Source organism: Paramisgurnus dabryanus, chromosome 4 (genome assembly GCF_030506205.2).
Source record: "Paramisgurnus dabryanus chromosome 4, PD_genome_1.1, whole genome shotgun sequence".
In the NCBI taxonomy this organism is placed as follows: Eukaryota; Metazoa; Chordata; class Actinopteri; order Cypriniformes; family Cobitidae; genus Paramisgurnus; species Paramisgurnus dabryanus.
In genome coordinates, this window is record NC_133340.1 from 2956940 (window position 1) to 3029028 (window position 72089).

Sequence of the window (72089 nt, forward strand, 5' to 3'; positions counted from 1 at the left end):
TGTCTTTCTTTGGAAAACATGCATTCCAAAGCATATCATTATATTTTACTCTGCTACGTTTCATACAAATAAAGTTTTTGTTTTACATTTAATATTTAAGTACATTAAAAATCTGGTACTTTCCTATTAAAATAAAAGTGTAAAGCACAATTTTATATGATTAGGTATTCAATTAATTTACAAGAAATACACAGTATGCTTTTGAATGTAGTGAAGTAAAAATAATTCCCAAGCCAAACACTTTGATAAAGTACAGATGCTTGGAAAATGTAACTAAAATACTTAAGGTGTGTCCACCTCTGTGTATTTAAAAAATATTTAACCTTTTTACCTTGCAGTGCTACTCTGTGTTCGTTTTCGATGCTTTTCATTTTGTATTTTTAAATGAAACAAATAAGCAGCCATGTCTGTTTCTAATACTGGTAGTGTATGTGTCAAGCTGTTATGGTTTCGGTTGAAACATCGGTCTGTGAGACCAAGTTGTGAAACTACTGCATGTTTAGATGCTAGCTATCGGTGGTTTCTCCCTAGTGATCCTGTGATATTGGTCGCATCCGGTCATGCGTATCGGCATTTCTTTCAAATGCTAAATCATACTCACTAAACCACAGGCGCGCACTGAGAGTCACAACATGTTGTCAAATACAGGCTAAAAGATCAGAAACTGATAAAGCTGGGTTGTTCAAGTCTTATAATCATTATTTTGTAAAACACTTTAGGATGGTTTATTTTAAGCAGCTTTCTTCTGGGCGGACTGATTTACTTCACGTCATGGTTAATTATTTTGGTCTGGTTTTGTTTTCGTAGTAAACAGACGTGATATTTACGTTTTTTTACTACCTAAAATACTAATTAGGTGCTTTTACAACGTGTTAAAAACGTCCTTTTTTTGTTACATTGTTTTTTAAAATTTATATTGTGTGTCGTTTTTAAAACGTTGTGCTGCAAACCTAATTACAACCAAAATACAACGTTGTAAAAACGTTTTGTGTTTGCTGGTATAGACAAACACGTGAAAATGTACTGTAGTACACTAAGTTGTTATACAGTTATAACTATTAATGTAGGCTGCTTTGTTAATACAGTGATTCTCAAACTTTTTCATCGTGCGGCCCCCTTGGGGACTGTGCATTCCTTCACGCCCACCCCAAAGAAAATGTATGAAAAATTTGTTCTAAAACATAACATTTTAATTAAATAAAACATATTAAATTATACAAAGTAGTGCTGAATTAAAGTTATAGTGGATGATTTTCCTGAATTTTTTAAAAGAAACAATCCACTTTTTATAAAAAAATGCACATGCGCAACCTGCTCCAGAGAGGGGACGCTTATTAAATGCGTGCACAAAACGAGAGAGAGCATGCACGGGCCTAGTTCTTCTCTTTGCTCTGTTTACAAGTTGCTGTCGGCATGTTTACCGTGTCTGCGCGGTTCGTGACTTGTGCCAGGGCTAGCATCGCTAATCATAGCTTACATAAACTTTTACTAGCAGTGATTTTAAATGGATTTCTCCAAATAATATGCCAAACTTTACCTGTCGAGTAGAAACTGGGAAGCTCAACCTGTGCTTTTAGCGCATGCCAGCGTGTGAAATAGGGAGTACGTTTACATGCACAGAATAAGCGGATAACTATCAAAAATCTGCTTATTATAGAAAACTGTTTTCATGCGTTTACATGCAAATCAATAAACTGGCTATGCAGACAACTGCATTTACATGGGACTTGGAGAATTATCAGTTTTCTCGCAGGCAGTGATGTCACCGCCTATAGACACAATAGTCGATCAAAAAGTCAACGACATATCTGTCTTAAGCTGTACAGTTGTATCTCTTCTTGTGTGTGCAGAACCTGTAAATGTAACATGAGCTTTTATTGTCAGTTTCTCTGCCAACTGCTTTAGTCCAGCGGAGACTTTTATGCGTTACTTTGCGCTTACTTCCGCGTGTGACGTTTATCTTTCATACGCGGAGACATGCGTACATGGATAAAACCGTGAGAAAGCCGGTTAAGGTGTTTACATGCCATGCGAAATCGGCGTAATGAGCAAAAAACTACCTGTGCCGATCGGTTTTTGCTTACGCTGTTTATGGGTTTTCCCCGATTAAAGAAAACCGCTTTATGCGTTTACATAACCCCACGTGTTATCAGTTTATTAAGCATAATCGGCGTAAGACTGTGCATGTAAACGCACTCAGTCTCCCAAAAACACTCTGGTCTTGTTTCTTTCTTCAGAGGCCTTTCTCTTCTTGTCATACAATTAGTAAAACATGTTTTCTCTTGCGACCCTCAGACATTTTGAAAAAACATGATGAGAACGTCAGCTTCAATGAATGGCTGAAACCGTAGACCACCACACATATAAACCTGAAAGTGCGCATATGCAGAAAGTGAACCTAGGGACGAGCACGTACAACAACCTTAGGTCAACAAATTACCAGAATGATTGACAACTGGGATGACAAATAGTCTTGATGATCCACCTGGAAAAAGAAAATCTTCGGCTATACCTTTAATGTATTTTATAACATGTCATAAAACTGGGGCCCCCAGTTTGAGAACCACTGTGTTAATAGACGGTTTCATCAGATGCATTCGTGTTTTGCGGTTATGTCTGAACCGAAGTGAACTTCTGGTCGATATTTATTTATCAGTCTGGCTACTGGCTAAACTGTCTCTGAAATCTTGTCGAAAATAAAGTGGTTTGGTTTGCTAAAAATGAGGGGAGACAACGAGCATGGATCACAACAGCTATATGCAAGAATTCACTGTAGTTAACATTGTATACATTAATTTTACACTGTAAGTTAGCTTGGTATAATAGTTGATATGCGTTTGATATGATATTTTACTTGCCATTTATTTCCCTTTTTATCAAAAATAAAGTTCTGTAAAATGACTCTTAATTATGTGGAAGTCAACAGGAAGTTGCATTTAGTCCACGAAAGCTGTTTGTTTATGTTGTTGCTGCTGAAACCGTCTTCTGTCTATATGTTAAATTACTGTGACTTCATAAACTGCAGTGTAGTAAGTTAATATTGGCACAGTTTAAAAAACATTACATTTGCATTAAATTACGTATTCTACAAATATTAAAGGGATAGTTCACCCAAAAATTAAAATTCTGTCATTCACTCTCATGTTGTTACAAACCATTTCTTTGTTCTGATAATCACAAATGAAGATATTTGGAGATGTTTGTAACCAAACCAATCATGAGCCCCATTCACTGCCATAGTATTGAAAAATCATGCTATGTGAAAGAAGCTTATGAACAGTTTGGTACCAAACATTCCTCAAAGTATCTTCCTTCGTGTTAATCAGAACAAAGACATTTAAGATTTTTTTGGGTGATATTCCTTTAAAGCTGCAGTATTTGTGTGGTTATTTAGATTTCACTACAAATACCACAGTTAAACTATATACTGTAGTTAAACCATGACGGTTAATTTTCTTAAGATTTCCCTGCCCCCAATCAACGGTTTTCATGACCCCCTCCAGCGCGAGGCAGGATATCTATCAGGTGACATTTGCATATGTAAGCAAGCGCTGGTCTATTCCTTCATTTTTGACTCATGGGGGAAGTCACTAAAACGGTCTGTGCCATCAAATCTCGCTCAGTCGTGAAAACACAGAGATATGATCCTATCGGTGTGAATGTGCGCAGGATTGCAAACCTGACAATGAACAGGTGAGGAAGCCACAGAGCAGTGGATCTATTTCGATCAGTTCATCCGATCCAGCACATTGGAACAGTCGCGTGTGTGTTCGCGGCGCTCAAAATGGGACGCTGCCCTTTAACGCACCAAACCGATGCCTTGAAAATACTTTACGAGCTGCGGGCTCACAAGATAAACAGGAGCTGTGATGGAGACGGTGAAGGTCAGTGTGGATTAACAACAACACCTGTCCGCGGCGGGTATGATGAGTCCACGAAGCAGTCGCGCAGGTTGAAGACGATCGCGGAGAGAGCTCGAGAAAGCTGCTTCACGCGACTCATCGATATATTGACGCAGCTCATATCTATAGAGGAAGACTTTATGAAAAGCATTACAAGACACGAAACGAGTTTGCTCAGGTGCAAGGTAAAAATATTTTATTGGTTGTTTTGTGTTGCACATTTTGTGATTTAACAAAGAATATGGAGGCTATGCTTTAGTGTTTACAACAGCAGACAAATTCCTACAGTGTTTGGGAACATTACCATAGTGAATATTAAAACATATTACAGTATTTGCTACAGTTTATTAATTCACTACAGTACAGAAGTAGTATACACCAGTGACGGCGTTCACGAAAACCTAGGGTAGCATATGGCAAAATTTCAATGTACAAGGCCATCTCAAATAACCAATCAATGAAACCACATATGTGTGTACATACTCCACCAACCTGTACAAAATCATACTAAGATTGCACGGATGTACACTTACAGGCAATACTGAAAAACAGTAGAAACTGAAAATCATGGTTGTTTAATAATGCTTTTCAAATGTTGTAATTTCTAACTAAGTGCAATTCCAGCAATAGATAAACTAAAACAAGTTAATATCAAAACAAAACATACTCTGACCTCCCTTCACAAATCTTGTCATGACAACAGCCAATAAACACTTAATAAAGACTTTTAAATTGATGTAATAGAGCACACAAGTTAACCAACTAAGAATAAAACACTAAATAAAACTCTTAGTAAAACAGGGCTAAATGAAAAAAACAACTCTTAGCTGTTGTATCAACCTTGTTTCAACGTTGAAACAAGAACTGACATTATTTCAACCATATTTCAACGTTGATTTTTAAGCATTTTATTAACCTTTTTAGCATTAACTGTTGATCAACACTGTTTCAACGTTGAAACAAGAACTAACATTATTTCAACCATATCTCAACGTTGATTTTTTTAGCATTTTATTAACCTTTTTAGCATTAACTGTTGTATCAACGTTGTTTTTACATTAAAACAAGAACTGACATTATTTCAACCATATTTCAACGTTGATTTTTTAGCATTTTATTAACCTTTTTAGCATTAACTGTTGTATCAACGTTGTTTTTACATTAAAACAAGAACTGACATTATTTTAACCATATTTCAACATTGATTTTTAAGCATTTTATCAACCTTTTTAGCATTAACTGTTATATCAACGTTGTTTTAACGTTAAAACAAGAACAACGTTGAAGGTCGGTCATATGCTTGCTGGATTAGTATAATGAATGTGAATATTGTGTGACACATGTTAACTCCAAAATGCAAATGTAAATGCTTTTACTTAGGTTTGTATCGTTGCATTTAATCTTTATGTTTTCATCTTAAAGGACAGTGTTGACCTAAAGAACATCTGCTTGAGGATGGCTCTTGGTGAAGGTGCTTCCCGCTCAGATAGAGACTTGAGGGAACTTCGGGACTGTCTTCGGCTCATAGTCAGTAATCTGCTTGACTATGTGCGAGATGAGAACAGTCTGAACTCCACCGTGACAAGACACAAGCTGAGGGAACTATACAAGTCCTTCCCTGATATCTGAAGATCTCTAGATGTGGGATTTTGTTGCATGAATTCTAAGGAACAACCTCTGATGGGTTTTGCGAAATCTTAATCAGCGTTTTTCAATCAGGTTGCTTCCATGCGGGCATCAAGATGACTCAAAGTATTTAAAATATTACAAACAAGCATTATCATATACATGAATATACACTGAGAGAGACTGAAGCTTTCTCAGGTCATGTGTCAAAAGGTCCATGTGTCAAAAGACAGGTTTTTTTATAGTATTGTTTTTTTTTGTTTTAAGTTGATATCTTCATCAAGTGTTTTTCCTATTTATCATGAGTCAGAAATCAGGCCAAAGAATGAAATTCTCTTGAATCATACCAGACTGGCTCTCAGCATGACAGTCAGTACAAGTAAAACAAGTCTGGTTGGTTTGTTGGTGATTGTGCTGAATCCAGTCAGCTCGACAGGTGGGATGCCTGAGCAAAGTCACACCTCGGGGATGTGTTTGTTATTTGAAAGGCTTTGTTACCTGATGGTAAACAGAGGAACAGCTGGACATTAATTCAAAGGAATTGGGTGGAGGATGGGTGTGTTTGAATTTGTGAATTCCAGTGTTTTGTTCAAGTATAATTGCATCACGTTCCAATAATGTACTAAATAAAGTCATTTTTATTGTCACATTAGAGTTGGCTATGAGTTCCAAGGTCGTTTATTTGTTTGTTTATTAATCCAATCCATATACCACTTTTCTAGTGTAGGGATTTTGCCAACTGAACCTCATTCACACAGACCTCTGGTCCCAGAAAATACCCGTAAAATTGCCAGACAAGCGTCTGTGTGAACAAAAACTCGTTCCGTTAATCTTCTGGGATTGTTGCCGGAAAGAGGACCTAGTAAGATACGCGGGTAACCCTCTGTGTGAACAAGAATGCCATAAAGGGCGTGTCGAAGTGAGAACGCGCGCGTCATCATCACAACACAAGTTATGGTTCAGCTCCTTACAACGAGAGATAACATGTATATAAACATTCACCACGAGAAATGTTGCAAACTAACATGTATATAAACATTTACCACGAGAAATGTTGCAAACTAACATGTATATAAACATTCACCACGAGAAATGTTGCAAACTAGATTGAAGCAGTTATCAGGAAATGATATATGAGACGAATAAACAATGACGCACGCCGTAGTGAGGACGCGCGTGTCATGGCAACATGAAGTTGGTTCAACTCTTTAAAATCAGGGATTTACAACATTCACTACGAGAAATGTCAGCATACTAGACTGAAGCGGATATCAGGTAAGTTAGCTCGTTACTTACTGCGTTGAAACGGAGATCATTCAGCAGCATAAAAGAATATCGCGTCACGTGCTCATTTGAGCTATAATAAACGAAAATACCCGCATGTCATCCCAACGAGATATATTGTTCAGCTCCTCAAAATGCGGGTTTTAAATGCATATAAACAATCACGATGAGAAATGTCTGAAAACTGTATCAAAGCAGAGATCAGGGAGCTTGTCAAATATACACTCTGAAGCTGAGATCATTCACCAGAATAGAACTGTGCATTCACGCGCTCCTTTGTAGTCTTATCATAAACAAAAATGCACGCGAGTTGTTTCTGGAGAGAGAAATAATAAATAATATGCAAACTTCAGACGCTGCGTAGAAGAGAGGGCGGGACTTTCAACATGTCACGTGTCTTTCCGGGACCATCAGATGCCGTGTAAACTTGGCGCACGTCCTGATTTTGCCAAGTGGCTGATGTCCTCAGACCAACTTTTTTAATGTTGTTCCTGGAACAACAACTGCCGCTACCAATCAACGCTTGAGGTGTCATCAAATTGAGCCGCGCTCAAAAACTGGGGAGGTGCTTAACGCGAAATTGTTCAACCGCTCCAGGAGTGAAGGATATCAGGCAGGTTGCAGATTTATAAGTTGCATCGGTAAGCAAATTTTTATAAAATTATGCATTGAAAATGTGTTTCTACTGAGCACGATGTATTGCTTGTAGTTTCGCGAAGAAATAAAATTTGCGCAAAACCAAAGCTGTTAGCTCGCTCATGTAACGTAAGTTAACGAACCGAATCCATTTGCACGCTCGCGGCAGGATGGCGCGCTTGACTGTTTCTCTGTCTGCCCCCCGGGAGATCGTAAAGCCGGATCTGTTCACCCGTTTCGCCCCAATATATCGCACAATACTATATCATATTTATAATATTATTTATCCTGCAACGCGACGACGCCTTCAGACCATCATTTAAGTGTTGATCTCAGTCATCTTATCATATATATTTATTCTGTAACGCGACGATGCCTTCAGACCATCATTTAAGTGTTGATCTCAGTCATCTTATCATATATATTTATTCTGTAACGCGACGATGCCTTCAGACCATCATTTAAGTGTTGATATCAGTCATCTTATCATATATATTTATTCTGTAACGCGACGATGCCTTCAGACCATCATTTAAGTGTTGATCTCAGTCATCTTATCATATATATTTATTCTGTACGCGACGATGCCTTCAGACCATCATTTAAGTGTTGATCTCAGTCATCTTATCATATATATTTATTCTGTAACGCGACGATGCCTTCAGACCATCATTTAAGTGTTGATCTCAAGTCATCCTATCATATATATTTATTCTGTACGCGACGATGCCTTCAGACCGTCATTTAAGTGTTGATCTCAAGTCATCTTATCATATATATTTATTCTGTACGCGACGATGCCTTCAGACCATCATTTAAGCGTTGATCTCAGTCATCTTATCATATATATTTATTCTGTAACGCGACGATGCCTTCAGACCATCATTTAAGTGTTGATCTCAAGTCATCTTATCATATATATTTATTCTGTAACGCGACGATGCCTTCAGACCATCATTTAAGTGTTGATCTCAAGTCATCTTATCATATATATTTATTCTGTAACGCAACGACGCCTTCAGACCATCATCTAAGTGTTGATCTCAGTCATCTTATCATATATATTTATTCTGTACGCGACGATGCCTTCAGACCATCATTTAAGTGTTGATCTCAAGTCATCCTATCATATATATTTATTCTGTACGCGACGATGCCTTCAGACCATCATTTAAGTGTTGATCTCAAGTCATCTTATCATATATATTTATTCTGTAACGCGACGATGCCTTCAGACCATCATTTAAGTGTTGATCTCAAGTCATCTTATCATATATGTTCATTCTGTAACGCGACGACGCCTTCAGACCATCATTTAAGTGTTGATCTCAAGTCATCTTATCATATATATTTATTCTGTAACGCGACGATGCCTTCAGACCATCATTTAAGTGTTGATCTCAAGTCATCTTATCATATATGTTCATTCTGTAACGCGACGACGCCTTCAGACCATCATTTAAGTGTTGATCTCAAGTCATCTTATCATATATATTTATTCTGTAACGCGACGACGCCTTCAGACCATCATTTAAGTGTTGATCTCAAGTCATCTTATCATATATATTTATTCTGTAACGCGACGATGCCTTCAGACCGTCATTTAAGTGTTGATCTCAGTCATCTTATCATATATATTTATTCTGTAACGCAACGATGCCTTCAGACCGTCATTTAAGTGTTGATCTCAAGTCATCTTATCATATATATTTATTCTGCAACGCGACGATGCCTTCAGACCATCATTTAAGTGTTGATCTCAGTCATCTTATCATATATATTTATTCTGTAACGCGACGATGCCTTCAGACCATCATTTAAGTGTTGATCTCAAGTCATCTTATCATATATATTTATTCTGTAACGCGACGATGCCTTCAGACCATCATTTAAGTGTTGATCTCAGTCATCTTATCATATATATTTATTCTGTAACGCGACGATGCCTTCAGACCATCATTTAAGTGTTGATCTCAGTCATCTTATCATATATATTTATTCTGTAACGCGATGATGCCTTCAGACCATCATTTAAGTGTTGATCTCAAGTCATCTTATCATATATATTTATTCTGTAACGCGACGATGCCTTCAGACCATCATTTAAGTGTTGATCTCAAGTCATCTTATCATATATATTTATTCTGTAACGCGACGATGCCTTCAGACCGTCATTTAAGTGTTGATCTCAGTCATCTTATCATATATATTTATTCTGTAACGCGACGATGCCTTCAGACCATCATTTAAGTGTTGATCTCAAGTCATCTTATCATATATGTTTATTCTGTAACGCGACGATGCCTTCAGACCATCATTTAAGTGTTGATCTCAAGTCATCTTATCATATATGTTCATTCTGTAACGCGACGACGCCTTCAGACCATCATTTAAGTGTTGATCTCAGTCATCTTATCATATATATTTATTCTGTAACGCGACGATGCCTTCAGACCATCATTTAAGTGTTGATCTCAAGTCATCCTATCATATATATTTATTCTGTACGCGACGATGCCTTCAGACCGTCATTTAAGTGTTGATCTCAAGTCATCTTATCATATATATTTATTCTGTAACGCGACGATGCCTTCAGACCGTCATTTAAGTGTTGATCTCAAGTCATCTTATCATATATATTTATTCTGTACGCGACGATGCCTTCAGACCATCATTTAAGTGTTGATCTCAAGTCATCCTATCATATATATTTATTCTGTACGCGACGATGCCTTCAGACCATCATTTAAGTGTTGATCTCAGTCATCTTATCATATATATTTATTCTGTAACGCGACGATGCCTTCAGACCATCATTTAAGTGTTGATCTCAGTCATCTTATCATATATATTTATTCTGTAACGCGACGATGCCTTCAGACCATCATTTAAGTGTTGATCTCAAGTCATCTTATCATATATATTAGGGCTGCACGATTAATCGTTTTTGAACCGAAATCGCGATGTGAATGGATGCGATTTTCGAATCGCAAGAGCTGCGATTTTTTCGATTCAAAACTATCAAATATAACAATCATCTAGTACGCAGTTTTTGACAGTTCGCTTCATGCGCATTTTACGTTTGATGCAGTTTAAACCAATAGAGTGCATTAACACTGAGGTGCGGACTACACGTCAGATAACACCATTAGGAAAACATGAGCGAGCAGCAGTTCAACTCCTCAACAAAGTGTACGGCCATATGATTTCCGCGATGCGGAAAACACCAACAGAATCGCGAAATGCATACTAATGGAATTAACTGCACAACGCGGAATGTCATGAAGTTGGCAGGTTTTGGATTCAGTCATTTTAAAAACCCATTATAACTCATTAACCGGCAAATGAAAGGACAGAAATGCGCGAAAACATTTCCCTTTTGTGTAATGTTGGACTTAAAGAAAGGTATATACGTCCGTTTCTCGTCATGCATCGCAAACAATGACAAGCGCCTCATCAGACTATAAGCAGGTTTATAGCCCGGAACACAGCAGACGAAAGAGGTACATTATACTTTCTTGCACCCGCACATCTGCACCATGCACTTTGAATATTTACAGGCACGAGGGTTCATGAAGCGCGCACACAGAGAGCAGTCAGCACACGCGTGATCACTAAACTTAAGTTTTCTTTCTTGTCTAAGTGAACATAAACAGCTGGATGTTTATCAGTATATTGAAGCAGAGCAGTTTTAAAGCTGTCTTGTGTCTTAAAGTGACAGACAGTAACCTGGTGCTTTCTGTGTCAGAAATGTTTATTACACACCAAAAATTAAAATCACTCCTTAATCTTAACTGTACAAGCTTCTGCAGCTCCACATTTAAAATCGTACAGTGAGGACTGTGCAGTGTTTTATTTGTATTTTTTGCTTATGTTAAATCATAGATTCTAATAACTAATATATTTACATTTATTACAGATGCCTGAAAAGTAAAACAAGATGAGTATAGTCTTATGATTAAAAGAAAAAACTAAACATTTGCTTGTCAGAAGCATTGTTGTAGTGACAGCCAAAATACATTGGCCTATATGTTATTTTAAATAAAACTTTCAATACATTTTTGTTAAATTGTATTTTAATGTTCTTAGATAAAAAAAAAGTTTGTCTGCAGAAGAGCAAAGTCCTGCAGACAACTTGGTACAATGTTTAAGAGGTTTTAAATAAACAGTAGCACAGCATCTTTCTTTGGTGCTATTAAAACCACCACAACAAGCCTGGATGTAGCTCTTTTATTATATACTAATGAATCGCACTTTAAATCGCGAATCGCAATTTTTATCAGAAAAATCGCAATTAGATTTTTTCTCCGAATCGTGCAGCCCTAATATATATTTATTCTGTAACGCGACGATGCCTTCAGACCATCATTTAAGTGTTGATCTCAAGTCATCTTATCATATATATTTATTCTGTAACGCGACGATGCCTTCAGACCGTCATTTAAGTGTTGATCTCAGTCATCCTATCATATATATTTATTCTGTACGCGACGATGCCTTCAGACCATCATTTAAGTGTTGATCTCAGTCATCTTATCATATATATTTATTCTGTAACGCGACGACGCCTTCAGACCATCATTTAAGTGTTGATCTCAGTCATCTTATCATATATATTTATTCTGTAACGCGACGATGCCTTCAGACCATCATTTAAGTGTTGATCTCAGTCATCCTATCATATATATTTATTCTGTACGCGACGATGCCTTCAGACCATCATTTAAGTGTTGATCTCAGTCATCTTATCATATATATTTATTCTGTAACGCGACGACGCCTTCAGACCATCATTTAAGTGTTGATCTCAAGTCATCTTATCATATATGTTTATTCTGTAACGCGACGACGCCTTCAGACCATCATTTAAGTGTTGATCTCAGTCATCTTATCATATATATTTATTCTGTAACGCGACGATGCCTTCAGACCATCATTTAAGTGTTGATCTCAGTCATCCTATCATATATATTTATTCTGTACGCGACGATGCCTTCAGACCATCATTTAAGTGTTGATCTCAGTCATCTTATCATATATATTTATTCTGTAACGCGACGACGCCTTCAGACCATCATTTAAGTGTTGATCTCAAGTCATCTTATCATATATGTTTATTCTGTAACGCGACGATGCCTTCAGACCGTCATTTAAGTGTTGATCTCAGTCATCTTATCATATATATTTATTCTGTAACGCGACGATGCCTTCAGACCGTCATTTAAGTGTTGATCTCAAGTCATCTTATCATATATATTTATTCTGCAACGCGACGATGCCTTCAGACCATCATTTAAGTGTTGATCTCAGTCATCTTATCATATATATTTATTCTGTAACGCGACGACGCCTTCAGACCATCATCTAAGTGTTGATCTCAGTCATCTTATCATATATATTTATTCTGTACGCGACGATGCCTTCAGACCATCATTTAAGTGTTGATCTCAAGTCATCCTATCATATATATTTATTCTGTACGCGACGATGCCTTCAGACCGTCATTTAAGTGTTGATCTCAAGTCATCCTATCATATATATTTATTCTGTAACGCGACGATGCCTTCAGACCGTCATTTAAGTGTTGATCTCAAGTCATCTTATCATATATATTTATTCTGTACGCGACGATGCCTTCAGACCATCATTTAAGCGTTGATCTCAGTCATCTTATCATATATATTTATTCTGTAACGCGACGATGCCTTCAGACCATCATTTAAGCGTTGATCTCAAGTCATCTTATCATATATATTTATTCTGTAACGCGACGATGCCTTCAGACCATCATTTAAGCGTTGATCTCAGTCATCTTATCATATATATTTATTCTGTAACGCGACGATGCCTTCAGACCATCATTTAAGTGTTGATCTCAGTCATCTTATCATATATATTTATTCTGTAACGCGACGATGCCTTCAGACCATCATTTAAGTGTTGATCTCAGTCATCTTATCATATATATTTATTCTGTAACGCGACGATGCCTTCAGACCGTCATTTAAGTGTTGATCTCAGTCATCTTATCATATATATTTATTCTGTAACGCGACGATGCCTTCAGACCGTCATTTAAGCGTTGATCTCAGTCATCTTATCATATATATTTATTCTGTAACGCGACGATGCCTTCAGACCATCATTTAAGTGTTGATCTCAGTCATCTTATCATATATATTTATTCTGTACGCGACGATGCCTTCAGACCATCATTTAAGCGTTGATCTCAGTCATCTTATCATATATATTTATTCTGTAACGCGACGATGCCTTCAGACCATCATTTAAGCGTTGATCTCAAGTCATCTTATCATATATATTTATTCTGTAACGCGACGATGCCTTCAGACCATCATTTAAGCGTTGATCTCAGTCATCTTATCATATATATTTATTCTGTAACGCGACGATGCCTTCAGACCATCATTTAAGTGTTGATCTCAGTCATCTTATCATATATATTTATTCTGTAACGCGACGATGCCTTCAGACCATCATTTAAGTGTTGATCTCAGTCATCTTATCATATATATTTATTCTGTAACGCGACGATGCCTTCAGACCGTCATTTAAGTGTTGATCTCAGTCATCTTATCATATATATTTATTCTGTAACGCGACGATGCCTTCAGACCGTCATTTAAGCGTTGATCTCAGTCATCTTATCATATATATTTATTCTGTAACGCGACGATGCCTTCAGACCATCATTTAAGCGTTGATCTCAGTCATCTTATCATATATATTTATTCTGTAACGCGACGATGCCTTCAGACCATCATTTAAGTGTTGATCTCAGTCATCTTATCATATATATTTATTCTGTAACGCGACGATGCCTTCAGACCATCATTTAAGCGTTGATCTCAAGTCATCTTATCATATATATTTATTCTGTACACGACGATGCCTTCAGACCATCATTTAAGTGTTGATCTCAAGTCATCTTATCATATATATTTATTCTGTACACGACGATGCCTTCAGACCATCATTTAAGTGTTGATCTCAAGTCATCTTATCATATATGTTTATTCTGTAACGCGACGATGCCTTCAGACCGTCATTTAAGTGTTGATCTCAGTCATCTTATCATATATATTTATTCTGTAACGCGACGATGCCTTCAGACCGTCATTTAAGTGTTGATCTCAAGTCATCTTATCATATATATTTATTCTGCAACGCGACGATGCCTTCAGACCATCATTTAAGTGTTGATATCAGTCATCTTATCATATATATTTATTCTGTAACGCGACGACGCCTTCAGACCATCATCTAAGTGTTGATCTCAGTCATCTTATCATATATATTTATTCTGTACGCGACGATGCCTTCAGACCGTCATTTAAGTGTTGATCTCAAGTCATCCTATCATATATATTTATTCTGTAACGCGACGATGCCTTCAGACCGTCATTTAAGTGTTGATCTCAAGTCATCTTATCATATATATTTATTCTGTACGCGACGATGCCTTCAGACCATCATTTAAGCGTTGATCTCAGTCATCTTATCATATATATTTATTCTGTAACGCGACGATGCCTTCAGACCATCATTTAAGTGTTGATCTCAAGTCATCTTATCATATATATTTATTCTGTACACGACGATGCCTTCAGACCATCATTTAAGTGTTGATCTCAAGTCATCTTATCATATATGTTTATTCTGTAACGCGACGATGCCTTCAGACCGTCATTTAAGTGTTGATCTCAGTCATCTTATCATATATATTTATTCTGTAACGCGACGATGCCTTCAGACCGTCATTTAAGTGTTGATCTCAAGTCATCTTATCATATATATTTATTCTGCAACGCGACGATGCCTTCAGACCATCATTTAAGTGTTGATATCAGTCATCTTATCATATATATTTATTCTGTAACGCGACGACGCCTTCAGACCATCATCTAAGTGTTGATCTCAGTCATCTTATCATATATATTTATTCTGTACGCGACGATGCCTTCAGACCGTCATTTAAGTGTTGATCTCAAGTCATCCTATCATATATATTTATTCTGTACGCGACGATGCCTTCAGACCGTCATTTAAGTGTTGATCTCAAGTCATCCTATCATATATATTTATTCTGTAACGCGACGATGCCTTCAGACCGTCATTTAAGTGTTGATCTCAAGTCATCTTATCATATATATTTATTCTGTACGCGACGATGCCTTCAGACCATCATTTAAGCGTTGATCTCAGTCATCTTATCATATATATTTATTCTGTAACGCGACGATGCCTTCAGACCGTCATTTAAGTGTTGATCTCAAGTCATCTTATCATATATATTTATTCTGCAACGCGACGATGCCTTCAGACCATCATTTAAGTGTTGATATCAGTCATCTTATCATATATATTTATTCTGTAACGCGACGACGCCTTCAGACCATCATCTAAGTGTTGATCTCAGTCATCTTATCATATATATTTATTCTGTACGCGACGATGCCTTCAGACCGTCATTTAAGTGTTGATCTCAAGTCATCCTATCATATATATTTATTCTGTACGCGACGATGCCTTCAGACCGTCATTTAAGTGTTGATCTCAAGTCATCCTATCATATATATTTATTCTGTAACGCGACGATGCCTTCAGACCGTCATTTAAGTGTTGATCTCAAGTCATCTTATCATATATATTTATTCTGTACGCGACGATGCCTTCAGACCATCATTTAAGCGTTGATCTCAGTCATCTTATCATATATATTTATTCTGTAACGCGACGATGCCTTCAGACCATCATTTAAGCGTTGATCTCAGTCATCTTATCATATATATTTATTCTGTAACGCGACGATGCCTTCAGACCATCATTTAAGCGTTGATCTCAGTCATCTTATCATATATATTTATTCTGTAACGCGACGATGCCTTCAGACCATCATTTAAGCGTTGATCTCAAGTCATCTTATCATATATATTTATTCTGTAACGCGACGATGCCTTCAGACCATCATTTAAGCGTTGATCTCAGTCATCTTATCATATATATTTATTCTGTAACGCGACGATGCCTTCAGACCATCATTTAAGTGTTGATCTCAGTCATCTTATCATATATATTTATTCTGTAACGCGACGATGCCTTCAGACCATCATTTAAGTGTTGATCTCAGTCATCTTATCATATATATTTATTCTGTAACGCGACGATGCCTTCAGACCGTCATTTAAGTGTTGATCTCAGTCATCTTATCATATATATTTATTCTGTAACGCGACGATGCCTTCAGACCGTCATTTAAGCGTTGATCTCAGTCATCTTATCATATATATTTATTCTGTAACGCGACGATGCCTTCAGACCATCATTTAAGCGTTGATCTCAGTCATCTTATCATATATATTTATTCTGTAACGCGACGATGCCTTCAGACCATCATTTAAGTGTTGATCTCAGTCATCTTATCATATATATTTATTCTGTAACGCGACGATGCCTTCAGACCATCATTTAAGCGTTGATCTCAAGTCATCTTATCATATATATTTATTCTGTACACGACGATGCCTTCAGACCATCATTTAAGTGTTGATCTCAAGTCATCTTATCATATATATTTATTCTGTACACGACGATGCCTTCAGACCATCATTTAAGTGTTGATCTCAAGTCATCTTATCATATATATTTATTCTGTACGCGACGATGCCTTCAGACCGTCATTTAAGTGTTGATCTCAAGTCATCTTATCATATATATTTATTCTGTACGCGACGATGCCTTCAGACCATCATTTAAGCGTTGATCTCAGTCATCTTATCATATATATTTATTCTGTAACGCGACGATGCCTTCAGACCATCATTTAAGCGTTGATCTCAAGTCATCTTATCATATATATTTATTCTGTAACGCGACGATGCCTTCAGACCATCATTTAAGCGTTGATCTCAGTCATCTTATCATATATATTTATTCTGTAACGCGACGATGCCTTCAGACCATCATTTAAGTGTTGATCTCAGTCATCTTATCATATATATTTATTCTGTAACGCGACGATGCCTTCAGACCATCATTTAAGTGTTGATCTCAGTCATCTTATCATATATATTTATTCTGTAACGCGACGATGCCTTCAGACCGTCATTTAAGTGTTGATCTCAGTCATCTTATCATATATATTTATTCTGTAACGCGACGATGCCTTCAGACCGTCATTTAAGCGTTGATCTCAGTCATCTTATCATATATATTTATTCTGTAACGCGACGATGCCTTCAGACCATCATTTAAGCGTTGATCTCAGTCATCTTATCATATATATTTATTCTGTAACGCGACGATGCCTTCAGACCATCATTTAAGTGTTGATCTCAGTCATCTTATCATATATATTTATTCTGTAACGCGACGATGCCTTCAGACCATCATTTAAGCGTTGATCTCAAGTCATCTTATCATATATATTTATTCTGTACACGACGATGCCTTCAGACCATCATTTAAGTGTTGATCTCAAGTCATCTTATCATATATATTTATTCTGTACACGACGATGCCTTCAGACCATCATTTAAGTGTTGATCTCAAGTCATCTTATCATATATATTTATTCTGTACGCGACGATGCCTTCAGACCGTCATTTAAGTGTTGATCTCAAGTCATCATATCATATATATTTATTCTGTAATGTGACAATGAATTCAGACTGACAGAAGGTTTTTAATGCCTCTTTATAAAGATCATTATCTTTCCAACTATTCAATACATGCAGAGCTCAGAATCTACATGGCATTTTATTGTTTTGAGATTTTAGTTTTTTTACATTGTTGGTGTTTGTAGACTAATTTTTCGTTTGTTTCCCTTTGCTTTTAGGTGTTATTCTGTACATCTATAATGGATGATTATATAAAGACAGCTGTGTTCAAAGAGGAGAGATGTAAAGGAAACAACAGAAATACTGATATTACAGTTCATGTTCTGAAAAAGGATTCTGAAGCTTCTAAGTTCATTCAAGATAGGCTAACCACCATAAACACCTCCAAAGATGCAAATTTTAGGATTGTGAATTCTGCAAGTCTGCAAAATCAGAGAGATGGATATTTTTTGTTTACATGCAAACGCTCTGGAGCATGCATGCCCCGAAGTTATCGAGCCAAAGGATGTAAGGCCTATGTTTCCTTTAAAAGGAGGACAGATTGGGTCAATAAACTGGTTATAGTTGAAAGGATTTACAGTATTCATTCAGGACATGACCCAACAAGTTCTTCTGAGGTTCACTCAGAAAAAATTTGTGAAGAGCTAGTAAAGCATATTCAAGATCTTTTATCTCTTGGTGTTAAGCCAGATACAATTCTCCTAAAATCTCATGAATGGTCCAAGGAACAAGGGCATACTGATCTTAACAACCGAGCATATTTTGTTACTCCAAAAGACATAGACAATATTCGGACATGTATGATGCGAAAAAATCAGCAACACAAAGATGATGCCAATAGTACAACACAACTTCTTGAGGGCCCTTTTAGAGAGTGTGTTGTTTTTTATCAGCCTTACAGCCCTCAAACAGATCTTGTCATAGTTTTGCAAACACCATCGATGAGAGACAACCTTCGAGAATATGGAAAAGATATTGTCTTCATGGATGCAACACACTGTGTCAATCAGTATGGATTTCCTTTATTTACATTAATTGTTAGGGATAGCCATGGTCATGGCATACCTGTTGCCTATATGATCTTGGGAAATGAAAAGCAGGCTACAATTCAGCTGGCACTAGAAAAGCTGAAACCAACGTTTTACATAGCTCCAAGGTAATATAAAGTGATGTAAACTAATTAATTTCAAAGGATACAATAATGATGTGTTAAGTGTTTCTTTAATATTTAACTTTTATGCATGTCTTTCATTTTAATTGTCTTTATTTTTAAGAGAGGTCTGAAATAGATTTGAATGGTTTATATAGATTCTAGTTTCTCTGCCTTTAAGCCTAAAATATTTGTATTTTTAGGTGCTTCATGGTCGATAAAGACCAGGGTGAAATCAATGCCATCCGCAAGGTATTCAAAGAGTCAGATGTCCTGCTTTGCTGGTACCATGTCACACAAGTAAGTACTAAGTTAAGTTGAAATGAAAACTGCTATGATTTTTGCTCCTTTTAATAGTAATGGAATAGAAGTGTATTTAATTGTAACAGTTACAATGATTACATAATGTCTGATGATTTAAAGGTGGTTTCCTGGACATGGATTAGGTTAAAGGTGCTCTAAGCGAATTCATGCATTTTAGACAATAAAACATTTTTTGTTACATACAGCAAACATCTCCTCACTATCTGCTTGCCGCCTGTCCACTGATCAAACTGTAAAAACCGCAATCTCTGTAGACAGCCCAGGCTCCACAAACTGCAATAAAGACACAGTGGCCAAACCCATAGATATGTATAAAGGCTAGATGTCTCGCCCGCGCTGCTGGCCAATTGAGTGGAACGTCCGCATTTTGGCGGCCATCTTACCACATGACGCTCGCTCACTCGTACGATTGAGTTTTAATGGTACAGGTACTTTTAAATGACCATAACTTGCTTAATTTTTTACAGATTTTCAAACGGTTTGTTTTTTTATAAACATCAAAGATGTACCTATGACACTGCATGCTTATACTAAAAAAATAGAAAAAATTCATGAAAAATGTTAAAGCATCCAGAATTATAGCCACGTTAATAACGTTTGTAAGAAACCAAACCGTTTGAAAATTGGTAGAAAATTGAGCAAGTTATGGTCATTTAAAAGTACCTGCACCATTAAACTCGATGCTTAGAGTGAGCGAACTGTCTGTGGTAAGATGGCCGCTAGGTGAGGACGTTACAGACTCCGCCGTAAGACATCTGGCCTTTACATATCTATGGCCAAACCTACCACCACGAAACATAACAAAGTGTTCCAGCCAATAAACGACAAGAAGGATTTGGGGGTGGGTGTTGGTCGCGTTCATGAAAGCACGGAAGGGAGGGGATTCACAGATTCCCTTAGACCGCCTTTAAGACAGTTAATTAGGAAAAATAACTTGTTTAAACAAACATGCCTTACTTAAAACATAACTTGTGTGCATTTTGAAACAAAACAAAGGGCACTGATGTATTTTAAGATGTGTCAGTGCAAATTGTTTTCAGTTCAGACATTATTCAGCTCTTACATTTAGACTATTATAGGACTAGTCTAGTCCCTGTCTGGGATAAACCAACAAGTTTAAATGAGAATGGTCTACTCTTAAATGTCCCAGATGGTCACTTAGTTTTAGACATGGTGTTTGCAAAGTAGCAGGACATTTCAAATATAAGTTTTGTCATAGTTTAATCTAGAGGACTATCTACAGGTGCAAGCAACTACAAATAATTGAGAACAAGTTTTCATTGTAGCCTAGTGGACTATTTTATTAATTCTTTGATTGCTGTGTTGATTTTTTCCGTTAACACAGCATTACTCTCATTTTAGTGCTCAGACTAGTTTAGCCAAATGCATTGGATCAATGGAAGGTTACAGCATAAATATTTTCTTTACATTTTCCCATCATGATTATACACAGGCAGTTATCCGTTGGCTGTCAAGGTCAGAGTCTGGAGTGAGTGGACCTGAGAAGGCAGATACAAGAGGACAAATCATGCAATTGATGGCAGAGCTGAAATCCTGTTCCACGGTGTGTTACTTTTTCATTTACATATTTTCAAATAATTCAATTACAACATTGATAACGTGCTGTAATCCAATATGAACATGCAGTGCCTGGCTTAAGAAAACCTTTTAGATATTGTATAATTTTTTTTACATAGATTATCATGAAAAACAGCTATCATAATTCAGTTTTTAAAATTCTTTCACATAAGAAATTGTACACCTGAAAGGGTAGATGAGTTGAGTAACACAAACATATAAAAAATATTTCAGTCTGTCCTTGATAAGGTGTGTGAATGTGTTACTGTAAATACAATAAGCATATGGTTATTAAATGTCTTCAGTTTCATATTGGCCTAAATTGTTATAAAACCATCAATCATGAACATGACAGAATCTCAGAATACACAAACTGGGGTCAAGGATTACATAAATGCCCTGGGGTCCGTTTCAGTAAGGAGGTTCAACCAAATCAGAGTTAAAACTTGAACTCTGAGTTGACTTTCTCTGAGATAGAAAAAAACGAGTTTTCAGTTACAAAACAGCTGAACTGAGTAAGTTCAATTGACTCAGAGGTAGGTTGACTCAGAATTAAGCGTGTGCACAACCACTATGTAAAAATGAACACTCAAAATCACGTGATCACGCGCTGTCAAGAGCATGCCACACCAGCAGGTGTTGATACAACTCAAATCGTAAAGCCACCTTGGCCAATCAGAAGCCTAACAAAAGTGACGTTGCAAGGCAAAAACCCTGGTTTTACTGTCAACACGACAACACCGCAACCTGCGTTTCTTAAAATACTCACCCTGGTAGGGGTTTTCCAAAATGTTCTGTTTCAGTGACGTCATATTGCGTTTCTGTGTGGACGGCCGGCCGAACCGCGTAAAAAGTCACGGTGACAAGGCCTTAACCTACTTTCTGGAATGGCCCCTGTAAATCATTTGCAGTTCAAACTAATAATATTGTATTTTTTGTCCATTTTCACAGGAACATGAATTCAAAGAAAAGGCTGGGATATTCCATTGCAGGTTTAAGAACTTAAAAAATGTGTGCATGTATTTCCAGAACCACTGGGAGCCAATTGGTCATCTGTGGTCAGACTTTGGAAGATGCTATAAGCATGGAAACTCTGACACAAACAATCTAATAGAACGGTATATATTTTATGCATGTTCTCTTCATTGCTGATTAATGCCAAATTTTCCAAGATTTTTATAACTTATATTTACTTGTCATTTTTATTATTCAAATTGTTTAATAACATTTTCCGTTGTGTGACAAACTCGAAACACACATTTAAAATAGCTTTACGCAACATTTAAATTTTGGTTTTAAAATTCACAATGTGAAAAATTGTGTGTTGTTTGTAGTACTGCTCAACATGTGTATTATGCAATGACTTTAATTGGCTTATTTATTTAGTCCTTCTACTCTTCTGATTTGCCTATTTCTCCCAATCATCAGCTGCTTTCAGCTTGACTACAATTTTTCAAAGAAAACATACTTATGTAAATATGTTTGACTTTTATAACTTGTTAAAGCCTGACTAAACCAATAGTACATTCAAATTTGATCAAGTCTATTACCACTTAACTAATCAAGCGGTCTCTTTGTTTTTTCCCCTAGTTTCTTCCACCGTTTAAAATACCAGTTCCTCTGTGGTATCCGGAATCGCAGATTGGATCACCTGATTGATGTGCTACTGAACAAGACAGAGAAGTACTTCAATATAATACAGGATCTACAGTCTGTTGGGAGAGTCTATAATCCTCTGCAATGTAAAATAGAAGAAATGAAAAATTCTGCTCAAAGGATGCTAGACAATGGTTGGGCCAGAAAAGTTAGTGTAGCTTCAAGAGAAACGTACATCTACAATGTTCCATCTGAGAACAATCCACATTTAGTTTACTGTGTATGCCCTGCAGAACAGTTCTGCAGTTGTATAGCTGGTACAAGAGGATGTACATGTAAGCATCTAATTTTATTAAGTCTTCTCACTTGTGGTGATAGTGAGACTTTTCCAGACATAAACACACAATTGCAAGCCCATGCCAACAACCTAATTCAAAGGAACAAGTATCGCATTTTATGCAAAGCCTCAAAAGAATTTGAGGTTGAAAGTTTGTTTGGCAGAGCAGCATCAAAACCTTGTGTTGGGACAAATGTATGTGAATGCTGTACTTTCTCATATCATAAAAAATGTGCATGTCTGCTACTTGCAAAGGGACTTTTAAATGAGGTATGTGAGACAAAGTCAGAAAACATTGAAAACATTCCAGTGGAGCCTATTCAACATGAAACTGAAGATAAAAAAAGGCACAGTTCGACTATTTGGAAACTGGAAAACATACTGAACACTCTACAGACATGGAAGAAAATACCTGAGGATATTGCCCATAAAGTCAATGAACTGGATGTGCAAATACAGAAAGAAAATGTGAACACTCAAAGATTTGAAAAACTTTGTGATGACAACTCGCGTAAAATACGTCCACTATTTACCAATAGAAAAAGAAAGACCAACAGAGACATTGCCACAGAGACAATGAACAATATCACCAGTTTCCCTGTCCAGCCAAGAAGAAAACAAAGAGCAGTCATTGGTCCAAAAAAGAATACCAAAATCAAGGTTTGAACAAAGTCGCATTTATTAAAGACTATTATTTTTGTATGTATGTATTTGTCTCCAATGCTAAATAAAATACAAAACAAAAAGTGTCACGTGGATTTTGATTTAAAAAAAATTCTTAATTACATTTCTGGGATGGTAGTGTTGTATGTGTGCATGTTAGTCCCTTCTGGGTCCTGGGTTTTTAAAGAGTCCTCTAAAAAAGAAAAGAAAACATCAGCTGCTGTGGGCCCAAAGCGGTGAGTGGCCAAATCCAACTCAGATTCAGGTCCTAGGTTTTGCATGTTAATCTTCATTCTTTCAATGCTTCGCCTGCAAATAAAGATGCTCATGTTACTCAAGTAATCATTCAATCACCGTAATGGCAAAATAAGGCATTTTTGTTTACATATATATTACTTACACAAACAACAACCATGTATGGTGGTAACATTTATAAACCGTGAATAAAGTGTTAAACTGTGCACTGTTACTGTTATTATTGACAGTTACCATCAATAGACACATGCTATCAAATTATTTTAAATAAAACCTGAACAAGAGAAAGGTGAATCCATCAAAACCCTTTGACCCAAGTTTAAAGGTATAGTTTTTCCAAAAACACTTAATCATTTACCATCATGTTGCTCTATATGAGTTTATTCTGTTTACTCAAAAAAGATATGGATAAATGATGGCAAGCACACAGTTGACAATACCAATTGATTTCCATAGTATTGTTGTTGTTGTTAAAGTCGCAATGAAAGTGTGAAATTTGTTTTGAAATTTTGTGGGTTTTTTTTACAAAACACTTATCTGTGAGCTTCATAATTTTAAATTCATGTGCCCTCATAATCTTTAAATCAAAAACACAAATCTCCTCTCCTCAAACTGAGCTCTCTTTACTTCCGGTCATACGGTATGACAGGTGGGCGGGGTCCAGAAAAAGATAACAGTGATTAGCAATTAGGAACATGACCAAACTTAAAACAATTCAATAAATTCTCAATGGAAGAATTTAAGTCCCAGATAACCTTTTTTTATAGAAGCTGTTTCACTCGGATATAAATCACCACAGGGAAAATAAGAATCACTACTTCTGTTTCATGTCGACTTTAATGTGTACCGTCAACTGTGTGCTTACAATCCTTTATCAAAATATCTTCTGTGTTCATCTGAAAAAAAATATACTCATACAAGTGTAGAACAACATAAGGGTGAGTAAAAGATGACAAGAGTTTTTGGGTGAACTATCCCTTTAATGCAGTGTTTCCCAATCGTGGTTCTCAAGTACCCCCTCCCGGAATGTTTTAGATGTCTCATTATTTAACACACCTGATTCAACTCATCAGCTTGTTAGGGAGACATGTTAACCAGTCTGGAAGGAGGCTGAAGAGTTGAATCAGGTGTGTTAAATAAGAAGACATCTAAAACTTTCTGTGAGGGGGTACTCAAGGAGCAGGATTGGGAAGCACTGCATTAATGCACCTGTGTGAGAAAGTAAGAGATAAGACACTCACAGCGTTGCTGGAATGTCGTCTTCAGGTATCCCAGTAAGTAGCTTCTCTTTGGGCACATGTTTAGCCAATGCCATGCCAAAGCCTTTGGCAAGGTCTTCTGCCTCTCCCTCTGTTAAGGTGCTGAATATTGTCACCTTTGTCTTTGCCTTTCTAGGCTGCTGCAATACATTGGGTGGAACATCCTTTTTGTTGACCTATGTTTGAAGAAGAAGTGTCCCAGATTTAAAGAATGAAAGCAGGCTGTCGAAATACAATGTGCCATATTGCGTATGACCAAACTATTAAGGGGAGAGTAGCTAAGAGTTTTGATTTAAGAAAAGTTGCTACACATCTATTAAACCACAAAAACATGGCAGTCTTAGACCTATAATTTGACGTTAAAACTTTTGTGCTTTATACTTAAATGCATGTATATAACAGAAATACAAACCCTTATTAACATTCGAAACATGTTTGTGGACATGTTTTCTCCTTTGACCCTCCTCCTCAACTCATCTTCATCTACCTCGTAACACTTTCTTTGTGACGTTAGCCTCCCTAAAACTTTGTACACTTTCTTTTCTTTCTCCACCTTTCCCTCATCTTCCCTATGTCTTTCTTGGTTGTCTTGCTCATGCTTCTTTTCTTCCTTGTCCTCCTCTTCCATCTCTTCCTCAGTGCAACAAGCCATAGGTATTCCTATGGTGCCCAACATGGCCATAACTGTTTCTTCTGTGCAAAAATATGTCAGAATACATGTTGAAGTGTCATGTCTACAACAATGTATTTACGAGAAAAAACATTTTCACCACTTCATTGGAGTTTAAATAACACAGTATTAAGATCCTAAACTTCCTTCCTAATTACTACAAGTTACTGGAGATGTCCAGACATCTCATATGAATAGAGATAAATACAATGAAAATGGTATTGAATTATCAAGGATTATCAATTGAATTAAAATGTATATCCCCAAGTCCAACCTATTTTCAAGCCATTTTGCCTCAGGGGAAACTGTTTATAAACAAAACCCTTAACTTTACCTCCTTCCTGGAGCCACAAACCTAACCCTACCCTAGCGATGAAAAATATTTTAATAATAATTACTTCCTGTAAAACCATGGGTCCCCAAAGCAGAACAACATGAAAGTTGTCTGTCCCAGGAGAAGTGACTAGAAGAGAGTACATGGGAAGTTTAGTTAACTCAAAAAATGAAAGAATTTGAACAGTTACCCTGTTGAAGTGCAGAGCATTCTGCAGATCTAGAGAATTGTTCTACCAGGTCAGTGTCAGCTGTGTTAAAAATAACACAAGATATAAACATGTCTGAGATTATCTAAAAGAAACCTTTGCACGACTGATAAAAAATCTAACCAGTAAATAAAAAAGTTACCCAGGAGCGCTGACGTGGCTGCTGTAGGCAAAGAGATCTGGGATAACGAGTTGCTGTCATCTGAACACAATAATACAAAACACAAAATCTGTGGTGTCAAGCAACAGCACACTTGTTCATAATCATAACTATTTATCTGTCAAACAGAAAATTAAGATTTTTTGCTTGGCTGGGCAGGGTGAAGGAGATTATATAACATATGTGCCTGGGTGATGAGACTGCATCAATATAGTACCTTGGCATATGTAGCACACAGGTGTGGCTGCACACTGTAAATGCAGCACTGCCCCACAGGTGCATGTTGCCTGTGAAACAATATACATAGAAATCATATACAGTAGGTGTGTAAATCACATACATACATACATACATACAAACACTTTAGACAAGTATTGGGATGCCCCATCTAATTAAGATGTTTGGGACACACAGTGATCATCCCACACAGAGCTCAGCTTTCTTACAGCAAGAAGATCCCTGGGTGAGTCAGGAGGTCTTTCTGTGTGAAGTTTACATGTTCTCCCTGTGTCAGCATTGGTTTACTCTGGGTATTACAGTATGTGGTTTTGTTCCACAGTCCATAAACTATACACATATAAACACACCAAGAGAAGGGCAATTTGAAATCTCCAGTTTGGCTCAGACCTTGCAAGTCAGGTGTTCAGCTAGGTTTTGGTCTGGGCTTTATGCAGACCAGTCAAGTTCTTCCACACCAGACTAAATCAATAATTTATTTTTGAACCTTGCTTTGGGAATTGTCATGCTGGAATGGAAAAGTTGCTCTGCCTAAAAAAAAACAGGATAATGGTGCTAATGTGCTGTCTTAAAGCTCATGTTCTTTCTGTGTTTTTGAAGCTTTGATTGTGTTTATAGTGGGCAATATAACGTGTTCATGTTTTGCGTGTAAAAAAAGCAGTATTTTTCACACAATTTACTTATCTGTATAGCGCCTGTTTTCACTGTCCTAAAAACGAGCTGATGTCTTCCTTGTTCTTTAAGGCCCCTGATTGTGTAGTTTGTTTAGTTGTGTTGTGATTCGACAGGAGCATCCTATGGGCGGAGTTTAGTAAAAAAAACGTTTTACTGATGTCAAAGCAGGAAGTAGAGGGCTGTACTCCAAACCGACCGTTCGCTGTAGGCTTTGAAAGGGGAATTCTATTAAAGAAAATATATCGCCTGGCAGTGGACTTTGAGCTTCATCATTTTACAGCTATTATTTATGCTATTATAGCAAAATTACACACTAACTAGGGTTAAAAAATGGGTTAATGAAGAATGTGACCTTTAAACCATATTGTCACACAGCCATACTATGTTGTTTATATTTATAAAACGATATAAAATTAAGTTCCAGTCCTTGATTCTGATTGGTCAGTAATTGTACTTTACTCCACTTTGCATTGTGCCTAATACGATAAAGCATTTAGTATCAGAGGGTTCCTGCTCCATGCCTCTCTCATCTAAGGTGTCTCTTCCCCGAAAAACACTAAAGACCCCTGCTCTAGGATATCATTATATGCTATAGCACTAAGATTTGTGTTACTCAAACCTGTTCAATAGAAGTGGGTATCCCAAAACCTTTGTCTATATTTGTGCCTGTATGTCAAATTTAAATGCACAGTTAAAACAAGAATATGAAAGTTTACTGTGCCCAGTGTGTATGTTTTCATGTATGTGTGTATATTTTTATATGCATTTTGCGCATTTTCAATAATGAATGCCAGCCACAGAATCTGATGATAATGAATGCCAGAGAATGTGAAAACATGACTTACTCTTTTTCTCCCCAACACATTTTTGGAACAAATTCCACATGTTTTGGTTCGGTCTGGAAATATGAAAATTCACAGTCAATATTTCTTTGTCTTTTTATGCTTATTAAAAATGCTTATTTCATCCCTTATCCCATTTCTAATTTTGACTAGTTTTTTTCCTCATGATATGCTTCATATCGAATATCCACTTTTTGCAGTTAAGTAATCTGACTACTAAGTGTGTACCAAGATAGCATGCAACCATTGAAACAATGTTAAAAATTGTTGATTTGTCAATGTTAATACCATTGAATCAATATCACGTTTGCACCCTCCATTACTATTGAAAAAATATTGAAATGTCAACAAATTACCATTATTGTGATCCGTGTTTGCTTTAGTTGGGTCATTGGGCTCTCTTACACCTTGCGCAATGCGCAACGCAAGTGTCTTTCGCTAGTTTCCACCCTGCGCAATTAAAAATTTCACGTTTAGCGCCACGTTGTTTAAATAGCAAATGCATTTGCGCCCATGGGCGTTCTGGTCTGAAAACGAGGTGTGTTCAGGCGCATTGTTGGCGCGTTGCTATTTTTGAGGCAACTAAAATAGACTACGCCATTGACCAACAAAAACCTGCTCTAAAGTCTACAGTCAATGGCGCAATATGTTTTTTTTGTTATTTAAAGAGCGCATTAGTAATATGCCCCTATAAATGGGAGGACAACGCGGGTTTCATTATCACATATTACATGAATGCGAAGCAGCACAAAAACGCTTTTAAATATGAAACATTAAAGGATTGAATGTAAAAGATTATTATTCAGTCTCTTGGACATAAATGAGGACCAATTATGAGACATTAGAAGAGCTGCTTCACCTGTAGCCTGGTAAGTAAATAAATGCTTTGCTTTAAACAAATGCATCTGTTTTTTAAATGTTTTTTTTTAATGCTACCTCACGGATTTATTGTATATGATGACCTGTGAATATGGTGAGATGAGAAACATTTTTAAGCAATAAAAAAACTCTTTGCTAAAAAAACGCTGTCCAAGTGCTGAACCTGCTGGAGAGCCGTTTGTAAATTCTTTATCTCCTGTTTGTTACAAATAAAGTATTTTTAGAGTACAAACCTTATCTTACATACGTGTAAATAATTTTTTTATGATATTGGACAGCCATACATTTAAAGCAATTAAAAGCCTGCTTTTTTACTTCCATGACTAAAAGAAAACAATTTTTAAAGGTTTTAAATAAAAAATAACAATTTCAATACAAGTGAAAAACAACACAATTATTTAACATTAATCTTAAACTGGGGATCTTCTTCCTCCGCTTAGTTTTTCAGTTTACGAAGTCCGTCATCTAAATAGGGATTAGACATAGCGCCAGCACAACAGGCTTTTAAAGGGGATGAGAGCTGTGACTCTCATTGGTTTATTGCATGTTACGCCCAAAATACTCCCATTACAATAGGACCTACCCTTTTCGACCATGCGCTCGGCGCACAAACCATTTTTCCCGTCGTTAAATTAGCAAAAGTGAATTCGGACACGCCCATTTAGACGTTGTGCTGTGCGCTTTAGACAATGCGCTTAGATCGTTAAAAGAGGGCCCTAAGACTCTTGACGTTAACTAAGTTAATTTTGTTCTTTTCTTTTTTAGTGTTTGTATGTGTTTATGTAGAAACACGTGTGCATTGGTAAAGAAAGATGTGTTTCAAAGTTCAGTTGAAACTGATTGCTTTTTGTGAAGATGATATAAAATTGAGCTGCTTAACATGATTATGTTGATCCATTTTTGACAATTATAATTGTTTTGGTTTGTAAATACACTGTGACTAGTCAAACAGAAAAAATGCTGACACATTCAGACATCATTACTCATCCTACAAATCTCAACAATGGTGACAATCATCAAACAAATTCAGATAAAACGATCAACAGCAATGCATGCTGGGAGTCATAAATTAGTTTAGTACTACGATAATCCCCAGCATGCATTGCAGCATGAAGCTTTCTTTTGTTGATTGTCACCATTGATGAGATTCATAGACCGATTCATGATGTCAGAGATAGATTCAGTAGCTTGATCTTCTTAATGTGTTTTTATAATTCTCAACATAACAGACCTGACCCTGCTTCCAACGAGTACTGTAAAATCCATTTCTTACACATCTTTAACAGTATTTCATTAATATTATTTAGGTATATCTACAAGAATTAAACTACTTAATAACATTAGATCTTTGTTTTCTTCACAATAGCAGATGTATTTTAAATCACTGCTTCAGCAGCCAAAGAAAACTTACCATTAAAACACAAGAGTCAAGTGCGCAACTAAAGCAAACACTGATCACGATAATGGTGATTTGTTGACATTTCAATATTTTTTCAATATTAATGGAGGGTGCAAACGTGATATTGATTCAACGGTATTAACATTGACAAATCACCGGTTTTCAACATTGTTTCAATGGTTGCATGCTATCTGGGTAACTTATTCCATGCAAAGTAAAGCCGTTTGTTTCTGATGCACTTTTTATTATGATTTAAATGCTTTTTACAGTGGGCCGTTACTGTGCTTTTGAAGCTAACAAAGGAGGAACTGGGTATCCAGTACCCTTATTACCTTCAACAACATTGTTGATGAGTGAAAAATAGAAATATAAAAGTAAAATTCTGAACTTAAATTTATTTACTTATGATTACATTTATGGGGCACATACCTAAAGACCGGTACAAAAGCAAGGCAAGGCGCGTTCTCTCCTGTTGTATTGCAGGGCACTGGAAGGAGGTAATGCAACCACCAGACTTTATAAATTCTGTGGCAAACTTTAAGACAGACAAAACATATTTTAAAACAATAAGAATGAAATATATATATTGGTCTGGTCACCAAATTATTGGCACTTAATGTAACAGTAATGAAAGAATGTGTGAAATGGGTTACAATTTTAAAGCCACACCCATATGTCATTACAATATAATTTTAATTTAGACTTTTTAACATTTGCAAAAAGGTAATTAAAGTTATAACACAAAACATATTTAAATGGCCTCTTATAAATAACCTAAATAAAGAACTGTAAAAAAAAAGAGATCTAGACACTGGCCATCACATATACATCAAGTAATGTTAAGCATCTGCAACCTAACACAAGGTCCTGATCTTGGCAATAGAAATGAACTTACTGCAAGTGTGTGGACACCACATGAGACAGAGTCTGTTTGCAAACTGTGTTTTGTAGTTTTGAGGACCCACTCTCCTTGAACTCCCCTTGCAGTGGCAAAATCACTGTAATCAACAACAAATTAATTAAAACATTAAGAGACAATGTCTTGTACAACTCACATATCAGCAGTTGTACAGTAATGTTAAATCAGACTCAAAGTTTCTTTGTATGAAGGATTTTTTTTATCTGTAAGGATCCCTCTGGGAAACAAAACAATAAAGGCCAAGGACCGATGGAAGATGGAAATTAAAGAGGCAACATAAGGTTAAGTAATGGATAATGTACCAGCAGCCATTTATTATTGCAATATAAACCACAACAGGGTGGTATGAACTTCAAAGAGAAGACAACAGACAAATTTTATCATTCTGAAAGGGTATATCTGTAAGGGGCTTATTTTGCAAGTGGAGAAAATACTATAAAAAGTCAATGGTTGCTATCAGACGCTCATGTTGTTCAAAACCTGTTTGTGTAAATTATGACAGAACCTTCATATTTTGGGTGAACTATCCCTTTAAACCAAGACATATTCAAGGTCAAAGTTCAACTTCAAACAAGTTGGACATGCATTTGGTTTAATCTGTAAATATAATCGAAGATGTTATTAATTAGGCATATTTACATTACAAGATGAGATGACTCACAGTAAATGGATGAACCAGTGTTATTAGTTTCAAAAAATTGGTATCTGAAAAAAGAACTGGCCAATCAGAATTAAGTAATCCAGAGTGCTATTTAAGAAAAGCGTTTACTGTCAATTTATTTTGGTTCTTAAAATAGCCTTAAATTGGTCCATATAGCAAAACAATGAATAATACATACCACCAGTGTTGGGCAATTGCTTGGCACTGCCACTCCATCTCTCCAAAGGAGTTAAAGTAAGTGATACATCTTTTGTCAACATTGCAATGCTAAAACAGAATAACTCAAGTTATAATAGCCATACATAACCAGACACTTCAATTATTAGCTTTTGATTTATGGCTTAGACATGTTCTAAATCCTGAGTTCCATAGCTCAAAACCTCATATCATCAGACAGTTATACCAGATTACATGATCACACAGCTTATGTGCAGAGTGCCAGCCTTTCATTTTCTTAAGATCAGCATGTAATGTAATGAACATTGTCTGTAAAATTTCGCAGCTTCACCAAAGATGGTGTGAACTGTTGCTTTCTGTAACTGTAGTTAACTTTTCTTTCAGATGCATATTAAGGTGAATAGTTGTTTTTTTGAAATAGGGAAAGTGAAGCCTTGAATTTAGCCCTACAGGTAGCTCTCCACTGCTTGTGTGCGCATAGTGACTTTTTCTGCCAAATCACTGCAGCTTTAACACATACTGCAAATTTAAGAAATCCAACTTGGTTGACTACTAACGTTAGTGGGCATTTTTGTCAGATTTGTTAATTGTCCTGTGTCCTGGTTTTATGTTGTCCTTCAGCAATATTTTTACCTACAAGATTTTCACAACAGGCAGTGGTAAATTGACAAAAAAAATTTTTTGAATATTTTTTCAAGACAAGAACAAACTGGAACCCACAAGTGAGAATGTTTTATCTTTAAAATGGTACGACTCACAAAAAATGTCCAGTGATTACCACCCTCGAGATAAGGGCCAAACACCTCTGTTGTCCCCTCAAAAATGTTATTCTATTAAGAGAAAACAGAAAAGAAAATGAATTAAACAGCACCTCTAACAATTTTTATACAGTCAATCTTATACAGTAATTCTAATTGAGTCAAGCTCACTGAAACCTAGCAGATATTCTTTGTATAAAAGATGCAGGTCAGTTACAAAACCATTGAGTCATACCTTGACAAAATAGTGGCTTTTTGCCCTTTTGGACCCATCCAATATTTTGGTTAGTGCCTGAGAATTTATATGTACAACACCTGGGCGAATCTAAATTCAGGTAGAGGAACAATGTACTTTGTATTGCATTTCAACAGAGGTGAAAGTTACATTTCTTTACATATTGTTAACAGTAAAGTATTTATAGATGCCAGTTAAGTATTTATAAATTAAGCTTACCCTGCTTAGAACATCACATATGGAATCCATGACCTGAAATTTCAAGTAACAAGATAAGGTAAAAGAATCTGACTGCTAAATACTTGAAAACGGCAATGCTCAATATCTTTGACCAGTCACTGTCACAGATAAATACTATGAGACATTTATCAGCAGTCTTGTAGCCTGAACCATTGTGGCATCTGGCAAGCCAATAAAATAGATAAAACTGTAGATTTTATTTGATCTCTGTCTCTTTGTGAATCACATGCAGAATTTGATGGTGAAATATTAGTGTTCAAAGTATTTCCATAGCCTTACTATAAAAATATTACCTTACCTCATCAGAAACTTTGTCGTCTTCCACTAAAGTGGTCAAACTATTTATTTGGATGTTATATGGCCCAACACTTCCAACTTTGAATGTTGGCCTCTTCATTTTCAAACGTTTTAATACTTCAACATCTACAAAGAACAAATTTAAAGATGACTAACTTCTGAAAGCACAAACTGAACATATGACTTAACACTGCAACAGCATGTGTTAGCTAGAGAGAAATGCACTTTGTTGGAATTAAAACATGTTAAAAAATAAATTCTGTAAAATTATAGTAACGTAAAATTATACCTTCCATTCTCTCAACTCTTATTTCCACTTGCTGTCCTTTATACACAGAAGCAAGAATTTAGATCATGTTTCATTGATACAGTAGTTATACTCTTGACACCATTCTATGACACTATTAAATTTTAATTTATGTTATTTAAAAAGGCAGAACAACCATGGTATTTAAAATCTAAATCATGTATAGACCATTTCAAAAGATGTAAACAACACTGGTCCAGAAACACTTCCTGTTACAGTTTGTGACAGTATTTTTGTTTATTTCACATATATCATTATTATATTTAAGATGGTTGTTTAACTTCAGTTAATTCAGTTCTATATGTTCTGTTGGTTTATTTTATCCCAACGTTTATCTAGTGTTAAAAACCTGAAACAGGAAGTGCTTCTGGACCAGTGATGTTTACATATTTTGAAACGGTCTATATCACACCCTTTCTAATGAGATGTCATATAAATGACTCTGACAACTGCTACAGACAACTGTGCAGATTTGAGACATACCATATATACCGTCGTATGTCATATTGGCTCACTACCACACATCAGATGAAAATAATGGTCAATGTCTTACAACAGAATAAATACAATATGATGACTTGAGATCAACACTTAAATGACGGTCTGAAGGCATCGTCGCGTTACAGAATAAATATATATGATAAGATGACTGAGATCAACACTTAAATGATGGTCTGAAGGCGTCGTCGCGTTACAGAATAAACATATATGATAAGATGACTGAGATCAACACTTAAATGATGGTCTGAAGGCGTCGTCGCGTTACAGAATAAACATATATGATAAGATGACTTGAGATCAACACTTAAATGATGGTCTGAAGGCATCGTCGCGTACAGAATAAATATATATGATAAGATGACTGAGATCAACACTTAAATGATGGTCTGAAGGCATCGTCGCGTTACAGAATAAACATATATGATAAGATGACTTGAGATCAACACTTAAATGATGGTCTGAAGGCATCGTCGCGTACAGAATAAATATATATGATAAGATGACTGAGATCAACACTTAAATGATGGTCTGAAGGCATCGTCGCGTTACAGAATAAATATATATGATAAGATGACTGAGATCAACACTTAAATGATGGTCTGAAGGCATCGTCGCGTACAGAATAAATATATATGATAAGATGACTTGAGATCAACACTTAAATGACGGTCTGAAGGCATCGTCGCGTTACAGAATAAATATATATGATAAGATGACTTGAGATCAACACTTAAATGATGGTCTGAAGGCATCGTCGCGTACAGAATAAATATATATGATAGGATGACTTGAGATCAACACTTAAATGATGGTCTGAAGGCATCGTCGCGTACAGAATAAATATATATGATAAGATGACTTGAGATCAACACTTAAATGACGGTCTGAAGGCATCGTCGCGTTACAGAATAAATATATATGATAAGATGACTTGAGATCAACACTTAAATGATGGTCTGAAGGCATCGTCGCGTACAGAATAAATATATATGATAAGATGACTGAGATCAACACTTAGATGATGGTCTGAAGGCGTCGTCGCGTTACAGAATAAACATATATGATAAGATGACTGAGATCAACACTTAGATGATGGTCTGAAGGCATCGTCGCGTTACAGAATAAATATATATGATAAGATGACTGAGATCAACACTTAGATGATGGTCTGAAGGCATCGTCGCGTTACAGAATAAATATATATGATAAGATGACTGAGATCAACGCTTAAATGACGGTCTGAAGGCATCGTCGCGTTACAGAATAAATATATATGATAAGATGACTGAGATCAACACTTAAATGATGGTCTGAAGGCATCGTCGCGTTACAGAATAAATATATATGATAAGATGACTTGAGATCAACACTTAAATGATGGTCTGAAGGCATCGTCGCGTTACAGAATAAATATATATGATAAGATGACTGAGATCAACACTTAAATGATGGTCTGAAGGCATCGTCGCGTTACAGAATAAATATATATGATAAGATGACTGAGATCAACACTTAAATGATGGTCTGAAGGCATCGTCGCGTTACAGAATAAATATATATGATAAGATGACTTGAGATCAACACTTAAATGATGGTCTGAAGGCATCGTCGCGTTACAGAATAAATATATATGATAAGATGACTGAGATCAACACTTAAATGATGGTCTGAAGGCATCGTCGCGTTACAGAATAAATATATATGATAAGATGACTTGAGATCAACACTTAAATGATGGTCTGAAGGCATCGTCGCGTTACAGAATAAATATATATGATAAGATGACTGAAATCAACGCTTAAATGATGGTCTGAAGGCATCGTCGCGTACAGAATAAATATATATGATAAGATGACTTGAGATCAACACTTAAATGACGGTCTGAAGGCATCGTCGCGTTACAGAATAAATATATATGATAAGATGACTTGAGATCAACACTTAAATGATGGTCTGAAGGCATCGTCGCGTACAGAATAAATATATATGATAGGATGACTTGAGATCAACACTTAAATGATGGTCTGAAGGCATCGTCGCGTACAGAATAAATATATATGATAAGATGACTTGAGATCAACACTTAAATGACGGTCTGAAGGCATCGTCGCGTTACAGAATAAATATATATGATAAGATGACTTGAGATCAACACTTAAATGATGGTCTGAAGGCATCGTCGCGTACAGAATAAATATATATGATAGGATGACTTGAGATCAACACTTAAATGATGGTCTGAAGGCATCGTCGCGTTACAGAATAAATATATATGATAAGATGACTGAGATCAACACTTAAATGATGGTCTGAAGGCGTCGTCGCGTTACAGAATGAACATATATGATAAGATGACTTGAGATCAACACTTAAATGATGGTCTGAAGGCATCGTCGCGTTACAGAATAAATATATATGATAAGATGACTGAGATCAACACTTAAATGATGGTCTGAAGGCGTCGTCGCGTTACAGAATGAACATATATGATAAGATGACTTGAGATCAACACTTAAATGATGGTCTGAAGGCATCGTTGCGTTACAGAATAAATATATATGATAAGATGACTGAGATCAACGCTTAAATGACGGTCTGAAGGCATCGTCGCGTTACAGAATAAATATATATGATAAGATGACTGAGATCAACGCTTAAATGATGGTCTGAAGGCGTCGTCGCGTTACAGAATGAACATATATGATAAGATGACTTGAGATCAACACTTAAATGATGGTCTGAAGGCATCGTCGCGTTACAGAATAAATATATATGATAAGATGACTGAGATCAACACTTAAATGATGGTCTGAAGGCGTCGTCGCGTTACAGAATGAACATATATGATAAGATGACTTGAGATCAACACTTAAATGATGGTCTGAAGGCATCGTCGCGTTACAGAATAAATATATATGATAAGATGACTGAGATCAACGCTTAAATGATGGTCTGAAGGCATCGTCGCGTACAGAATAAATATATATGATAAGATGACTGAGATCAACACTTAAATGATGGTCTGAAGGCATCGTCGCGTACAGAATAAATATATATGATAGGATGACTTGAGATCAACACTTAAATGATGGTCTGAAGGCATCGTCGCGTACAGAATAAATATATATGATAAGATGACTGAGATCAACACTTAGATGATGGTCTGAAGGCGTCGTCGCGTTACAGAATAAACATATATGATAAGATGACTTGAGATCAACACTTAAATGACGGTCTGAAGGCATCGTTGCGTTACAGAATAAATATATATGATAAGATGACTGAGATCAACACTTAAATGATGGTCTGAAGGCATCGTCGCGTACAGAATAAATATATATGATAGGATGACTTGAGATCAACACTTAAATGATGGTCTGAAGGCATCGTCGCGTACAGAATAAATATATATGATAAGATGACTGAGATCAACACTTAGATGATGGTCTGAAGGCGTCGTCGCGTTACAGAATGAACATATATGATAAGATGACTTGAGATCAACACTTAAATGATGGTCTGAAGGCATCGTCGCGTTACAGAATAAATATATATGATAAGATGACTGAGATCAACGCTTAAATGATGGTCTGAAGGCATCGTCGCGTACAGAATAAATATATATGATAAGATGACTGAGATCAACACTTAAATGATGGTCTGAAGGCATCGTCGCGTACAGAATAAATATATATGATAGGATGACTTGAGATCAACACTTAAATGATGGTCTGAAGGCGTCGTCGCGTACAGAATAAATATATATGATAAGATGACTGAGATCAACACTTAGATGATGGTCTGAAGGCGTCGTCGCGTTACAGAATAAACATATATGATAAGATGACTTGAGATCACCACTTAAATGACGGTCTGAAGGCATCGTCGCGTTGCAGAATAAATATATATGATAAGATGACTTGAGATCAACACTTAAATGACGGTCTGAAGGCATCGTTGCGTTACAGAATAAATATATATGATAAGATGACTTGAGATCAACACTTAAATGATGGTCTGAAGGCATCGTCGCGTTACAGAATAAATATATATGATAAGATGACTGAGATCAACACTTAAATGATGGTCTGAAGGCATCGTCGCGTTACAGAATAAATATATATGATAAGATGACTGAGATCAACGCTTAAATGATGGTCTGAAGGCATCGTCGCGTTGCAGAATAAATATATATGATAAGATGACTGAGATCAACACTTAAATGACGGTCTGAAGGCATCGTTGCGTTACAGAATAAATATATATGATAAGATGACTGAGATCAACACTTAAATGACGGTCTGAAGGCATCGTTGCGTTACAGAATAAATATATATGATAAGATGACTGAGATCAACGCTTAAATGATGGTCTGAAGGCATCGTCGCGTTGCAGAATAAATATATATGATAAGATGACTGAGATCAACACTTAAATGACGGTCTGAAGGCATCGTTGCGTTACAGAATAAATATATATGATAAGATGACTTGAGATCAACACTTAAATGACGGTCTGAAGGCATCGTCGCGTTACAGAATAAACATATATGATAAGATGACTTGAGATCAACACTTAAATGATGGTCTGAAGGCATCGTCGCGTTACAGAATAAATATATATGATAAGATGACTTGAGATCAACACTTAAATGATGGTCTGAAGGCATCGTCGCGTACAGAATAAATATATATGATAGGATGACTTGAGATCAACACTTAAATGATGGTCTGAAGGCATCGTCGCGTACAGAATAAATATATATGATAAGATGACTGAGATCAACACTTAGATGATGGTCTGAAGGCGTCGTTGCGTTACAGAATAAATATATATGATAAGATGACTTGAGATCAACACTTAAATGATGGTCTGAAGGCATCGTCGCGTTACAGAATAAATATATATGATAAGATGACTTGAGATCAACACTTAAATGATGGTCTGAAGGCATCGTCGCGTTACAGAATAAATATATATGATAAGATGACTGAGATCAACGCTTAAATGATGGTCTGAAGGCATCGTCGCGTACAGAATAAATATATATGATAAGATGACTTGAGATCAACACTTAAATGACGGTCTGAAGGCATCGTCGCGTACAGAATAAATATATATGATAGGATGACTTGAGATCAACACTTAAATGATGGTCTGAAGGCATCGTCGCGTTACAGAATAAATATATATGATAAGATGACTGAGATCAACACTTAAATGATGGTCTGAAGGCATCGTCGCGTACAGAATAAATATATATGATAAGATGACTGATATCAACACTTAAATGATGGTCTGAAGGCATCGTCGCGTTACAGAATAAATATATATGATAAGATGACTGAGATCAACGCTTAAATGATGGTCTGAAGGCATCGTCGCGTTGCAGAATAAATATATATGATAAGATGACTGAGATCAACACTTAAATGACGGTCTGAAGGCATCGTTGCGTTACAGAATAAATATATATGATAAGATGACTGAGATCAACACTTAAATGACGGTCTGAAGGCATCGTCGCGTTACAGAATAAACATATATGATAAGATGACTTGAGATCAACACTTAAATGATGGTCTGAAGGCATCGTCGCGTTACAGAATAAATATATATGATAAGATGACTTGAGATCAACACTTAAATGATGGTCTGAAGGCATCGTCGCGTTACAGAATAAATATATATGATAAGATGACTGAGATCAACACTTAAATGATGGTCTGAAGGCATCGTCGCGTACAGAATAAATATATATGATAAGATGACTGATATCAACACTTAAATGATGGTCTGAAGGCATCGTCGCGTTACAGAATAAATATATATGATAAGATGACTGAGATCAACACTTAAATGATGGTCTGAAGGCATCGTCGCGTACAGAATAAATATATATGATAAGATGACTGATATCAACACTTAAATGATGGTCTGAAGGCATCGTCGCGTTACAGAATAAATATATATGATAGGATGACTTGAGATCAACACTTAAATGATGGTCTGAAGGCATCGTCGCGTTACAGAATAAATATATATGATAAGATGACTGAGATCAACACTTAAATGATGGTCTGAAGGCATCGTCGCGTACAGAATAAATATATATGATAAGATGACTGATATCAACACTTAAATGATGGTCTGAAGGCATCGTCGCGTTACAGAATAAATATATATGATAAGATGACTGAGATCAACGCTTAAATGATGGTCTGAAGGCATCGTCGCGTTGCAGAATAAATATATATGATAAGATGACTGAGATCAACACTTAAATGACGGTCTGAAGGCATCGTTGCGTTACAGAATAAATATATATGATAAGATGACTGAGATCAACACTTAAATGACGGTCTGAAGGCATCGTCGCGTTACAGAATAAACATATATGATAAGATGACTTGAGATCAACACTTAAATGATGGTCTGAAGGCATCGTCGCGTTACAGAATAAACATATATGATAAGATGACTGAGATCAACACTTAAATGATGGTCTGAAGGCATCGTCGCGTTACAGAATAAATATATATGATAAGATGACTGAGATCAACGCTTAAATGATGGTCTGAAGGCATCGTCGCGTTGCAGAATAAATATATATGATAAGATGACTGAGATCAACACTTAAATGACGGTCTGAAGGCATCGTTGCGTTACAGAATAAATATATATGATAAGATGACTGAGATCAACACTTAAATGACGGTCTGAAGGCATCGTCGCGTTACAGAATAAACATATATGATAAGATGACTTGAGATCAACACTTAAATGATGGTCTGAAGGCATCGTCGCGTTACAGAATAAATATATATGATAAGATGACTTGAGATCAACACTTAAATGATGGTCTGAAGGCATCGTCGCGTACAGAATAAATATATATGATAGGATGACTTGAGATCAACACTTAAATGATGGTCTGAAGGCATCGTCGCGTACAGAATAAATATATATGATAAGATGACTGAGATCAACACTTAGATGATGGTCTGAAGGCGTCGTTGCGTTACAGAATAAATATATATGATAAGATGACTTGAGATCAACACTTAAATGATGGTCTGAAGGCATCGTCGCGTTACAGAATAAATATATATGATAAGATGACTTGAGATCAACACTTAAATGATGGTCTGAAGGCATCGTCGCGTTACAGAATAAATATATATGATAAGATGACTGAGATCAACGCTTAAATGATGGTCTGAAGGCATCGTCGCGTACAGAATAAATATATATGATAAGATGACTTGAGATCAACACTTAAATGACGGTCTGAAGGCATCGTCGCGTACAGAATAAATATATATGATAGGATGACTTGAGATCAACACTTAAATGATGGTCTGAAGGCATCGTCGCGTTACAGAATAAATATATATGATAAGATGACTGAGATCAACACTTAAATGATGGTCTGAAGGCATCGTCGCGTACAGAATAAATATATATGATAAGATGACTGATATCAACACTTAAATGATGGTCTGAAGGCATCGTCGCGTTACAGAATAAATATATATGATAAGATGACTGATATCAACACTTAAATGATGGTCTGAAGGCATCGTCGCGTTACAGAATAAATATATATGATAAGATGACTTGAGATCAACACTTAAATGATGGTCTGAAGGCATCGTCGCGTTACAGAATAAATATATATGATAAGATGACTGAGATCAACGCTTAAATGATGGTCTGAAGGCATCGTCGCGTACAGAATAAATATATATGATAAGATGACTTGAGATCAACACTTAAATGACGGTCTGAAGGCATCGTCGCGTTACAGAATAAATATATATGATAAGATGACTTGAGATCAACACTTAAATGATGGTCTGAAGGCATCGTCGCGTACAGAATAAATATATATGATAGGATGACTTGAGATCAACACTTAAATGATGGTCTGAAGGCATCGTCGCGTACAGAATAAATATATATGATAAGATGACTGAGATCAACACTTAAATGACGGTCTGAAGGCATCGTCGCGTTACAGAATAAACATATATGATAAGATGACTTGAGATCAACACTTAAATGATGGTCTGAAGGCGTCGTCGCGTTACAGAATGAACATATATGATAAGATGACTTGAGATCAACACTTAAATGATGGTCTGAAGGCATCGTCGCGTTACAGAATAAATATATATGATAAGATGACTGAGATCAACGCTTAAATGATGGTCTGAAGGCATCGTCGCGTACAGAATAAATATATATGATAAGATGACTTGAGATCAACACTTAAATGACGGTCTGAAGGCATCGTCGCGTTACAGAATAAATATATATGATAAGATGACTTGAGATCAACACTTAAATGATGGTCTGAAGGCATCGTCGCGTACAGAATAAATATATATGATAGGATGACTTGAGATCAACACTTAAATGATGGTCTGAAGGCATCGTCGCGTACAGAATAAATATATATGATAAGATGACTGAGATCAACACTTAAATGACGGTCTGAAGGCATCGTCGCGTTACAGAATAAACATATATGATAAGATGACTTGAGATCAACACTTAAATGATGGTCTGAAGGCGTCGTCGCGTTACAGAATGAACATATATGATAAGATGACTTGAGATCAACACTTAAATGATGGTCTGAAGGCATCGTCGCGTACAGAATAAATATATATGATAGGATGACTTGAGATCAACACTTAAATGATGGTCTGAAGGCATCGTCGCGTACAGAATAAATATATATGATAAGATGACTTGAGATCAACACTTAAATGATGGTCTGAAGGCGTCGTCGCGTTACAGAATGAACATATATGATAAGATGACTTGAGATCAACACTTAAATGATGGTCTGAAGGCATCGTCGCGTTACAGAATAAATATATATGATAAGATGACTGAGATCAACACTTAAATGATGGTCTGAAGGCATCGTCGCGTTACAGAATAAATATATATGATAAGATGACTGAGATCAACACTTAAATGATGGTCTGAAGGCGTCGTCGCGTTGCAGGATAAATAATATTATAAATATGATATAGTATTGTGCGATATATTGGGGCGAAACGGGTGAACAGATCCGGCTTTACGATCTCCCGGGGGGCAGACAGAGAAACAGTCAAGCGCGCCATCCTGCCGCGAGCGTGCAAATGGATTCGGTTCGTTAACTTACGTTACATGAGCGAGCTAACAGCTTTGGTTTTGCGCAAATTTTATTTCTTCGCGAAACTACAAGCAATACATCGTGCTCAGTAGAAACACATTTTCAATGCATAATTTTATAAAAATTTGCTTACCGATGCAACTTATAAATCTGCAACCTGCCTGATATCCTTCACTCCTGGAGCGGTTGAACAATTTCGCGTTAAGCACCTCCCCAGTTTTTGAGCGCGGCTCAATTTGATGACACCTCAAGCGTTGATTGGTAGCGGCAGTTGTTGTTCCAGGAACAACATTAAAAAAGTTGGTCTGAGGACATCAGCCACTTGGCAAAATCAGGACGTGCAAACTTGGCAGTGTGAATGAATAAAATATCAAGCGGTCCCGTAAAATTCCAGGATGCCTGTCCCGTGTATCTTACGGAATATCTGTGTGAAAAGGGCTCAGAGTCTGTAGTGTCTGTAAATGATCATCTCTTGTCACTAGATGGTGCACAAAACCAGCAAATTACGAATATTCTGAGTCTTGTGCTTCAGGGGAGAGGGGGGTCAGGTCAGTTGAAACATTTTTCAGTAAATCCCAGTAACCTCATTAAATAACCACACATTTGCACACAGTGATACAATACTTCTGCATATATATTTGTATCACACAGCAAAAGGATATTGCACAATGCTCTGACAACTTATTTTTTAAAAAACAGCTAATTTACAGTTTTATATGCAGACATCATATGACAAATGGCTGTTATTCACATTTTTTGGGAATTATGTTGTGCAATAGATTCTTGACAAGGACAGTTTCGCTTTGATTGAATTTAATATACACGAGTTGGCAAAAAGAAAAATTAAACAACACTAAGGAGAACAACGTTTAATAGAAGTTAAATTTACTTCAATGAATTTTAAAAGCCTATAGAGACGCAAACAAAAAACATAAATATTCACCACCATCAGATAGTGATCAGAACAAGGCCTCTAAACTGTTAAAAAAAATCTTAACAAAAAAGTTTTGTATTAGCTTTATATTTATTTTCTTTAATATTTGTTTCAATAAATGAAGATCCAGACGCCACAAAAGTATATTGACACTTAAAATAAAAAAGGTAGACTTTCATGATTTAGCTCAACGGATCTCAAACTGGGGGCCCAGATTGTGCTGGGGGGCCCAGTTTTATGACATTTTATAAAATACATTAATTTATCATGTATTCTGTTTAATTAAACCTCAGAAAAAATAAAACTACTAACCAACAGCATTACATTGTATATTTTAATAAGTTTTGTTTAATTCAAATTTTATTTTTTTACAATGTTTTATGTCATACATTTTCTTTGGGGGTCAACGAAGGGCACAAGTGGGGGCCACCATACACAAGGCGGGCAGGATGCCGAAAACGTTTGAAAACCACTGCTTTAAATAAAAGTATCACAAATAGAAGTTTGTAGGGATTGTAAAACAATAGATAAACAAAAGGAAAGTACTGGAATGTAGATTTAACTGATTGAAAGATGTAGTTACGCTGTATTTACTCTATAGTTACACTACTACACTGCTTGGGTTACCGTGTGAACTTAAAGGGGTCATATTATGAGATTTTTTTAAGATTAAAAAGTAAAGTAAGTCTTTGGTGTCCCCAGAGTGATTATGTGAAGTTTTAGCTCAAAAACTCCACAGATAATTTATTACAGCATGTTAACATTTCTATTTTGTGGGTCCAAGCAAAAGTGTGCCATTTTTGGGTGTGTCCTTTAAAATGCAAATGAGCTGATGAAATGCAAACACTGATGGCAATGATGGTGGTTTGTTGCAATTGAAACTCAATTGTGTTGTCAGTTATTTTTTTCTCTTTCTCTCTGCAATAATGGCAGTGCTGTGTTGGATAGTGCAGATTAAGGGTCGGTATTATTGTAATTGACCTTGCTACCTACCTCACAAAACCAAATTTTTCACATGCTTGGAAAGAATGGCTTACCTAACTAAGTAAGTTATTTTTTACGTTTTCTAGGTTGAAAGAAGCACAATGGACCCAGTTATAGCACTTTAAAATTAAAAAAGTCAGATTTTCACGCTGACCCCTTTAAGGGAATCTGATTACATACTTCAACTTATGTAGTCCTGTAAAAAAGTCCAGCTCCATGTTTGCAGATGTCCAATTTATTTGGTAGTCATTATTTGATTAAAATCAAACATTTTTGTGCGTGTCAAGTGTCTACCGGATAATTGATTGTGGTGTGGCCTGTGGTAATGGCGGTCAGCAGAAGTTCAGAGCTACTAAATATTACTGAAATGTGTTTCTTATGGAGAAACACAGTGGGAAAAGGTGCATCACAAAACACCAGAAACTGGCTGCTATAAAAATTTATAAAGGGCCCGAGTTGGAGAGATAGATCAATTATTTTTGACAGGCATAATTAAGCAAAAATAATGTTTAAAGGAGACATTAAATTCAATAAATCTTGGGGTAATTAGTGTGTAGTCTCTCTGGAATAAAATCTAAATTTGTGATTTTTGGATTTAACTGAATCCACATATTTCTCATAATCAAGTCTGATCAGTAGAGGGCGCCATGCACACATTTTAGAATCCTTACTTCTCCACATAACACAACGGATGCAAAAACACTCAGATTTGAGTGTTTATTAGATGGCATTATACGCCATCTGTTTCATATCTTAAATTGGATTATTATGTGTGAAAGATTCCCCGACTTGTGAGTAATAACGGTATGCTATTTCATATTTATATGCCATTTTATACGGAGCAAATGCTTGTGACTCCCACATGAAAAGCTACCGTAGTGCACTTTTCAATCTACTACAGTAAACTGTGTTAAAATAAACGTGTTTTTGAACGTTACCAAAGTATACTACAACATTTACTTCAATTTATTAATTCATTATATAATGTAGTAGGCCACATACAGTGTACTGCAATTTACTACAGTTTAAGATAAATGCAAAAAAGTATACTACGTTACTTTTTTATGTTAGAACTGGTCATATACTACACAAGGGTCAGTAGGCTACTTTAAGTAAATTTTTTGAAGTAATATTTTGCCCATGTTTAATATTATTTTATAACACAGTTCAGAATGCTTGATTCTGATTGGCCAGTCGCGACATTTGCAGATAACCGCTCAAAACTAACAGCACGTACACGGATGCTTCAGGTACAGTGTAATATGGCACAAAAGTAAATATAAATATGTATTTTTATAACATATATTACATTATATTTACAAATGATGAAACCAAATAGCGTGTTCGTGATATTTGAACGTCTTGTTTTACCTTAAAACAGAAAATAAATGGGGTTTCCTCGCGGAAGGTCTGCATTTATGAAAAATATATGCTAATAAAATATTTCAAATCGATATTTAATGTTTCTTACACGTCTATTTGGCGTGTAAGAAACATTAAATATAGATTTGAAATATAATGTACAGGCAGACGGTTGCTATCGTGAAATAAGAAAACGGTCAGAGCTTATTTCTGCGATAACAACCGGCTGCATATACATTATAACTTACGTAGTACGTAGTAACTATGCTTTTTGCTTTAACTAGTAAAACCATGCGTAATTTTTCTAAGGGACATTATTTTTTTATGTGGGATTGAACTGTTCTGCTTATTTTTAAACTTAGCATGTTGCTAATATTGACAAAATTTGCAACACTTTTTTGACTAGAACCTTCTCCCCATGTCATCCCACAAAAATATACAAATGCTACGTACGTACTTATAACGTAACTTATACAATTTAACCATGGTTAATAGATCTGTAAATTGTGATTCACTCATAAAAGAGATCAGAAGATAAATATTTCTGTTATTTGCATTAATGTCTCTCCAGGCTTAACCACAAACATTTTGAAGACTAAAGTAGGCCAGAGCATATATCAAACCATGGTGTTTCTAACTTTTGAAACTAGTTACAACTAGTTAACCACACTTATCTTCTTCCTTAAATAACATATCAGCGTCCTGGTTTGTTAGTACACCTATATTTTTATAAAGCTCATCTCAAGGGATGTGTTTTGTTTTGTTCTGTGGTGACTTTGTTTCAGATCCATATCATTTCCACAAGGCTGATCTGAACTCTGATTTGAGGCTCGAGGAGGTCCGCTGTGAGCTCACTAACAGGCTCATGAGAAGACATTACGGCGACTGCAGACAATATGTAGTGGGATAGATGGCTGGGACATGATGTCATACGGGATACGGCGAGACCGGATTGAGACAGATGAGTAAATGGATGAGTGTTGTGTGAGCAGAACATCAGAGGAGAAAGCCAGGCACTGTTGGGGGTCTGATTCTCTCCATCTGTCTGTCTGTTCACCCACGCTGTCTTTTAATGCTTAACATTAGTCTTATATGTTTACCGTATCTATCTTGATTCAAACCTGATTGTCTTTGAATTGGTTTTGTGTGTTCAGTTTCCATCCTTCCAATAACCTGATTAAGAGTTTACCCGTTTTCTTATTTGTTACACCCATGTCTGTGAAATTCAAGTCTCAAAATCTATTTAAGTATTTTTTGCACTATGTAGGATGAATTTATGTAAATCACAAAAATAATTGGGGTTGTTAGGCTCTACGCTCATTTACTTCCGACCACGGGTAACTCTCCCTCGATCTTCTCACGCAGTGGCAGACGGTGGGCGTGATGTCTACATCGTGAGTCTCTGGTTTAGGGTGTACATTTTTCTTCAGGGGTCACTTTGTTTTCTAAACTTTTCTTTTTTAATCATCTTTCCACACTGCATTTCTTCTTTCTTCTTCTCTGATGCAAAGCCAGCTGTGGACTCTTGGGAGGTTATGACTGGAAGTCCTGAGTGTGTACGTGCACATGTGTGTGTGTGAAACCACACCCTGTGAGTGGGTGCTGGGTGATGACCCCTCACTTTGTAGCACTTTTGCCTCCGTGTGTGTGTGTGCGTGGAGCCCCGGCCCCCAGACGTCTATCTCCGGGGTCTGGTCTCACGCTGAATAGAACCTCCACTGTGTTTCACTGCGGGGCTTTCCCGCACGCTTCGTTTTCAATGTATGATTCATTATCTAATCAGGGGGAGGGTGACGCATCCTTGATGGATCTTATCGAACCCGATGCCCACGCTCAGCCTCCCAGATGCTCCCTTTGCTAAAGAAACAGAATTAATAGAGCTATTTTTAGTTTGGGGAATCTTAAAATAGACTCAACAGGGTGTGGTGGGACCTCTCACGATCACGGCCTGTATTTGAGAAGAAACGTGGTGGGATGTAGTCACGATGAACTTCGTGATTCGTGTGTATGGTCTTTTCGTGAGTCCCTGTTTTATTTTTTGTGAGAACACACGTTTATGAGTTTATGTATTTTATGAGATTTTTATGTGTATTTGTGACCCTGGACCACAAAAACAGCACGGATTTGTAGCAATAAAAATAGATTGTATGGGTCAAAATGATCGATTTTTCTTTTATGCCAAAAATCATTAGGATATCATGTAAAGATCATGTTCCATGAAGATATTGTATAAAGTTCCTTACATAAATATTTCAAACCTTTTATTTTTCTGAGTGGATGCAATGCTAAGGACTTCATTTGGAAGCCATTTTCTCAATATTAAGATTTTTTTGCACCCCCAGATTTCAGATTTTCAACTAATTGTATCTCGGCCAAATATTGTCCTATTTTAACAAACCATACATCAATTGAAAGCTTATTTATTCAGGTATTTCAAAAAATTGACCCTTATGACTGGTTTTGTGATACAGGGTGTACATTTTAAACATTAAAAAGTGAAAAGATATTCTTCTATGGTGCATTAAAACACATATTTGAGCTTCATCATCATATCAATTGACCAATTAAGGACAGGCACTTATTAAATGTGCAAATTTTTTATCGGTTTATTGGTTATTTTAAGGATTTTTTTTATCAAAACACATTTGTGCCTTTTAGGTTTCTTCCCTATATGGTTCATTGGCGATAAAAAGTTAATTGACTTTTGTTTTAAGGTTCTTCAGATCAGTGTTTAAGCTTTTTTTAAAGTTGTCTTTGATGTTAAGCTGTAAAACTGTTTCAGTTCTGGTTCTGTGTGGTACATTGCGTTATACTGTGTTATACTGTGTTATACTGTATCCGATTTGTTACTGGGGTGGTACCCTTTCAAAAAATACAGCTTTGGACATGTAGAGTTCACATTAGTACCTCAAAGGTACATATTGGTACCAAATGTATGTACTAGGGCTGTCAAAAGATTAATCGCGATTAATCACATGCAAAATAAAAGTTTTTTTGCACAATATATGTGTGTGCACTGTGTGTACTTATTTGGTATATATGTAAATACACACACATGCATGCATGTAATTTAATTTAAGAAACAATTACATGTATATATATTTTTTATGTATTTATATATAATATAAAATATATCAAAATCTAAATTATATATATATATATATATATATATATATATATACACACACTTATTTAGATTTTGATATATTTTATTTTATATATAAATATATAAAAATATACATAAATACATTTTTTTTAAATGTTTACATGTATGTGTGTATTTATATATACATAATAATTACAAACAATACACACACAAATATATCATGCAAACACAAACTTTTATTTTGTATCATATTAATCTTTGGACAGCCCTAGTATGTACCTAATGGTACATATTGGGACCTGTTTTTAAATGGTACTGCCACAGTGACAGCTAAGCGAAAATTTTTTCTAACAGTGTAAAATCCATGCTAAAGTTATAATCTAATGATGATATTAGTAGCATTATAGTTTCATTTCGTATTGATTCCAGTCGTTCATTTCTGAGTCTTGTAAGTCGGTCATTACGAGAAAACAGGAAACTCATGGCCAATTTTATGCTTGAACTCGAGGAAATGTCATCAAAACATTTCTTTGAGCGTTTTAATGAGGGGTTACGGCTACAGTATATTTTATAAGCAGAAACGAAGTAGTGGAGTGGAGTTTAAGCATTCTTCACTTAAATAAGGGACCGTTTAAGGCCCAGACTATTTAATATTGGTGTAGCATGGTGGATATTGGATAATGCATATTCTTAATTTTGATTCAGTTGGTAGCGAGGTTATTTGACACATTTTCGTATCTTTGTGTTTGCACAAGTGCATTCATAATTTTGCAAAGAAAACTGATGGTTCACAAAAAAATGGGAATGAGAAAAATAACAATGAGCTACAGTATCCCTGCTCTCAGAGCATTGTGTTAACAATGCACAGGTCATGGTTAGATCCCAAGGAAAGACATGTATAGATTGAATGCATCGTAAGTCGCTTTGGATAAACGTGTCTGCCAGATGCATGTAAATGTAAATTACAGATAGTCTCATATTTGATTGTCATTGTGTGTGAGAGAGTCAGCCTCAGGGAAGAGTCCTTTTTCTGTGGTTGTGAATATGATGTAATGGAATGTTGAGGTCATCCTGTGGTTGCCATGTCATCATAGGAACGTAAATTTGGGGTATCAAGTAAAGCATCAATCAAATTCTTATAAGTCAATTAACTTTGAGTAAAAACCCTTTATTCCTACTTCTTTCATGTTCATGTATTTAACATTAAATCAAGTCTTCATAGCTTAGGTTTTAATGTCAAGAAACCACATTTTGGTTACAAGATGCATCACTGTCTGACTAACCTGACCACAGCCAAGTGGGTAATATTGTAAACTCTTGTTTAAAACCACAGTCTAAATTTGAGCCCACACCTGTGAAGGGTTTACAATGCTGCCAGGGATTAAAAAACAAAGGATCTTTCATTAGAAAAGAAAAAAAGTATCTTGACAAATCTAAATGTATTTTACCAAATTTTATTGGTGATATAAATTTTAATATTGTCAATAAACAATGAACTCCTACAGTATTTGCTAATCTTAGTAAATGTTAATTTCAACATTTACTAAATCATTTTAAAGTATCTGTTAACATAAGTTAATGCACTGTAAAAGTTATCACTGTAAAAATGCTGCAGTGTGAGTTTAATCAAATTGGTTATGAATGTCAAATGAACCTAATCTACTATTTAACATTTTTGAAATAGTATATATTTGGCATAACTTAAAACAGGTTAAAACGATTTTACTTAATTTGTTAAGTTGGAGTTAATTAAAAACGTATTACCAAAGATTAGTTAATATGTGGCGTATTGTTAGTTCGTGTTAGCTTATGCATTGGTTCTCAAACTTTTTTGGCTTGCGACCCCCCCTTGTGTACGGTGCATCCCTTCATGGCCCCCCAGGGAAAATTTATGACATAAAACATTCCAAAACCTAAAATTTGAATAACACAAAATATAAAATTATACAATATAGTGCTTTTGGTTAGTAGCCTTGTTTTTCTGAGGTTTAATTGCACAGTATTTATGATAAGTAAATGTATTTAATAAAATGACATTAAACTGGGGCCCCCCTGGCATCATCTCTGGGCCCCCCAGGGGACCACGGCCCCGATTTTGGGAACCACTAAATGCATTTACTAAAATTAACAAATACAACTGTACTGTAAAGTTTTATTTACAGTATTTGCGGCATTGTAATGACTTTGATAAAACACACGATTGTACCAAACTTTCATCAGTTTTATGTTGGAAAACCAATTACTTTAATGCCAATTCTCCATTTACAACCCCAACTTATTTTTCCTGCTCTCACCACCTTAAAAAGGCTGATCCTCCATTTGGATTATTTTCCTAGGGATCGGGCCTTAGCTCTCTGCCTCTTTTACACACCAGCAGGCTCGACAAATGTTCGAATATAATTTATCTCGCAGTTTATATTGCGTATACTCCAGAGTTCAGGTATCTCCACTTAAAATGAAGCCTTCATGTCAAAAATCTTGGATCGGTTTCTGAAACTTCTCCATGTGTCTGCAGGGCTGTATTCACTTAGGCTCATGCGAGAGCGTTTAATTGAAGACTTATGCGTGCTCACCGTTGCACCCTGTCCCTCTTTTTGACACAATTGGACCGGTTGAAGGTGTCTCATGGGAGACATTAGTCAGTGAAAAAGCAAATAGTCCATTTTGAATCCATGTTTTCAATTTGCAGACACATGGTTTGAATTAGGGTCATGCTTACTGAGGTGGGAGGGTTACCCTCAGGACAGAGGTGAGTGAGGGCTTCCTATACACCCACTGAAAAACACACCCGCATTTACACTTTACGAATCAGCTGTTTTTTATTTTTGGGGCCTTTTGGGTTTAATTAAAAGGATACTGTGTTTATATATTGATTACAGTTATGTTTTAATAGTTCGGCTTACGTGTGGGTAAAAAATCCTTGTTGCACTTAAATGTTGAGTTTTGAACAACTTTTTTGACTAGTTAGGAGTTGCTATAAATTATAAAAATGAAATTGTAATAACTTAAGCACATTCAACTTTTTTTTTTTATTTATACCTCCTGTCCTCACTAGTCAAGAAAGTTGAAATAACTTGTTAATTAAAAATTTAATTGCAACAAGGAATTTTCTTTACCTTTTTATGAAAAAATATTATATGCATAAAAATGTAAGTAAAAAAAATCATTGTAGGATAACCTTAACCTTGACTTTTAGAAGTATTTGTTGTGTCCTATATGCAAAGATTTATGCAAACCCTGGTGATTTTAAAATGTTTCAGAAGAACATTGTGTGTATCACAAATTACTTTTTTTGACTACTGATCAGGAAATAAGACATAATCTTAAATCATTTTGGTTCTTTTGTCCCTTTTTAGATTGAATTTGTTTAAATTCCACATATTTGAACCCTGATTTTATATATTATATACAAGAAATTATATATTGTATGCATATACATTGTATGCATTTCTTAAATGTTTTAAGTAACATCAGTAATCAATTTGTAAACATTAGTTAATAGATGATAAAAAAATATGTAAGTTAATGCCAATGCCTTCATTGTTTGTTTGTTTATGTAAGTTAATTGTGCATTAACTAATGTTAACAGACACTTTTATTAAAAAAAATTAGCCTATTAGTAAATGTTAAAAATTAATATATACAAAGATAAATAAATGCTGTTGGAAAAAAATTACAATAGTTACATTACGTTACCAAAAATCCAATCTAAGTTAAGTTTTCTTATCATGGAGAATTTTTTTTACCTGACCTTTAACCAATGTGTTACTCATTTGTAGTTTTTTATCTGAAAATAAGCACGAGAGCAAGTCTGGGATTTTTGGATTACATCATCCTCTATGATGTCATCACTATTGGGTGACTTTGGCACACGTTAGGAACGGGTGAGGTCAGGCAGATTTTTCGCTCTTGCTGCCCAGCGCAAATCATTTATCACAAACCCTCAGGTCAATGTATCCGTACGGAGAACCGTTAACCCCCTAATCCGGTCTCCGTATCATTACGCCCGTCTCGTCAAGGGGACAGTCGAGAGAGGGTGACGTCTTCGTCCTAAAAAATTGGAATGGAAGCCAGTTGTGTTTTTCTCTCGGGAGACATCATAATGATTTGATTTACTGGTCGTCATTTGATAAACCGCGTACTCTACACACATGCACGAACAGACGCACGCCCCTCTTGGAGAAACCAACGGTGCCAGAGAAGGTTCGGGCCGCAGGACATCTTGGGGCAGCAAACACATTCATTCTCATTAGATTCTGATAGTGGCAGCTGGAGGCACGAGCCAGAGTCATAAAAACTCACTACCTCTCTCGCCATTACCTCATTCAGATCACATCATACCCCGTCAGCCCTTCTTTGCATCTGTGTGCGCCGGCTTATGTTTTTAATGCGCGTACGCTTACATTTTTTTTTTGCTTGTCAGGCTACTTGTCATATTAATCTGGTGAATAGTAAAGGAAATGGCCCGTCCTTAACCTTGAAACATTAAGCAGGCATGTCAAGGTGACATGCAGGCTTTTTACTATGAAAGAAAAATTACAAATGAGATCTTTTCAATATTTAAATCACTTCAACTAGACAGCAATGAGATAAATAGAGAGCAAGCTCCTCTAGAGATCTCAACTATGTCTCAGACTGGACTCAGTTAAATCAGCCAGGAAATCACAGTCGGCAAACCAAAGTCAAAGATTTTAATAAGAACTCAAATGTTTTGCATCAAATTCTTCCTATACCCAATTATATTAGCTTTTATATGCATGCTTATCAAATCGTTTTTATTCTTACCGTGCGTTTATTTGAAATAAGCTTGAGTCAAACTATGTTTCTTTTAGCAATAAATATTGTTTGATCTGTAAGAATAAATTTTTTTCCAAAATTGGTCTTAAGCTGTAAATGGGGCAATACCTTTAATATGTACCATTTGTGCACAGATATGTATACATTTGGTACCAATTTGTATCTTTGAGGTACTAATTTGAACTCTTTAGGTACTAATTTGAACATTTTTTGGAATGGTACCAGCTAGGGACCATTCTTTGACCAATTTTTTTCGGACAGTACAGTATAAATGTGAGGTATTGCCACACATCTGCATTATTTTTTTCATGTCTTTCTTCCTCTCTCTTTCTTACCAGTCATCAATCTCTTGTTGTTTCACCAAAACTCAATTCGCAGACTTCCAGAGAGTCACTATATCAGGTTTATCAAGGCCAGTTAATAGAGGTTAACTGCGTTTAGACGCTCCTCGGACCAGCCGAAGAGCACATCCTGCCCCCACTCGCTTTGCCTGTATGTCATTCCCAGTAAACATTTTGTCAGGATGGTTTTTTTACAGATGGCTGTTTGTTTTACAGCCACGGCAGAGGTCAATAGAGATCGGCTCTACGAGATGAACTAGCTCATTCCCTTGAGATGTCCGTCAGTAGTGAGGTCTGATGATAGATGAAGCGAGCAAGGGATCGCATCGGGCCCGTATTCAATCACATCGCTCCGTAGCTTCCATTACAGTGGGTGATGCTTAATGACAAGCTGTTTATGTTATATAGACTGTGGAGAATGGCAGGTTTTATTGGATGGCCATTGATTTGTCATTGAATTCTGTTTAAAAGAGTTGACAGACAGATTTGTTGTTGTTCCCATAGACCTTAGCATTAAAATTTTTGATATCTTCACTTTTATGTGACAAAGAATGAGTTTGTCTATTTTGCAATGTTTATCTGTGAGACCTTTATCTAACATTACTATTTTTCGTCCATCCTCTTCAACCACCCAGCTCCATTCTGGTAGGCGTATGGTAGGTCCATTTCCAATAAATAAAATCAAGGCCCTACATTTTTCTGATTTTTACACACAGCAGAAAAGATTAAATAATTAAAGGAAAACAGCACTGTTTTTCAATATTTTACTATGTTCTTACCTTAACTTAAACTAATTAATACACACCATATTTTTTCAATGCGTGCACTTAATATTCGTACAGCGCCTCATTAATGTGTTAGCCCATTCATTCCTTAGGATCCAAACAGAGATGAATTTAGAAGCCACCAAACACTTCCATGTTTTTCCTATTTAACGACTGTTACATGAGTAGTTACACGAGTAAGTTTGGTGGCACAAAATAAAACTTTTGTTTGGAGCCATAGGAATGAATGGGGCTAGGCTACATGCTAACACATTCACGTAGCACTGTACAAAGATTAAAAGTGCACACATTGAAAAAATATAGGTATATATTAATTCATCTAAGATGAGGTAAGAACATAGTAAAATATTGAAAAACTGTGGTGTTTTCCTTTAAAGGAGACGAATAAATTGTGAACAATGTTGACTATTTTCAGGTAGCTTTGTGTAGCCAGACTTTTAGACTGATAAGCAAAAGCTCTGGACTCCGAAGCAGCTTTTAAGGACCACCCAAAAGGCTGTGTGACTGACATGTAAAGCAACCAATCACATTTTGGCTTTGTTTCCAAAGAATACTGTTAAAGAAAGCGACACACGCATCTCCCAAAAATCCTGTAGAAGTCAACCAATTAGATGATAACTTTAAAAACTCCTGAAGTGTTACTAATTTTGTTTGCCTTATGCATCAGACGTCCACCAAAGGCCAGCATGACATGAGGAAGAGACTAATTTTCAGGTATCTTTAACACAGTCTGGAATGGTTTTTGGGTATATTTAGGGTTTCTTGATAACCAGCTTATATCAACAGTATATATGAAAGGCAACAGCAAATACTCATGATACACATGGCATAAATCAAATAAAGCAGTAAAGGTACTTTTCATCAGCACTAAGTTTTGCTTACCAGTTTGATTTATTGTCAGGTTATCTTTCTTTCTGTCTTGCGCTCGGGTCTCGTGCACGCTCATGAAGTTTCTCTCACACGCAAAATCACTGCCAAACGCCAAACACACAAGACCATTGAAATCTTTCTTGGGCCCAAGCCACATACAGTGATGTCACTGTGCTTATTCTGAGTCTTTTGCTCTAATGTATGCTGACTTAAGCGGTTAAGAAAACACACACATACCCACATTACCTAAAAGGTATGTGTATTGCTTTTTGCATAGGCAAGGTATGATGCACAAGTATAGGGTTAACTACCGGTACATATATTACTCACATTGTCAAAATAAAATGGTCAAAAAGTACACATTTGTACCTTTAAAGTGCATATTTGTACCTCAAAGGTACATATAAGTACCAATTATAGACATGTCTCTACCTAATTGGTGCGCATTAGTAACTTTATAAAGAGTAGCCTACTGCCCCAGTGATAGCTTGGCACCAATTGTGAACTTGGACCACAAAACCAGGGCCATTTAAAAAAAAAAATCTGACAGCTGAATAATTAAGATTTCAATTGATATGGTTTGTTATGATATGAGAATATTTGGCCCAGATAATGCTATTTAAAAAATCTAAATATTATGAATATCCCTCTTTAAAGGGAACATATCATGAAAATCTGACTTTTTCCATGTTTAATTGCTATAATTGGGTCCCAAGTGCTTCTATCAACCTAGAAAATTTGAAAAAGATCAACTTAGTAACTTAGTTTTGGTACACCATTCTCTGCAAGCATGTAAAAAATAGGTTGTGGAAATTGGCTCCACTTGTGATGTCAGAAGGGGATAATACCGTCCCTTAATCAGCACTATCCAACCATGGCACTGCCCTTTAGTGCATGAGAGAGAGAGAGAGAGAGAGAGAGAGAGAGAGAGAGAAAGAGAGAGAGAGAGAGAGAGAGAGAATAATTGACAACACAATTGAGTTTCAATTTCAACAAACCACCATCATGGTGATCAGTATTTGCATTTCAGCAACTTAAAAATGGCACATTTTTGCTCACATCTATAGTGCCAATTGTAACATGCTATAATAAATTCTCTGTGGTATATTTTGAGCTAAAAGTTCACATTATGTACTCTGGGGACACCAAAAATAAATTTTACATCTTAAAGGTTGTGTGTTAATTTTAAATTAAGTCCTTAGTTTTCGATTAATATTTTTTTTTTTAAACGTGGTCGATTCAAAATAGATTCTCAAAGAGCAGAATCGATTTTTTCTTTAATATTTATTTCCGCAAACATTTAACGTAAGATTAACGTTAATCTAATTACTAGTCTTCTTCACTTCTTCACCCTCTCTTTTTGCCTTGCGCGATGTTACCAAGGAGCGAGATGCGAGCCTGTCATTCATTCATTCAGTGCTTAAAATGGCGGTTTTAGGTGCTTCATCAACGTTTATGCTAGCCTGGCTCCGCCCTCCTATGTGCTTCCGCTTAATTTTCATTTCGCTTCAGCAGTACATCTGGGATGGCTCTATAGAGTTTCGTTTTCTCCTGCAAAAATCTGCAGGACCAATCAGCGAACAGATGGGGGTTGCTAAGAACGATGACGTTGAGGTCGCGCGTCAGTTTGAGTTATAGTTCAGTAATGGCAGCGGAGAAAGACGTGAGAAAAGCTATTCGGTCCGTTGTTGCAAAACTGCCGAATATACAGAAGTTAAAGCCGGAGCAAGAATCAGGTTCGCTAAGTTTTGTTTGTCTGATTATTCTGACTTGTTGTTTCCGGACGGTTTCGGTGCATGATATACGTCACGACCACACGTTAGGGATTGGCTTTGGCAGATCCTGAGTGACTCTGGGCAGATCCAATAGTTTTAAACTTCAACAATGGACCCTCCTTAACGGAAGTAACGCTTTGCAATGGAGCGTGGCCAGACTCTCTGTACAAATGAAATGAATGTACGAGAGTCTGGTTGGACCAGGCTACGTTTATGCCACCTTTTCATAAAAAGTCAGAGGTATGGAAGCATTTTAGATTTCGCAAGCAAGACGACGACGATAGTGTTGTGGCTTTAATTTCTTTTTATTAATTACCCACTTGTAAACTGCTGTTAACTGTTCTTTTTTATTAATATATTTGTATTAAATCTATATTCATTGAGTTGAATTGAGAATCAAGAATAAAAAACTGACCCGAGAACAGGAATCGAAAATTGAATCGAGAATCGAAATCGAATCGTTTTGATAGCTTGTGAATCGAAACCGAATCGATCTGGAACATCTGAATCGATACCCAGCCCTAGTCCTTAGCAATGCATCCAAGTTTTGATATATTTATGGGAGGAAATGTACTAAATATCTTCATCATGGAAAGATCTTAACTTAATATCCTAATGATTTTTGGCATAAATGAAAAATCAATCATTTTGACCCATACAATGTATTTTTGGCTTTTGTTACCCGTACTACTTGACACTGGTTTTGTGGCCCAGGGTCACATTTTTGAACCATTTTTCTGACAGTGTAGCATGTATCACAGTTGTTTACAGTTTGGTTTAGAGAAAGCCTGCTGGAGTTATTTTACGAACACTCTAAAAATGTCTGGGTTATTTTTAACCCATGTTGGGTAAATATTGGACACAACACAAGACTAGATTAAAATTGGCCCAATGATGGGTTGTTTTAACCCAAATGCTGGGTTATTGTAACCCATGGTTGCATAACAACAACTCAACATTTGGTCATTTTAACCCAGCGGTGGTTTCTGTCCAATATTTACCCAGCATGAGTTAAAAATAACCCAGCCATTTTTAGAGTGAAGATTAAGTATAAGTATTTTTAGTGCCGATTTTGTGCAATGACTGACCGCTGTAGCAGAAAGTCTGTTGATTTTCATTCAGTGAAAGTGAATGTTGACCATGGATGTCAAATAATATTTTCAGAGTAAGAGATTCTGCACACAACCAATACATTTCAGGCAGCTCCTCAACATAGTTGTAGAAACCGTGAATGAGTCATATGGACTGTTTTAATAACGCCTTTATTGTTAATTTTGGAACTTAACATCCCTCGTTCTCCATCATCCATCATTTAAGTGTGCAGTAATTGTTTCTCAGAATTTCTCATTCTGTGTTTTACAGAAGAAAGTCAAAGGGGGCTGAAATTACATGAAAGAGAGAAAGTGATACATATTTATGTTTGGGTAAACTGCCCCCTTAATGCCTAGTTTAGACTAACAAAAATGTTTAAAGCATATAAAGATTGAGATCAAATATTTTATACTAGGGATAAAACGTATCAAAAATTCACGGTACGTTGATATTTCGGTATGATGTCCACGGTACGGTAATTATTGAAGCATTTACAGGAGGGAAAAAACAAATGAAGACTTGGAAAAACTGCCATAAGTGTTTATTAAACAAGACTGAACATTACAATGTACAAAGTGAAGTGTAGTGTTTTTTCATAAAAAGGACAAAAAAATTAGACCATGTAATAAAATAAAAAAGTTTCAGTTTAGTTTGTTAACTTTAAACAAATCCCAATCAGTCAGGTTTTAAGAATTGAGTCACTTCCTCAATTGACCTAGTTTATTCTTATTATTATTATTATTAATGCTAATGCTTGGTACTCCTTTGAAAACAACGGTTGTGATTGTAGAATCAAGAAAAGATGATGGGTTTTAAGATGGGTCAATTCCTGAAAACAAAAACAACCCAGTAAAAAATTAAAATAGCAGCTTAACGTTACTTATTGTAGCTGGACCTAGAGCTGAGGTCAGCTCACTCAATACAGGGTCGTGTTTTCCAATCAGAAGTCTGCAGCCTCCATAGGTCGCATTTGTAGGCTGCATACGTCATGAAGACCGTCTTATTTCAGAATATTACAATTTTTCAAGTTGACTATTATTCTTATTTAATCGTATATTGTTGTAACACGCTTATGACTTGCGAATGTAATGCTCAGTTAACTAAAATCCACCAGGCGTGTAATAATGATGGATGCAGCCTGCATATGCGACCTAAGGAGGCTGCAGCCTTCTAATTGAGAAACGGCATACACACTCTCCTCATTTACGGATTTACTCACTCGTTTTTTGTATGTCCATCAGATTTTGTCCTTTCTCGTTTCTTGTCACAGCGATCGCGAACTTTTTCCACACATCAGATTTAAAATTTGCGTTTCTTTTTGCACGCATGGGATTATGGGATTTGTAGTTCCCGCGTCCCTCAACTCGCTTCACTTGGCCGGAAAAAAACTACACGTGTTGCCCGGAAGACCTAACGTTTTACCGAATCATGTGACCACGGTTGTACCGGGAAAATTTAATTCTGCAATACCACGAAATTTATAATACCGTTACATCCCTATTTTATACCAAACAACCACATGATGATCAAATAGAAACACATTTATGACTGTGTTCTTTGTTTACAATGTAGCATTCTTGACTAGTGAGGAGTTGCTATTAGTTAAAAAAAATAAAGTTGGATTAGCTTAGGTTATTTCAACTATATTTTTATAAATTAAAGCAACTTCACACTACTTGAGAAAGTTAAAATTAATTGTAATTTTAGGTTTATTAAACTAAAAAGTTGAAGCGCAAAGGAATGTTTACAGTGCATATTTGTTTTAAGGAATCTCAGCCTTTTAGTGGGGGTTCATAAATGAGACAACTTTTTTCTTACTTTATGTAATTTAATAAAAAGTAATTGAAAGTGACAGCTTTACTTTATTATATCTTCCTAATCAAAGCTGGAAAAACGTTGCAGTTAAATACACCAGTGGCGGCTCGTGACTGCTCATCCGAGGAGTGGAAATTCAAAATAACTGTTCGGAGTGTCATTTGTGTTCCTTGTGTTTTCAAAATATGTGTTTGTTGCGTCATGTGTACCATGTGCATCACATGTTTTGTCAAAATAAGTGCCTGCTGCACACGCTTCAAAACCGTTTATGATAAAAGAGACGCTCACGTTCACAAAATACACGCAAGACACTCCCTCAACAGTAAACTCTGATTACACATGAGATTATACGAGTATCTGGCAACATGACGGGCTACATACATGTTGTGACGAACTTTGCATCGAGCGCCTCGAATAAAGAAGTCACCGGCCACCACTGCTTCCTAAACAAAGCTGGAAAAACTTTGCAGTTAAAATACACATCTCTATGATATCAGCTAGATGTATTTTTAAAAGCACCTTTTGTCCGATTTGCGTTTTTAAATTTCCTTTGGTCGTCTCCAACGTAAATCTCTTTTCTTGGACTACAACAAACACGCAGATTGTAGGCAACAGTTTACTTCCTGGGATTGGATAATTCATCCGGCTTTAGACTCACATCCTGTAAATTAACTTGAATCTTTCAAACATGGTAAGGAGTGTCACGTTTCGGCTGACGTCAGAGGTATTCAGGCCAATCACAAAGTACAGATTAGTTGACCAATCAGGGACACAGAGCTTTTCCAATCCGTGCGTTTCAGGAAGAGAGTGAAATCTGAAGCTACAAAAATGTACGGTATGTGGAAAATAATGTGTATTTAACCATAAACCACGCAAACACATTATATTATACCAAATACACAAAATAACATTGTTGTATAGCAATGAAATAGGCGCTCTTTAAATTCTCTGCAACTGTTTTTTTCTAGTTTTCCAAGCAGCACTTGAGAGTCTCACGGATCTAAACGGGTCCCCACGACTAACTATCCCTTTGGGAGCGAGGCACATTGTGTGTTTAGTCTAGTGTTTGAAAGAGACAAAAATGGCCAGGGGAAAAAACAAGCCTACTACACCCAAACACTCATATTCACACTGACATGCACAAAAAGGGACAATTGGTCACAGAATGTGTGTGTTTGCATTTATCAAGCTCACTGTGTGGTGTCTTCATCACACATGGGTGCATGTGTGTTCAAAACATGTGGTGTTGTATTCATAGGTGTGTAATGATGACATCATCATCCTCCCCTGGCCGGCACCATGGGGGTTATATTAACAATCTCCTGTGGTACTGTTTTGTCTCACAACTGCCCACAGACTAGGACTCGTCATCTCAGGACAGGAATGTTGGATGCAAACCAACAACAGATGACATGTTTTTACTTCTGTTGTCGCAACTATCCAAAGTGTCTAATAATCTGCAGCTGTATGCATTGCACGTGTGCTCGCTTATTGGTGTACTTTATGCTATAATGATATATTATTATTGTGGTTATGGCAGTCCCTATTAGTTTATCTGGTACAGCATGATGCTAACAATGGCACGGTCTTAGATTAAAATCCCTTGAGGCATACAAGCCGGTAAAATGTACGCCTTAATTTTATGAGCTTTTTTCAATCTAAAATAAACTTAAGTGTTATTGGTATCGCATATGCTTCTAATAAATTTTTTTCTTTATACACGTGTATTATATTGCAAACAGATTAGCCCAAATATATAAAGGTTCATTGTAAAACCATGTTTGGCAGGGGTGGGCAGTGGTACACTGTGATGTGTCACTCTCTCATAGTGATTTAGACGTGTCTGTTCAATCCCCCTGAGTGGCTCATTCAATGGATTAAGAGCAAGGCGTTGAGACAATCAATTTGATCACAATGAAGCCCGTTTACAGGGGTGACGTCATCACCCGCTCATGGAAAGGGTTGGAGGAAAAAATATAATATAGGTGAGCTTTTTCGAAATTTACATTTTAATTTGCATTTGGCAGACGCTCCCCCATAGGGATCTACAGTGCATTGAGGGTATACATTTTATTAATAAGTGCATCGGTTGAACCCATGACTTAATGCAATGCTTTACTGGTTGACTGACAGGTATCAGAAATCATCAAAACAAATTTACTACTGAATAGTTGCTCCCAAAGATACAATATTTAAGTTGTTTATTGGTGCTTGCTGGATAATATTGTTGCTTGTTTTGTAGAATGAGACCTATGTGATGCCTGTTAAAGGATTAGTCAATTTTCTTAAAAATAATCTAGATAAGTTACTCACCACCACCATGTCATCCAAAATGTTGATGTCTTTCTTTGTTCAGTCGAGAGGAAATTATGTTTTTTGAGGAAAACATTCCAGGATTTTTCTCATTTTAATGGACTTTAATGGACCCCAACACTTAACAGTTTTAATGCAGTTTAAAATTGCAGTTTCAAAGGACTCTAAACGATCTCAAACGAGGCATTAAGGGTCTTATCTAGCAAAACGATTGTCATTTTTTGCAAGAAAAATAAAAAAATTCACTTTTAAAACACAACTTCTCGTCTTCCTCCGGTTGTGTGACGTGCCAGCGCGACCTCACGTAATACGTCATGACGTCAAGAGGTCACGGATGACGTATCGAAACTACGCTCCAGTGTTTACAAGTGTGGAGAAAGAGGACCGTTCCGACATTGTTGTATGTCGAATGATACTAATTAATGTCTTTGTGTCAGTTTATTGTTTAAAATTGTTTAAAATCATATATGTAACGTGTGACCTTTCGACGTCATTATGAAATTATAAAATTAAGACCTGGCTCGTCACAGGACCGGAGATAGACGAGAAGTTGTGATTTAAAGTGTATATTTTTTTATTTTTCTTGCCAAAAATGACAATCGTTTCGTTAGAGCTCTTTGAAACTACAATTTTAAACTGCATTAAAACTGTTAAGTGTTGGGGTCCATTAAAGTCCATTAAAATGAGAAAAATCCTGGAATGCTTTCCTCAAAAAACATAATTTCTTCTCGATTGAACATAGAAAGACATCAACATTTTGGATGACATGGTGGTGAGTAAATTATCTGGATTTTTTTTTAGAAAATTGACTAATCCTTTAAGGACTCTTACCTGTTTTTTTGTTATTGCTCAGCGGTTGCTCTTTCATAGCTCAGGAGATTTGAGTTCTCAGTTGTGTTTTTATTTAAAAGTATCAACTTAGTCTCATATGTTTCTCTGTAAATTGCTTAAAATAAAATAAAAATGTGAAGAATTTGTTACAACAGCATCCCCTTAATATTTGTAATATCAGGTTTTATCAAAACAGCAATTCCTGAAGTAGCTACAACATTTTTGTGGAAACTATGCTTTGGAAGAGTGCATGTTTAGGTATGTGTGTAAAAGAGAGATAGAGAGAGAGATCTACATGGCTTACCTTATTATAAATATTCTCCTTGATAGTCATTGACTCACACATTCACGTTTCTTTTTATAACTCAGGTCTGGAAAGCGTAATGTCAGTGAAACATCCCTCGCAGAAGTTCTCAAAGTGCATGGTGACATCACGTCGCCCCTGCAAAGGTGAGGTGGGAACTTTTGTGTAGGACTGACGGGAAAGAATGTCTCAAGTGTTGGTCTGGAAATTCTCGGGATACTTTAGCTGGAGCTATTTCACGAGAGGCCGGTGCCCAATCGCTCGCATTGTCTGCGATGACATCAATGGAATGTTATTGAGGAAATGTTTTTTTTATGTTTTGTGGAAGTGGGGAAGCGATACAGGACTTTGTAAGGTGTGTGTGGTTCCTGTGTGAAGAATGTAGACGGTTAGTCATTCACGCCGCCTGAGACCTCACAGGGCGAGACATAACAGTAGCATAACTGAGTTGTTTCATGTCTGCATATTTTAGTGATAAATTGTTTTCTGCGTTTTCCATCAGACGCACCAATGAATCAGAGAGGGAGTGAGATGCGAGGGTCTGTAGTGTAACGAGTCGCTTCTGGACATCACTGTAGGCAAGGGCCGTTTCCCATCCCTCAGACCACAGGGAAAGCTCTTAGTCAGGCTTGGAAATGTAGGGGGACTCCCCACTCTTCCCACTTTTGGGAAACCACAACTGCAGTTTCGTTATTCTCTGCAGAGTCCTGCCAAGCACCAGGTCACTGTGCAGTCCAGATGCGTCTCTTCTGTTCTTATCTTTCAGTAGAAGGCTCACCTTGCATACAGATGTGTTCAGTTATGATATTTCTTTAATGGTAAACTGTATTACAAGTAACTAAATAGAATAAATTAAATGTTATGTTTTATAAACTTTTCAATAAAAAAGTAAAGCTTATTATAAAATGTTTAATTTACAAAGTTTTGTGAATTTATTTAAAATTGTGAGCAAACATAATACGTTGTACCTGCTTAGACAAGCCTTAATGTACTTGTATTACCAGGGTTCCCACGGGTCCTTGAAAGTTTGTGAATCTGGGGGAAAAAATTCAAGGCATTGGGAAGTTTTTGAAAATATACATACATAGATACAGGTCATTGAATGTGCTTGAATTTATTTTATGCAAAAGGTTTTCTGGAAAAAAATCCATATTATTCCCTGAGTAGTGTAGGATAATACCATAAAATTTCTAGTCTTTTAAGCACACGTGTTAAACTGTTTGCTTTAAATGCTTATATCTTTTGTATGCGAATGTTGATTCATACCAAAATGCTTTTTTGCATAGTTGTGTTTGACACATGAAAACATCTCGGGTTACGTATGTAACTGTTGTTCCCTGAGAAGGGAACGAGACACTGGGTCTCCCTTGCCAGACTTCCTGCGTCCCTGTAACTCCGTCTTTGGCAATATTTCAGATAGCGATATACTTCCTGGCTCCAGCATCACCCTGTCTTTGTCGTTAAGCCTCACCATTGGTTACATTTTATATACACATTCAGACGCACTTACCCCTGGAGGCGTCTCCAAAGTGTCACCGCAGTGACGCAGCGCAAGTTCCCTCGTAACAGTACATTCACACGGGCGTTAACGCTTAACGGAAGGCTTGTCTAAGCGTGGCCAACAGCCAATCACAGTGGCCGCTACACGTGCTCCGTTCTTCCATAAACGTAATTGGCTGGCTCTGCCTAGGTTATTTGCATAATGTGATCTGATTGGCTGACGCACCCGTTGCCGCTTGAAAAGTTGAGAAATGTTCAACTTCTGCCGCAAAAAACGGCACTGACGCGGCGCCGACGGATCCACAATTCAGTTCGGCAACGCATGACATCACCCATTAAAAGTAAATGGGAAGCGTTAACGCTGACACCCCGTGTGAATGCGCCGTAACAATGTATCTTAAAAGGAAACACATTGTAACCTTGCTTTTACTTGAAATGTGTTCCCACATTTAATCCTTGAATTTGAGGGTATTGGACCTGGAAAGTCCTTAAAAGGTCCTTGAATTTGAAGTTAACTAAGGTTTGGGACCCTGTGTATTACTTGTGTCCAGAGGTGTAAAAAGTACTCAAAAATGTTACTCAAGTGAAAGTACAAGTACTGAGTGTAAATTTTACTCAATTAAAAGTAAAAGTATCTGGCCAGAATTATACTTGAGTAAAAGTAAAAAAGTACCACATTAAAATTGTACTTGAGTATTAAAAAAGTAAAAGTAACCGGAAGAAGGAAAACGAGAGATTCTTGTTTAAGCTTTCTCTAAAAACATGAAGTGAATGAATCACATACAAGGTTTAATCCTTTACAACTGTTTGTATTTAATTGTATTTTATTATCAAACTATAAGACTACTACATAAGTTCCAACATGATCTCACAAAGTTCTGTGGTATAGTCACAGAATTTTTTGCTCATTTATCCATGTCATTGGGGTTTGGAGTTAGATTTGGGCTTTGGGTTAGTCACTTTAACTATTGGTTTATAATATTTTTTCCATACTATTAAACAATTGTCGCCTGACGTTAGGGTTAGGAGTTGGGTTTGGATGTCATTTTATGTTACAGAAAGTCGTTCTAACCCCAAACCCACGCGAAAATGGTAAGAAAATAGGAAAAACAATTGAGGCCATGTTTACATTAGAGCATTTGCGTTTTAAAACGGCATTTTAAAATGAAAACGATCCTCGTTTATACTGGCATTTTAAAAAGAATCTTCATCCACACTATACACCACCATAAACGCATGAAACATGACCAATCATGTAACTGGGCATGCGCATAAAAGTGTAAAATAACTTATTACTCTAATAATAGCTTACCTTTGCGCGCAGCCTAGGGGTGTGCGATATTGACAAAAAGTCATACCTGGGTCCTTTGCTGGCAACTATAACAGACACTATTTTTGAACCTATAAAAATGTGTTTGGGAAAGTCTTATACTGTTCTATCCCCCCCTACAACATATTAATATGATTAATAGGTTAATTTTGATTTTATAACTAAACAGAAAGGTCTTTATGATTTAAAAAGAAAGCATTCAAGTGAACAGTACTAAACAGTAGCGAACTTGAAGCAAAAATAAATTTTAGCAAATGCAAACTTCAATCAAACATAGTAAGAGGTGAAGTATTGCTTTAGCCTACCAGAAATGCTTATTGTATTTATTTTTAAAAGTGTGCGAGGTCCGTGCACGTCCTCCGCTAGCAACACAGAATAGCTAAAAGCGCAAGCGCCTAAACGAGCATTATATATTAATGACGTTGAGTTTATTGTTTTTATTAATTTAAATTCACAAAACTTATCAACAAAACATCGATTGAAATTAAGAGACAAATTATATGAAACGAAATTCATTTTAAAGTAGCAAACAAAACTTACATTAAACTGGGAAATAATGTCTGAGCCATTACAATTCTCCATTCATATTGGCCTTATAGGCGTTTAAAATTACAGTCTATCTTTCGTAAGCTAACTAAATTTAAACAAAACATAAACACTTATACTGTTCTATCTCCCCCCTACAACATATTAATATGATTAATAGGTTAATTTTGATTTTATAACTAAACAGAAAGGTCTTTATGATTTAAAAAGAAAGCATTCAAGTGAACAGTACTAAACAGTAGCGAACTTGAAGCAAAAATAAATTTCCTCAAATGCAAACTTCAATCAAACATAGTAAGAGGTGAAGTATTGCTTTAGCCTTCCAGAAATGCTTATTGCATTAATTTTTAAAAGTGTGCGAGGTCCGTGCACGTCCTCCGCTAGCAACACACAAATAGCTAAAAGCTCAAGCGCCTAAACGAGCATTATATTAATGACGTTGAGTTTATTGTTTTTATTAATTTATATTCATAAAACTTATCAACAAAACATCGATTAAAATGAAGAGACAAATTATATGAAACGAAATTCATTTTAAAGTAGCAAACAAAACTTACATTAAACTGGAAAATAATGTCTGACCCATTACAATTCTCCCTTCATATTGGCCTTTGCAACGCCTATATGGCGTTTAAAATTACAGTCTATCTTTCGTAAGCTAACTAAATTTAAACAAAACATAAACACATTAAACCCAACAATACTCAAACATTAATATAAAACAGACATTATCTATAAGGATACATGTTAAAACAATCCGATATAGCGTTTATAATAGCTGGTTGGTAGATGTTTACTATTTTTGGCAAAACCTCCGTTGCAAACCAACATTTACATGAATAAAATAATTTTTACTTTGAAAATGATGCGCTGTCACGTTAACTTCAGCTGTTCGTTTACATAAGACTCCTTCTACGTTCATTTACACTCAGAGCAACGTCTGAGTTCTCAAACTAAAACAGGGTCTTCAGCGTTTGCGAACGAATCCGTTTATGAGGGTCGAAAACGGTGATGTAGTGTAGATGAAAGGCGTAAACGTAGCAAAAGTAACGCGTTTTAAAGGATAAACGCATTAATGTAAACATAGCCTGAGTAACAAATACGTGAAACTAACAAGGAAAAGAAAGTATGTGGTACAGACACAGAAAAATGCGGAGATCCGTGACAATGACAATGAATTTTAATATGCAACATGCTGCTCAAAATTGTAAAACCTCGAATTTAACTTAAATTTCAAGCTCTATCAAGCCTCTCACAGGCAGCCAATGCAGGAAGAGGAGTATTAGACCTTGTTCACACTGTCAGTCCAAATCCGATTTTGGTGCATATCCGATAGGAATCCAATCACATTTAGAACGGTGAACGGCTAAAAACCACATGAAATCAGTTTTTTCTAATCCGTTTCAGGCTACATCCATACGTTTGAAATCCTTTTTAAATTGCATTTCCGGAAATCGATTTCAATCTGACCGCCCTGATCGCATTTGTGTAGCTTTTCGGTTACGTCATGCTGTTACGTCACATAAAACACGTCAGACGTCGAGGCAGATTGTCATGCCAGCGCGACGTCATTGCCATAGAAACAGTGCAGATAATCCGGAAAGCGGTTACTGTACGCACAGATCGGATCTGAACAGTTGTGAAACACAATGTGGACAGTGAGTCTGTCAAATTAGATATGCACCAAAATTTGGACTGACAGTGTGAACAAGGTATTAGTCTTGATAGAGAGGCTGCTAACAGCAGGAAACGTGTCACACTTCATGTGTTGTCGGTTTCAAAGAGGCAAAAAATCTTCATCATTAGATGAACTGTTGGCCAATTCCTCAGTGTGGTCCAAAGGCTCCAGAATAAATAACATTTCAATTAAACTGACCATCAGCGCAATTCAATTGGTTTGATAGAGCAGGGGAAAATAGATCTCTAAAATAAAAGTACTTTTTGACTGTAAATAAAATTGTAAGGAGTAAAAAGTACTTTTTTTTCTTTAAAAATGTAGTTAAGTAAAAGTAAAAGTACTGATTTTAAATACTACTCAAGTAAAGTAAAAATCCCCAAAAATAATACTTAAGTACAGTAATCAAGTAAAATTACTCAAGTACTTTACACCTCTGCTTGTGTCTTTATATTGCTCAACTTGTAGAGCATGGTGCGTAACTGCAGAGTCAGGGGTTTGATCTTAGGAATTGCACATACTGAAAATGTATAGCTTAAAGTCCGATTCAAGATTTTACATTTCCTTTGGTGTATTATGTGTATTAGTACATGTTAACGATATGCAAAAGGTACAAATCCCCCAAGGTAAACAATCACGCGAGTTATCGTTTTCAACGTAAATTTCTTTTCTTGGACTACAACAAACACACAGATTGTAGGCAACAGTTTACTTCCTGGGATTGGTGATGTAGACAAGACCGACATTATCAAAATGCGTCCTGCTTCGGATTCACAGCCTGTAAGTTAACTCCTGTTAGCATTGCATTGTGAGCGAATCTTTCAAACATGGTAAGGAGCGTCACATTTCGAGGTATTCGGACTTATCACAACGTACAGATTAGCTGGCCAATCAGGGACACAACGCTTTTCAAATCGATGAGTTTTGTACAAAATCAGTGCGTTTCAGGAAGAGAGTGAAATCTGGGGCTACAAAAATGTACGCAGTGTGGAAAATAATGTGTTTTTTGAACCATAAACCACGGAACACATTGTATTATACAAAATACACAAAATAACTTTGTTTTTTAGCAATAAAAAGGTGCACTTTAAAGTCAATGTGGATGAAACACTGTAAAATGCTGCATTGTTTCAATATTTGAGTAAAATATGGGCAAATCTAAGAAAATGTTCACATTTGACTAGGGTGACCATATGTGCCATTTTTCAAGGACCAGGATTTCATGTGCGTCTTCCGGAAGTCGTACTGTATTTATCGACCGCACACATCATCGATGTTCTCACTTTTCAGTTAAAACATATACAATCATTGTAGTTCATTCTTACCTTGAAATGTAATGGTTGCATTTCTGAATTAGAACCTGAAATAATAAACCTCGATGACGTATACGATCGACAAATACAACTTCTCGAAGATACACGCGAAATCCTGGCCAGGACACGTCCCTGAAAAATGGCACGTATGTTCACCATATATTTGACCTTACCATGGGTTAAAACAGCATAACGTATAGGTTCATTTAAATCAGCGGTTGAGTTTGCCTACTTTTGACGCAGCCATGGGTTGAAACAACCCAATGTTATTAGCATCTGTCATTATCACTTTGCTTTGAAGAAAAGCATCTGGCAAATGCTTAAAGGAACGTGTAGTACTCGTGTTTAGGGAGTGCACTATTACTTCTCTTAGCTGACTTATTAAGCTATATGTAGTATTAAACCTCATACTCAATTTTGGGTCTAATGGTTAGAGAGTTACCGGTTCAAGGTTCAATGATCAGCCACCAACATGCTTAATGTTTGAATCTTCTG

General features: G+C 36.3%; 3 protein-coding genes across 6 annotated transcripts; 2 read left to right on the forward strand and 1 right to left on the reverse strand.

The window, feature by feature from the left end:
- Positions 1–3526: 3526 nt before the first annotated feature.
- LOC135746623 (leukemia-associated protein 7 homolog) lies at positions 3527–6182 on the forward strand. Its single transcript, XM_065265262.2, has 2 exons — positions 3527–4087; positions 5325–6182. The coding sequence occupies exons 1-2, from the start codon at positions 3785–3787 to the stop codon at positions 5529–5531; spliced, it is 510 nt and encodes a 169-aa protein (XP_065121334.1). The 5' UTR covers positions 3527–3784; the 3' UTR covers positions 5532–6182.
- A 1084-nt stretch (positions 6183–7266) lies between these two features.
- On the forward strand, positions 7267–23776 carry LOC135746755 (uncharacterized). Of its 4 annotated transcripts, none has more exons than XM_065265433.2 (7): positions 7267–7453; positions 18307–19244; positions 19442–19538; positions 21016–21126; positions 22092–22258; positions 22569–22612; positions 22731–22894. In XM_065265433.2, the coding sequence occupies exons 2-7, from the start codon at positions 18328–18330 to the stop codon at positions 22745–22747; spliced, it is 1353 nt and encodes a 450-aa protein (XP_065121505.1). In that variant the 5' UTR covers positions 7267–7453; positions 18307–18327; the 3' UTR covers positions 22748–22894. The 4 variants fall into 4 exon arrangements, with proteins under 4 accessions (XP_065121505.1, XP_065121506.1, XP_065121503.1 ...); XM_065265434.2 differs by having other exon boundaries at positions 22170–22258; XM_065265431.2 differs by lacking the exon at positions 22569–22612 and having other exon boundaries at positions 22731–23776.
- A 139-nt stretch (positions 23777–23915) lies between these two features.
- Positions 23916–34891, reverse strand: LOC135746757 (uncharacterized). Its single transcript, XM_065265435.1, has 14 exons — positions 34231–34891; positions 33943–34067; positions 33624–33656; positions 33405–33494; positions 33170–33241; positions 32413–32501; positions 31550–31652; positions 31084–31189; positions 28380–28432; positions 26840–26909; positions 26605–26664; positions 26445–26504; positions 25233–25426; positions 23916–24045 (listed from the first exon to the last, which is right to left on the reverse strand). Exons 1-13 carry the CDS (start codon positions 34235–34237, stop codon positions 25383–25385), a joined length of 912 nt encoding a protein of 303 aa, XP_065121507.1. The 5' UTR covers positions 34238–34891; the 3' UTR covers positions 23916–24045; positions 25233–25382.
- Between the last annotated feature and the right edge of the window lie 37198 nt (positions 34892–72089).

Coding starts and splice junctions, on each gene's coding strand:
- LOC135746623 (XM_065265262.2), top strand. CDS start 3,785: ATGGGACGCTGCCCTTTAACGCACCAAACCGATGCCTTGAAAATACTT. Junction 4,088..5,324: donor CGAGTTTGCTCAGGTGCAAG/GTAAAAATATTT, acceptor TTCATCTTAAAG/GACAGTGTTGACCTAAAGAA.
- LOC135746755 (XM_065265431.2), top strand. CDS start 18,328: ATGGATGATTATATAAAGACAGCTGTGTTCAAAGAGGAGAGATGTAAA. Junction 21,127..22,091: donor AGCTGAAATCCTGTTCCACG/GTGTGTTACTTT, acceptor CCATTTTCACAG/GAACATGAATTCAAAGAAAA. Junction 22,259..22,730: donor ACAAACAATCTAATAGAACG/GTATATATTTTA, acceptor TTTTTCCCCTAG/TTTCTTCCACCGTTTAAAAT.
- LOC135746757 (XM_065265435.1), bottom strand. Junction 33,657..33,942: donor ACGACAAAGTTTCTGATGAG/GTAAGGTAATAT, acceptor TTGAAATTTCAG/GTCATGGATTCCATATGTGA. Junction 26,665..26,839: donor TGTGTGCTACATATGCCAAG/GTACTATATTGA, acceptor TATTGTGTTCAG/ATGACAGCAACTCGTTATCC.